At 41.7% G+C, this 54,699-nt stretch overlaps 1 protein-coding gene, 2 long non-coding RNA genes and 1 pseudogene across 3 annotated transcripts; all 4 read left to right on the top strand.

Moving 5' to 3' along the window:
* The first annotated feature begins 2,855 nt into the window (after positions 1-2,855).
* Positions 2,856-3,847, top strand: LOC117546541. Its single transcript, XR_004569030.1, has 3 exons — positions 2,856-3,073; positions 3,234-3,285; positions 3,482-3,847. It is a non-coding gene; the product is annotated as an uncharacterized LOC117546541 (long non-coding RNA).
* Positions 3,848-7,886: 4,039 nt separating this feature from the next.
* On the top strand, positions 7,887-11,629 carry LOC117546540 (annotated as a pseudogene).
* A 15,105-nt stretch (positions 11,630-26,734) lies between these two features.
* On the top strand, positions 26,735-30,667 carry LOC117546538 (probable E3 ubiquitin-protein ligase TRIML1). Its single transcript, XM_034216752.1, has 2 exons — positions 26,735-27,112; positions 28,478-30,667. The coding sequence occupies exon 2, from the start codon at positions 28,487-28,489 to the stop codon at positions 30,149-30,151; it is 1,665 nt and encodes a 554-aa protein (XP_034072643.1). The 5' UTR covers positions 26,735-27,112; positions 28,478-28,486; the 3' UTR covers positions 30,152-30,667.
* Positions 30,668-39,363: 8,696 nt separating this feature from the next.
* LOC117546537 lies at positions 39,364-47,565 on the top strand. The gene is made up of 3 exons (XR_004569029.1): positions 39,364-39,392; positions 41,046-41,153; positions 47,551-47,565. It is a non-coding gene; the product is annotated as an uncharacterized LOC117546537 (long non-coding RNA).
* The last annotated feature ends 7,134 nt before the right edge of the window (positions 47,566-54,699 follow it).

Genomic DNA, 54,699 nt, shown 5'->3' with positions numbered 1-54,699 from the left:
CTGGCAGACCGACACCTGAACACAACACAGAGGACTGGCCGACAGACACCTGAACACAACACAGAGGACTGGCAGACAGACACCTGAACACAACACAGAGGACTGTCAGACAGACACCTGAACACAACACAGAGGACTGGCAGATAGACACCTGAACACAACACAGAGGACTGGCAGACAGACACCTGAACACAACACAGAGGACTGGCAGATAGACACCTGAACACAACACAGAGGACTGGCAGACAGACACCTGAACACAACACAGAGGACTGGCAGATAGACACCTGAAGAGAGATTATTTTCAACAGTGGAACGTTGCTAAGCAGCCCCACAGTGACCAACAATAGCAATAAAGTACCGCTTAAATATTATTATATCAGGTATAATTATCCAAAAATACAATCCTGTAGCCTACTTCAAGTGGTTTTATTCAAGTGACATTTTAAATGCAGAACTTTCACTTGTGATTGAGTATTTTTCAGTGGTTGAAATATTTAAACTAAGAACTGTTTCTCAATTGCTATTCAAGTACATTTGAGTTACTTGTACCTTGCTTTTTCATTTTCTATACAACCTTATACTTCTACTCCACTAGCTTGAGTTACTCTTCAGCAAAGCACTGACTCAACATTTTACTGCAATGAATATATTAAATGCTTTGACAATAAATACTTACAAAAAATTCATCTGTGGAAGCCGTAGCACTGTAAAAAGCACGACCAATCATTTCAATCAATAGGATACGGCTGTAATAGGCCTAAGGCCTTTTAGTAGCTCATAAATAAGTAGATCACTGTTCTTTATATACTATGGATGCTGGCAACAGTCACATAGTCCAAATGTGGCCCGGCTAAAATAACTGGATGGCCTACCTGCCTGTCAGCCTTCCATCTGTGCACAAACTTATCTCGTGCCCTCATTGGTCATGTGTGCGTTTGTGTGTGTTGGAGGAGGGGCTCTGTAAGGAAGTGGCAGATTTTTTCCGGCTGTGTATTTTCAAATTCTAGCGCACTGGAGCTGGTTTCTCCAAAATTACCTACCCCACCTTTAAGGCGAGACACGGCAGGCAAAAACATCGTTTTTCATGCACTGGTCAATTTTGAGATTTTGTGCTATTTTGATTCCATAACATGTTTTCTTTCAGGCTTTTGGAAGGAAAACGTACAAAATACACATTTAGATGTTTATTTTTACCATAGTTTGTCTATTTGCGTCTGTAGATTTCTCCTAAATTCAGCAAAAGTTAGCATCTGACGTAACATAAAGTACCGTGACCGCTGTTTGCACCATGTCATCAGAGGTATCGCTGGAAAGCTCTGTCTCTCCTGCACAATCTCATCGGATCCAAATATGGTCATTTCCTTTGTATCAGCAACCAATCGTGAAAGCACAAAGGGGTCTTAAACCAAAAAACTAAATCTCATTGGCTGGTGTTAATTTCTGACAACGGGATTCGTTCAGATGCGTCACGTGGTGTGCTAAAACACTTCCTGGTTTAGTTTCCGCTGGAAATTTAAATCTCAAAATGGCAAAAGAACAGCGGAAAAAAAATTCACAGAGAAGACGACAACAATTGTTACTTGCACGAAGCAAGTTTATACAAAAACAAATGACCCCTGACTATGAAATACCTTCACGAAGTGCGTCGATGCGCAAGCTGTCATCCAAATAACAAGAGGGTTTAGCTAGCGCCTCACTGCAATCTTTAAAGGTCGTTTTCTCAAATCGAGTTTTTACTCATATTCTGAGTGAGAAATGTCCACTTCAGTTGCACTTACATACACCAAACCTTCCAGTTTTATTACTATTAATATTATGAAGGCTTTTACAGAAGGGTTGGTTTATATATCATTCATAGCCTGAATTATACAACATGTTATACCTAAAAACATGGCGAAAATTTATATTTTAGGGCTGTTTAATGAGATAATGGGTCATTTGCATATTTAAACATGTTATTTCACAAAACTTGTAATACAAAAAACGATTGCCTTAATGTAAGTAATTAACTGGAGACATTTCTAGCTGATATCTTTAAGTTAAAATGACTCTATTCACCTGTAGTGTCTCGCCTTAAATGTCCTCCGTGTTTAAAAGATTTCTCACAGACTGAGCAGCTGAATGGTTTCTCTCTACGTCTTGAATCACTGACAGGGTCTTGCTTATTTCTCTGAGAGTTTGAACCTGGTTCTCTGGTCTCCTTCCAATCAGCCCTGTCTTCAGTCCCAGGTTCAGAAGAGTCTTCAGGGTTGTCCTCAGTCTCAGGTTGTAATTGTCTCTCTGGATCTGAGTTCCTGGCTGGTTCTGGTCCTCCACAGTCCTCTCCATCAGCTTCTGTTTCCAGGTGTTCAGTTTGTCTTTGATGAAGCTGAGAGGACTGAGGTTTCTCTTCATCATCTTCACTCTTCACAGGGACAGGAGTGAAAGTGGACTTGGTGACATCAGCCTCCTCCAACCCTTGAAGCTGCTCTCCCTCCTGACTGCTCCTGAGTTCCTCCTGTTCCTGCTTAATGTGTGGGGGGGGGGGGGCTCTGCGTCCCCCTGGTCCATGTAAGAGAATATTTTAATCTGATCTGTTTATAGAGTTTCTTATAGTTTCTTAGAATCTGTGATACTGCAAACATCTGCTTGTAGTATCAGTCAAAAACTCCTCTGTAGGCTGAGGTCACAGGTCAAAAGCTTCTCCCATATCCTGTGGGGGAAGGGTTTGACCTGGCTGCATTTCCTTGAGACAAGTAGATTATTGTCTCACATCTGCTATTGATTAGGTAAACGCGGGCTTCTGTGAGCCCGCCTTTCCTCGTGTTGATGGGTGTTGGGGCTATTCTGGGGCAGAGATGATTTTGGTGGACCACAGGACGGTGGGAAACTAAGTGATCTCCCGGCCGTATGTGTATGTACTGTGTTCAATAAACTCTCAGTGCTTTGGCTAACGACGTTCCAGACTCCTTCATTCTACCTCAACATTGCAACAACAGAAGTTTATCTTCACAGTCCAGACTGGCGCTCCACTCCTGCTGCTCAGGGGGAACCTCTTCTTTAACCACCACCAGCTGCTGGATGTCTGCAGGTAACAGGAAACACATATTCAGAGAAACTGTAGAGTATTAGAATTTGAAATCTAACCACGATTAACACTTAATTAACTTTGCAGCCTTTTTTCATTCCTTAAATGCTTGCCTATCATTTTGCTAAGTCCCGCCCCCTTTGTTTTTCTGTTGGCTCAATAGACTGTCAATCACACCCTTTTTCCAGATGCCCTGGAGAGTTTCAGGACAACATGTGAGTTAGTACTGTAGCTGATCTAAAACATAGTTTCACTGCCGCTTAGCAAGGCGTCGTCGTTCACGGAGTGTGAGGCCTTAGCCTTATAGTTTGTGACCTGTCCGCAGAGTCGTTAGCTGAGAACTGGTGTTTCTCAGAGTAGTCGTTTAGCATTTCTCACCGCCTCGCTAAACCTGTACTTGAACTCATACAGGTGCATCTCAATACATTGAATATCATGGAAAAGTGCAACAGAAAGTCTGCAGACGATAAAGTGGATATGAAGGAGAGTGAGGACGGGATGGGAGAGGAGGCTCTGAGAGGTTCCTGTGTGACGGCGAGGGGACGAGCCAGAGGAAGAAAGACGATGGGGAGGAAAACGCAAGATGCAAGGGGGCAGGTCCAGACACGGGGGAAGGAATGGAGAATTTAATTTCTCTCTTCCTCTTCGTAATCAACATCTTTTGCTTCATTTAATGGACATGGGCTTAAGAAGAAGGACAGAAGGGAGCAAGCTATTCCTTTGTGTGCCACGGACATTATCTGTTTTCAGGAGACACATTGGGATGAAAGGTGTGTAGAGGATGTTAAGAAGGGGTGGATGGGTGATGTGTTTGTAAATAACGGGGGGGGTGAATGCTGGGGGGGGGGGGGGTAGAGAATGTGAGGAAAGTTGAGGATGATGGTGGAATGATTGGTGTTTGAGTATATGGGGGACGTGTCTAAGCTAATCAATGTATATGCGCCGAATGAGGAAAAGGGGAGGAGGATGTTTTTTGAGGGTTTGGGAAGTGTGGGGAAACTGTATGGTTGTTGGTGATTTCAATGTGTGGTGTGGGAGAATAGATGTGTTTTAAAAGTGATTCTTCACGGGGTATGTTACAAAAGGTAATGAGGGATAACGGTATGAAGGATGTATGGAGGGAGAGAAATGTGTATGGACTGGTTTTTTCTAGGAAGCAGGTGGTTGAGGGGTTTTAAAACAGAGTAGGATTGATCTATCTAGCATTAAGTATAGTAGTGTGAGAAATAAGAGAGAGGGAGAAAAGAGTTGGATAAAGAGGCAGAGAAGGTTGAGGTAGAGACCGGGAGAGATATAGGAGAATATAATAGGTTGAGGGATGAGTTGGGTGAGAGAGAGAGGACGAGGTGTGTGGGAGCAATAGTTAGGAGTAGGGCTAGATATTTAGTGGAGGAGGAGAAATGTACGGGTTCCTTTTTGGGGTTGGAAAAAAAGAAGCATGGTGCCTCTACTTCTGGAGCTATACAAACGTTTAGAAGAGAGGGCTGAATTGCAGGCTATCAATGGGGGTGATCAGTATTTTGTTTAAAAAGGGTAGAATTATAGGCCACTGAGTATGTTAAATAGTGATTACAAAATGTTAGCAAGGGCGTTAGCTAATAGGATCAAGAGGGTGATAGGTACAGTGGTGGGGAGCGTGCAGGCATATAGCATACCGGGCAGGGATATTAGTGACACAATTAGTAGTATAAGGCATGTGATAAGTTATATGAAGGGAGGTAAAGGTGGGGTGGTTGTAAGTTTAGATTTGAATAAAGCATTTGATAGGGTGAATCATGGGTATTTGTTTAAGGTGTTAGAGAAGGCGGGGCTTGGGAGGAGGCTAGTGGGATGGATTAGGAGAGTTTATGGTAGAGCAGTTAGTTGTGTAAAGGTGAATGGGATTTTAACTAATGTGTTTAGGCTAGAGAGGTCAGTCCGGCATGGAGGCCCTCTCTCTGCGACTGGCGGGCCTGCTGCAGCAGAATGAGGATGTGAAGGGAGTGGAGGTACCGGGGGAAAGGAAAGCTCGGTGTATCAGTACGCTGATGACACCACGATAACAGTTAAGGATATGGGGAGCATTAAAGGAGTGTTTGATAGTGTGGATATATATAGTAGGGCTTCAGGGGCGAGGGTATATGGGATGTGTTAAATAAGTGTGGGGGATTGTGGTATTTTGATGAGCTTTAAGAAAGGGTGGATGAGTGAGTTTCAGAGGGAAGTGGTGAGTGCATGGTGGGGGGTTTGTCGAATGTGAGATATGAATGTGTGAGCGCAAAACAATAGTGGAAGCAACCCATCTTCCTGAATCAAAGGATTGTGAAGGAGCAAAAGGTTATCTTCAACAAAAGCATGTTGTATACATGTTTTTTGTTTTAATCATTTTAAATTGAGGGAGACATGATGGGTGTCTCTGATACGTTTTAAAAGGGTAGATTCAGGATTCATGCTTTAATTACTGTATATTGGTACAAAATGTATTGACAGTTACTGTGAGAATCAACAATATCTGATCATTAAACATTGGGCTGCAGTGGTTTAAGAAACGAGGGAAATGAAGATGTTACATCTCAGCTGTCTGTGTGATGTTCATTTTATTTTGTCCACCTCTGCACACTGCTTGTATAGTTTGAATAAAGTCGACAAAGAGCCAATGGATTTTTTTTTAAAACCATTTTTTTTTCTTTTTACAAATGTTTTATCTGAAGTACAGTTTTCACTAGTTCTCAATTTAAGTAAAGTAGCTTAAAAAAATGTACTTGACAATGTACTTGACTATTTCCATTTGTATATTTCTACCTCACTACATTCAACCCAGTCTCACGGCATTTCGTGTTATAGTCACAACATTTAATCGATTGATTCGTGTTCACCAACCCCTTTTTTTGGTGACGATTTTTAAAGCAATGTATTTCTATTGGTAGTATGTTTTTGTCTTTTTGTCCGGTCAGGTCTTGGAAGACCGGAAGCTGTGTGGTTCATAAAAACATGTTCTTACTCAATATCAAGTCACGATTATTGTTTTTATTTTAAATCATATAATGTTGGACTTTTTTTGCCGTCTGTGAGGAAAATAAATGGGGCTCAGAGTCTCGAAATACTGAAATCTGTATTTTTTTAAATCTTTTTTTCCTTTTAATTTGTTATTCTTTTCTAAATAACACACTGTTATTTACTCACCAATAACACACAATTATCCTTGTTTTTATTTATTTGTTTAATTCCATAATCTCTGGCTTTTTTGGCGTCCGTCAGGAACTGAATTTCAAAATAAAAATAACCGGAAACAGACATAAGCCTATAAGGGACATTTTAAGCATCATTGTGATACACAGCCACTGAACTGATTACCCAAGATCCTCAGCTTGAAGCTCGGTGATTGGATGTTTTAGCCGCAATGCATGTAGGGATATGGTGTTAATGCGATATGAAATCCGAAAAACATTTCGGACTTTAGGATGGCCTAAGACAATACAATACCCATAATCCCCAGCTATCATTTGGGACTACAGTCCCCGTGCATGATCCAGACTATCCAAAACTGGAATCGAACAGGACCAGCCCGGATGTGTATTTTGTCTCCAATTTTAAAACTTTTTTTCTCCAATTTTTTTCTTCTTCTGAGATTCAGATTTTTTTCGGAGAATTTCATTTTTTCATTAGCATGCAGCGCTAACATTCAGAGCTAACGCTGTACTGTGTAAAGAAGCAGGAAATAAAAAAAGGAACTTTGAAAAGAGTTTGAGCTCCAAACTGTTTCGGAAATAATAATTGATGTGGTTTGGAACATGATATGGAGTTTAATCACGGCAGCATTTAGCTGAGTTTCTGCTTCTCTCTGCACACATGTAGCTCTGCTGGGGGCGTGGCATCGTAGCTACTGACCCAGAATCAGCACTTTAGTAACAGGCAGAAATAGAAGGGGTGATCTGTTTGGTGTTTGGAACAAAACACTTCATAGACATGATTTTTATATATAACTATCCCTATAATATATGCCTAAAAATAGTATAATTGGAGATCTTTAAAGAGGACCTATTTTGCTTTTTGGGAGGTTTTCCCTCTCCTGTAGTGTTATAGAGTATTAGTGCATGTAAATGGTCTGCAAAGGCTAAAATCCCCTGGAGTTTCTCTCTGTTTGGTATGTTAGTGTACCTGAGCGTCACTCTGCTGCTCCGACTCTCTGGCGGAGACTCGAGGTCTGCTCACGACCTCCTCGTTGCTCTCTGTGTCGGAGGTGTTGGGAGAATCAGATGCAGGAACTCGTCCCGTCTCTGGCCCCGGAAACGGATCCTTTCCAGATGTTTCCGCATGGTGGGCGCCGTTTAGCCGGTTGTTCTCTACCTGAACATGACTGCCGGCAGCACTGCAGACACTGAAGGAGGACAGGAACACATCATTAATATTGTTATTATTATATTAAAGTTCCTAGGATACATTTTGATATATTGCAACATAAATATACATTTGATTTAACTACATATCAGACGTTAGAGCTGTAGTTCGTTTACATCTAAATCCAAAACTAGAGGTGAATACAAATGAATCTGGTTCTAATATAAACTAAGACTGACCTGAATGTGAGTCAACAATCACGTGTCAGTTCTCTCCAATAAAAACCCTTATCAGTCTGTTCAGGGAGGAGGAAGTGTTTCACCAGCTGCTCTTAAACAGGGATCATAACACACAGCCTGTAAAACTGTTGTGAAATCAAGCGGAAGGAGGAAATGCAGTGAGAACATATTCCTACTTGTGCTCAATACACTGTTTGAAAAGCCTCTTGGATCAGTTGTAATGTGCATCGTCACAAAGTTAAATAACAAGCCTCAACAGTTCTTCCTCCACTCCCTCTTGGCAAACTGCCACTGAGAGGAGGGACCACACTGAAAGAGAAGAGTTTCAATTTCCCAGAAATGAAAGCTGGAGATTGTCTGAGCGACAGCAGAGCAGCAGTCTCTGTTTCTCTGAAGAAACACTCGACTCAGTAGCTCTTTTCAACACAGCAGGATCTCTGCAAACTCTGGTGAGTGCACTACAGACACATCACTCACTACATATTTAGTCAAAGCTGGATTGAAATCTGAATCTGACTGTATTACATCCATTTGACCATATGTAGCATTTCCCTCCGAATAATGCTCGTAGGCTTTACTTTACTGATGAATTAGAATGTATTTGTAACTCCAGACCCAACTTGAGAGCTTGAGCCTCTTTTGGGGGTGCTAACATTTAAACACATACAGTCCATTCTTCTCTTTCTCCGCCGTTACATAGAAGATATTACTTTCTCCGTCACGTTGTTTCCAAAGCTACAACCACTTCCTGTCAGCCGCGTTAACTCGCCTTCAAAATAAAAGCATACAAATGAAACAGGAAGTTCACCTAAATTACATTATAAGATATATAAACTGCAACAAAAACAATGCAACACCCCCTTCAGTCTCAAATAGAACACATTGGGTTATCTTCTACACCATATAAAGAACATTATACTATAGAAATGTGTCAGTTAAGAAATTAGCAACAGCCGAAAATACAATGTAAACTCTGGGTGAGGAAGGTTAGACAGAATGCAGCCAAAGCTAGCATTAGCTTAAACTTATTTTCATATTTCCTGGATTTGAAAACATCTTTATAAATGACTTTATTAAACAAAGTAGTATCTAAGTGTTAGATTTGTTCTGGACTGTCCAAAGCAAGGTATCTGGTGTTATGTTACACGATTTTGGAATTTCTTATAAAAATCATAACATTTACATATTTCTTCTAATATAATTGTGACACACTGTGGTGAGCAGCCTTGAGCTTTGAACCCTTCTTTCTCAGCCGCACTGTTTCTGTAATAACTGCTCTCGGCCTTTATACAGCTGATAACGTTTACTGTTAACTATTAACTTCAGTGATGCTCAGCAAGGAGGTTTCACTCCTCTGTTCAACAATGGCAAAATCCCCCAAAATGAATAGAGCTTACACATTGTGTTTTTTAGAGTTTAAACTAAATGCTGCTATGATTTTCCAGATTTTATTTATAATATTAACAAATCATTTTTTAGACTCCATTTCGAATTCTTGCAAACAAAAAAACTAAATGTTTTTGGTTGTTTGGTCTACGTTGTCATTTTCCTCATAGAAATACACCATCTGAACTGCACATTTGAGCCATCTTTAACCCCTTGGTAGAGAATGCTAATTCATGCTAATAACATAACTTGTGCTAATTTTGCAAATTTCCTGAAAAGTTAGCATCCTGCAGTCTCTATGTGCTGGGGACCTTTACTATACATTTCTAACATAAAACGTTGGGGTTGTTAACATTTTCGCGTTCGTAATAGGACTCAAATAGACAATATGTAATTAAGTTGTGTTTCCTCACTTGCTCTGTCCTCAGAGTGTAGACATGTCTGCTGCCAGCTGTCTGTTGACTGAAGATCAGTTTCTGTGCTCCATCTGTCTGGATGTGTTCACTGATCCAGTCACCATACCATGTGGACACAACTTCTGTAAAGCCTGCATCTCTCAACACTGGGATAGAAATGTCCCGAGTCAGTGTCCCAACTGTAAAGAGGTTTTCAACATAAAGCCTGAGCTGCGGGTCAACACTTTCATCTCTGAGATGGCTGCTCAGTTCAGACAGTCAGCTCAACAGAAAGCCAGCAGCAGCAGCTCAGAGCGACAAGTTGTCAAACCAGGAGAAGTTCCCTGTGACGCCTGCACTGGAACCAGACTGAAGGCCCTGAAGTCCTGCCTGGTGTGTCTGGAGTCCTACTGTGAGACTCACCTGGAGCCTCACCTGACAAGAGCAGGCCTGAAGAAACATCAGCTGATCTACCCCGAGGAGAACCTGGAAGGCAGGATGTGTGTGAAGCACGATAAACTGCTCGAGCTGTTCTGTAAGACCGACCAGGTGTGTGTCTGCATGCTCTGCACTGTTTTAGACCACAAGACACATGATGTTGTTCCTCTGAAAGAAGGATATGAAGGAAAGAAGGCTGAGCTGGGGAAGACAGAGGCTGAAACTCAGCAGATGATCCAGAAGAGACGACTGAAGATTCAGGAGATGAATCGCTCAGTGGAGCTCAGTAAGGAAGGAGCAGACAGAGAGATAGCAGATGGTGTTCAGGTCTTCACCGCTCTGAAGGAGTCTGTTGAGAGAAGCCAGGCCGAGCTCATGGACACCATCAAAGAGAAGCAGAGAGAGACAGAGGAACAGGCTGAAGGCTTCATCAAAGAGCTGGAACAGGAAGTCTCTGAGCTGAAGAAGAGAAGCTCTGAGGTGGAGCAGCTCTCACGCTCTGAAGACCAGCTCCACCTCCTCCAAAGTTTCACGTCCCTGAACGCTGCTCCACCCACCAAGAACTGGACAGAAGTCAGGGTCCGTCCACCTTCATATGAGGGGACTGTGAGGAGAGCTGTGACTCAGCTGGAGGAGACGCTCAGTAATCAGATGAAGAAGCTGCTTGAGGTGGAGCTGAAGAGGGTCCAGCAGTCTGAGGTGGAGGTGACTCTTGATCCTGATACAGCACAACCCAAACTCATCCTGTCTGCTGATGGAAAACAAGTGAAACATGGTGATGTGAAGAAGAATCTCCCAGACAATCCAGAGAGATTTAATACTTGTACTTGTGTCTTAGCAAAGCAGAGTTTCTCTTCAGGAAGATGTTATTACGAGGTTCAGGTTGAAGGGAAGACTGACTGGGATCTAGGAGTGGCCAGAGAGTCGATCAACAGGAAGGGACATCATCTCACTATCTCCTCAGGATGGTTACTGGACGATAGTGTTGAGGAATGGAAATGAGTACACAGCAGGTGCTGTTCCTTCAGTCCGTCTCTCTCTGAAGTCTCAGCCTCAGAAGGTGGGGGTATTTGTGGATTATGAGGAGGGTCTGGTCTCCTTTTATGATGTTGATGCTGCAGCTCTGATCTACTCCTTCACTGGCTGCTGCTTCAAAGAGAAACTCTACCCATACTTTAGTGCTTATAACAACAAATGGTGGTAAAAACTCTGCCCCTCTGATCATCTCTCCTGTCAATCACACCGAGTAGAACAACCCTTTGATTTGAAATCAGGTTCAATATCATGTAATGTTATAAATGGATGTGTTTTAGGGGATGGGCGTTGTTTACACTTTATTATCAGATTGTGATCAATGCATTTTTTTCTTTAAATGTTTTCGTTGCTACTAAAACAGCAAACCGATTTGACTACAAATATTGGAAACGATCTGATGAATTCTAAAAACTCTATTACCTGCCTTTGAAATCATCTAGAGCAACATATTCAAAATGAGAAGCTTTTGTACTTTCCAAACATGTTGTAGTAGCCACATATGAAGCCATTTCTGTGTTTGTTACGATACATGTTTTTTGAGTCACTATAGGTGGTGGGCGTGTCATTGGATTTATGTGGTGACGTTTGTGCTTATATCCGGTTGCTTTTACCTGCGCACTTTGTATAGATGGGGGAGTGAGCTAGAGAAGGACAATTTTTGTTGACCGCACGCACGCACGCATACAAGGATATACGTATATGGATATAGAATATTGCATTTTTGCTTTGGAAATAAAAGGTCAAACGCATACTGTGTTGGAAAGACTGAGTTTTTGCGCGTCCACAGTGTTTTTTCTCTTGTTTAGTCCCTCGCGGCACTTTGTTTAAGATTTTTGCCGCAATACATGTGTTGATGTTAAATCTAACAATTTCCACATTAAGCTACTTTATACTTTTACTTCACAAAATGTTTTGGGCAAATGTTGTACTTTTACTGTTTTCATTTATTTAAGACTTACGTTAATAGCTACTTTGCAGATTTACGGTTATAAATACAATTTTAATTCCACAAAATAATGATGGTGTATTGTTATAGGTTACCCAGCAGTAAATAAAATAATAAAAATAAACCCTATCTTTACCAGATGCAACATTAAAGTGAAGAACACATGATGCATCAATAAATACAGTAAAATACAATCCTTTAATACAAAGATGAGCCACACATAATGGGTACTTTTAGTACTTAAAGTATATTTTAGTACCCCTGTACTTGAGAGCAAATTGAATTGAAGGACTTAAACTATTTCTACTTTTACTTCAGTAACTATCTGAGTACTTCTTCCACCACCGCCAAGTAGCAAGTAAAGTTAAAGGCTCAGTCAGGAGGGGCTTGGACTGGGAGCTGTAGGGTCGCCGGTTCAAGTCCCTGAACAGACTTAGAGTATGGACTGCTACTTGGAGAGGTCCCAGTTCAGCTCCTGCCCTGTCGTGGTGCCCTTGAGCAAGGCACCAGACAACCCCCCACTCCCATTGCTCCCCGGGCGCTGTACAATAGCTGCCCAGTGCTCCTGGTACTAGGATGGGTTAAAAGCAGAGAACACATGTCACTGTGTGTGCTGTGTGCTCTGCATGTGTGACCATTAAAGAGGGTTTCATCCCTCCCAATATATATATATTAAAACAAATAATTAAATCTTTAATTTGCATAATGACAAACATCTAATTTAAACAATGACTTTGACCAATAAATTATAACATAGTTTCTTTTAACTAGACGTATTGAACATAATTGAATTCGGCATTAACACCAATAACAAGCATCGCTTTCTTCCCATGTAACATTTATATTTAGATTGATTGTTATGGTTACATTTTGTGCACGTTTTAAATTGAGGACATGTGAGCGGAATAGATGAGAGGAAGTATTTGACTAATAGAATGTGAATTATCATTTTCTACACCTTGTTTTTGTCTGCATTTTATTGAAATGTACATGAAAACAGCGAACGGGGTTTGGCACACGTAACGCCCCAGACGTTAGCGTGATAACACGGTTGGAATTGGGCCGTTAACGTAATAAACGGTAAGTAAACTCATGTATTTACCCTTTAAGCTTTGAATAAGGGACGAATTCCTCCATTTCTCGCTGGTTATAACATGTCCGTAAGGAGGGACCGCATTCAGCAGAGAAGGCGCTTTGCTCTCCATTAAATCACAACTGTTAATACAATATAATATATATATAGAGAGAGAGTATTGAAACTGTATCCATGGAGACGAGTTAGCTGACCGACATGTCTGTTTTGTTGCCTCCAAAACATCAAAATGTCTTCTTCGTCTGCAGTTCAGTCAGTAGTGCGGCAGACGGCTCATCATCGCCCCCTGCAGGACAACTCAGATATCTTTTTGATAATTCTGACTCTTCACAATTTATTTTTTAAAGAAAATTCAGACTTTTCTTATTTATTTATTTTATTCTGACTTGTCTGATTATTTTTTTTAATTTTTACTTTTCTGAATTTTGGGGAGATTCAGATTTTTTTCATAATCCTGACTTTTTTTTGGATAATTTTAACTATTTTATTTGAAATGATATATACATGAGAAATCTGACAATTTTTTATCTTAATTCATAATGTTGAGTTTGTGGGTATACGTGTTTAACATTTGAACATTTGAATTTCGAATAAATAAATACATATTTAATATTCACCTATTCTATACCGCTAGAAAAATGAATTCATGCTGGGTTATGCTTATTTTTAGGCACACTCTCAACTGGGTGAAATATTAACAAATAGCCCAGGCAAATAATAAGAATAAGGGTTTCTAATCTGCTTAAATACTTTTGTTTATTCAGAGGTTACAAAACCGTCAAATTGTAATATGAAATGTTTTAGGAAGAATAATATGTTTAAGTGAGAAATTAATTTAACTTCTGTTAGACAGCTATCATACTGAATACATATTTACTGTGAATGTATGCAACAATGTATGACATATAGCTGACTAACAGAAGTTAAATCAATTTCTGACTTATTCTGACAATGTACGTAACCCCAAATAAAAGAACCCAATAAAAAGAGTTGTTAAATAATAGTGAAGTCACGTTGTGATAACAATAAGTCATCTCTCTCGAGTTTTCATTTTGTGTTTTTCCAAAAGCCACTGTGTCAAGTGTCCTACTTGAGTTGCCGTATGTAGTTGTCAAATATGGCGGACATCTCGCACATGCGCACTGCAGATAGGGCAGGGAGGCATATCGGGCATTGACAACCACACCTGCAGAAGCTCGGAAACAGGTACGTTTTACTGGTTGAATAAGATGGAACTCAAACGAACGTGAAACATGTAAAACAAAACCTGTTTAAATCAACACTTGTCGAATTTGCCTTCAATTCGGAGCACTTTTTAAAAATTGTTTTAGTTATCGGTGAACTAATGCTAGCTCAAGTTAGCTCACGTTAGCTAAAGTAAGCACGTGTTAGCCGACATGTGCTTCTCGCTCTTGGGGGCAAAATGTCGACCTTAGCTATTCATTCTTATTTTGATGTTTAGTAAACACGTTGCCAGCTTAGTGAACCCGGAAATGTCGAGTACCCCAAAAGTTTAATGATAGAAATGTGTGGTAGGGTCCCCAGCACATAGAAACTGCCGGATGCTAACCGGCATGTTGGGCAATTAGCACAATTAGCATAAGTTGCATGAATTAGCATATATCCCAAAATAGTCAAACATAATAATAACTTGGCCGATTTGGACATTTTAGGAGTGGTTTTGGGGTTATTGAGGATGCTGAATCCATTTTCAGGACCCAGAAGGTCAGTTTTAAGTATAAAGTGTAGGGATGCACCGAATATTCGGCCACCGAAAATTATCGGCCGAAAATGGTTAAAAAGGCCCTTTCGGCCGAAAGGGTTTTAGCACCGAAAAAATATCACCGAATGTCAGAACAGACTTACGTTGGTAACCTAACGTGTTGTTGTGATGACGTAATAAAGACGCGGCGACCATGCTCGCGGCTGGCTCACAGGGGGGGGGACATTGACCTTTGTCATCGAGATTGCCCTGAGCCTTTAACAAATCGTATTAAATAATCTGATGACAGACTGTAAACAGAATAGCTGAAATGTTAACAAACTAAATAACTCAGTTTCCTCTAATCATTAACCCATGTTTGTATCATGTAGTTAACTCCGTGTGTTGCTGCTAGCATACATAACACCTGACGTGGAAACGTTACTCGTGATGGAGCTACAGAGCTGCTAGAAAGACGGTCGAACCCGGTGCATTCCTCCGTCTGCATGCGGTGCACTTTTGCTAAATGTTTAGACAAATTGCTCGTGCTTACATGCTAAACTCTTATTGCACTTATGGTAACAAGTATTCTCCACATCGAGACGGGTAAAGTTTAACCACACCTCGGAGCGCGTTCTCTCCGCCATCTCCGCAGTGTGCTCCGCTGCATGTAGCAGCTGCGTGTGTGTAAACTGCCCCGCCCCCTCGCACACAGACGGGAGAGAGATCTCGTCTGATCGAAAATACATCATAGACGCATTTGTTGTCTTTGCATATTAGAAACGAGTTGGCGACACTAAGACTGCGATATAATGTTTTTTAGCAATAATACATGACATATATAAATGTACTGTATGCATTCAAAAGTGCTGAATAAATGTTTTATGGACCCATAATAGTGATTATTATTTAAGTGAAGTTTTGCCATAATCATGTCTATTTCCATAATCAGGTAGCTGAACAACATTGGTAAAAAATGTATACATTATATATATATTTCTATTAATCATTTTCGGCCTTTCGGCATTCGGTTTTCGGCCAACTGTTTCCTATTTTCGGTATCGGTTTCGGCCAAGAATTTCCCATTCGGTGCACCCCTAATAAAGTGGCGATATTTGTATTCTCTGTGGGCTGATTTTGACTACCATGAATAGTGTTGCAACCATTGGAAATGGAGAGAACAAGATGAAAAGTATTACCGCTACTGTGGACACATTTTCAAATAAGGATAAGATAAGTTGTACTTTAATGATCCCAAATTGGGACGTTTTTTTGCGTTGAAGCAGCATAACAAATGACCAAATAGGCAATCTGACCAATCCAAATTATCCAGAGTCCCCTAAATCTGCCAAATAGACCCAAAATGTATCAAAATCAGCCCATGGAGAGTACAAATTGGTCGCTTTCTGACTGGAATCTAAAACAAATTGAGGGAGGGATCACTATAGAGGAGATTTTGCAAGCTAGTGGACATTCATTTGAATAGAGGCGAAGTCCCGCCCATCTACTTCCGCCCCATGGGACCTTATTTCTGAGAAATGATGCATTGAAGTCAATGGAGAGAGAAAGATTATCTTTCGATCCCGAATTGTGCCACGAATTACACATCTGATGTTTGTCAATCTTAAAAAATCATTTCCATGTCAAAAAGTCACAGTTTGTCGTAAAACTGTTGAAATATAAGACGATGAAAAATACGCAACTAGAAAGACTACAACTCCCAGAGTCACGTAAGTGTAATACTTTCCGCCTCGTTCTGAAAGAAAGAAGTGAAGTGTTCCAACGTGACGGCCGTCTTGGTGTGTTGTGCGAGACGGGAGATGTAGTTCATTGAGCGTTTCACACACAAAAAAGTGTTGATTCACAGTTTTACGACACATTTCTTTTTTTTTGACTTGTAAAATTATCTTTTAAATTGACAAACATCATATGTGTAATTCTTTTTTTTTTACATACTTTTTCTGAAATAAGGTCCCATGGAGCTCCCCCGAGGGACTTCGCCTCTCTATAATGCTGAATCATCATGTTAACCACATAGCTATCATCTGCCTCAAACAGTCCTGATGCTCTTCTAGGTGATCACACATCCTGTCATGTTCACAGCTACAGTTGGGATACCTTTGTTATCACGTTACTCTCATACTGGAAGAGGACATTCAGTGTTTTCCCAACAGAAAACAACCATATTTACGTCTCCTATATTTCTCCTTGTCCTCAGTTTGTTCCCAGTGATCCCAGGAGGAGTGGGATCCTGGTGCACTCCTTCCTCCCAGTGGAGCCCTGCAGCAGCCTGGACGACGCCCCCATCACAGACTCTCTCCGCTGGGTAAAATATAACGTGCTCTTACTTTAGTTTCAGGCTGTTTGTACTTACATATAACACAGATAGTCCAAATGCTAGAAAAAGCACGACAAATGTAATTTGATAATTGGGGAGAAGAGCTTAGGGTCCTGCGTTGGTCTCAAGTCAATGTAATCACTGATACACGGCGCCATTCAACACATATGGGCTTTAAAGGTGTTCTGTCATGCAAAATGCACTTTTGTACCACAAGGTGGTTCCCACATCTCTAAAAACGGGGGAACAACGGAGCTGATCCAGATTTGCTGCCGATATGACGTAATATCTGAGATGTGGACCCACGGCCCAATCAGAAACGTTGCTATCAGAATCAAATGAGCGACTGTTTTGGACGTAATATGGTCTTTGTTTTACATTAGCATCGCTAACACTCAGAGCTAACCTGTACTGGAGAGCATGTGTGTGAAGAAGCAGGAAATAAAAAGGAACTCACCTTGTGGTATAACCGGAAAGAGAAAAAGAGTTTGAGCTCCATACTGTTTCAGAGATAATCCTTGATGTGGTTTGGAACATGATATGGAGTTTAATCACGGCAGCATTTAGCTGAGACTCTGGGGAGAATTCTCTTGCATTCATTATGTTTTTAAAGCTATGGACCCAGAATCAGCTCTTTTGAAACAGGGCTGAAACAGAGGGGATTATGGGTAATGCTGCAATGATCTGTTTGGTGTTTCAGCCAATCAGAGACAGGCTCTGGATATATCTGAGACCTGTGATATGTTGATGAAGAACAGTGTAATCGGGGACCTTTAAGAAAAGATGGAACTTTATTTATCTCCTCGGGGAAATCCAGGCGTTTATAGCAGCAACAGGGTCAGAGTTAAAAACAGGATTCACACAAGGTAAACAAAGAGACAATAGAATATAAATTAAAATAATAATACAACAAAAATAAAGTGATAAGTAACTATTGAAAAGAGATATCACAGTGAAAAGTTGAGCATTTGAATGAACATGAATATATTTACATAAGTGTGCAGGTGTGAGTGCAAAGTCTTTACAATTCTTTACTCAAGGGTTATTTTTGATTGAACAGAACACCAATAATGAAACAGCATGATGACTGCAGTTTCAAAAAGCAGGAATAATCCTCAAATTCCATCTGAACTCTGAATGAGCTGATTGTAATCTGCTGTAAAACACTAACAATAATGCAGGAATGTGAGTCTGTTTCAAAGGCATTTTTCTTTTAGTTCGGTTGGGTGATATAAACAGAACTAGGGATGTCCCGATCACCTTTTTTTGCTTCCGATCATTTGATTTTGACAATTTCCGATCTTTATGCAATGCATTAAGAGAAAGAGAAAGAAAAGGTAACAGATAACGGCTGGTCATCCAACGCGATGAACTCAGCTCTCTTGGCTGTTATTTTTGTGGCCTTTTCACTGCTCTGGGGCAGTTTCTCTTTCCTTTTAAAAGTCTCTGAAAGGTTGCTTCAGTGCCGTTACCTGAGTGGCCGCTGTGTACTCGTCCTGTTGTTGTTGGTGTTTGTTTCTCAGGTGGAGTATTAGATTGGTCGTGTTGAACGTAGCTCTGTTCTTTCTACCACGCGGAACCTCCGTCTTGCAAACATTGCATCTGGCTGTTACACTGCCTTCGCTTTCAATTTTATAATACTTCCCAACTCCTGACATTTTCTCTGTCCCGACTCCCGAGTCACCAGCTGAACGTAGCCTCTCGTTAGCTGCTACTATTAGACACTGCGCCCACTCTGTTGCTTTGAGAGAAATAAGCAACCAGGTCTGAAGACAAGCCCAAAAGAACAGCAACACATGATGTTGTGTAATTTTAAACCAAAACTAAGGTCTCAGGATGACTTTAAGACGTGAACATGGTCATTTTTGTTTTGTAACATTACATTTAAAAAATCCCAAGCCCCGATTTTTTTTCCCTCCCGATTCCGATCTTTTGAAAATCACGTGATCGGATCGGGACATCTCTAAACAGAACAGAATAAAACTGAAAACATCGTAAATATTCTCTATATTAATAAGTCATTGGTTCTTCTTTCAGACCAGAACAGACTGATAACTCAACAGGAACTGTCAAAACATCCCAATGGAAATTTAAAGGGTTAAAGGCTCCATGTCATGGCCATTTCTACTGATCATAATTCCATTGTTGAGGTCTACTAGAATAGATTTACATTGTTCAATGTTCCAAACTCACATTGGTTTCTCATCCAGCATCTGTATAGTATGTGTATTCACTCTGTGCGCCCACTGTGCTCTGATTGGTCAGCTCGCCCACTCTGTTCTGATTGGTCCACCACCGTTATAGCTGAACATCAGTGAGTATGTTTTACAATGGCGTTTGTTAGCAACCAGGAAATTACACCAGTAAGGACAAACGGATGAGAATGCTGCGTGGGGTCTGGGTGCCGTGTTGGCGGGACGTTGCGGGGCTCGCTGCTCCGCTCTTTGAGACTCGAGGAGCGGACAGTGTGAGCTGGGTTACTGGTGTCGTTTCCTGGTTGCTGCGTGGGGTCTGCGAGACAGCGAGACACCGCGGAACTCAGCCTGAACTGTGAGTGGAGATCCACGGAGCCGCGGCTGAGAAAAGATAAGGCTGAGTGTGTGTGTGAGAGGAGCTCCACGAATTGGTCCATTTGGACCTGGGCATGGTTACGACACTATACTCAGGAAGAAAACAATGGAAAAAGAGAAATCTCCAACGAGGCGTTCTGGGGCAGCACAGACAGGTCTTCTCTGTGTTAGAGTTTTACTCGCTTCAGGGTGTACTTTGAGGGTTTGTGACTCTGCAGACCGTTTACATGCAGAAAAACCATCATAACAACAAGTGGACGGGTCAGAACCAGAAAAGCATGACATGGGACCTTTCAAAGTCACAACATTTTTTGTCAAACTGAGTTTATGCATGCAGACAGATTTTTCTCATGTGAATTGTCGTGGGACTAACTAATTGTCCTCTTTTTTTTGTTGCACATGCAGATTTGACTTGGAAAATGTCAGGTTCAGAAGAGTCTCCAGTCCCAGGTTCAGAAGAGTCTCCAGTCCCAGGTTCAGAAGAGTCTCCAGGGTCAGGTTCAGAAGAGTCTCCAGTCCCAGGTTCAGAAGAGTCTCCAGTCCCAGGTTCAGAAGAGTCTCCAGTCCCAGGTTCAGAAGAGTCTCCAGTCCCAGGTTCAGAAGAGTCTCCAGGGTCAGGTTCAGAAGAGTCTCCAGTCCCAGGTTCAGAAGAGTCTCCAGTCCCAGGTTCAGAAGAGTCTCCAGTCCCAGGTTCAGAAGAGTCTCCAGTCCCAGGTTCAGAAGAGTCTCCAGTCCCAGGTTCAGAAGAGTCTCCAGGGTTGTGCTCAGTCTCAGGTTATAAATGTCATCTGTGGAAACCGTAGCACTGTAAAAAGCACGACCAATCATTTCAATCAATAGGATACGGCTGTAATAGGCCTAAGGCCTTTTAGTCGCTCATAAATAAGTAGATCACTGTTCTTTATATACTATGGATGCTGGCAACAGTCACATAGTCCAAATGTGGCCCGGCTAAAGTAACTGGATGGCCTGTCAGCCTTCCATCTATGCACAAACTTATCTCGTGCCCTCATTGGTCATGTGTGCGTTTGTGTGTGTTGGAGGAGGGGCTCTGTAAGGAAGTGGCAGATTTTTTTCCGGCTGTGTATTTTCAAATTCTAGCGCACTGGAGCTGGTTTCTCCAAAATTACCTACCCCACCTTTAAGGCGAGACACGGCAGGCAAAAACATAGTTTTTCATGCACTGGTCAATTTTGAGATTTTGTGCTATTTTGATTCCATAACATGTTTTCTTTCAGGCTTTTGGAAGGAAAACGTGCAAAATACACATTTAGATGTTTATTTTTTACTATAGTTTGTCTATTTGCGTCTGTAGATTTCTCCTAAATTCAGCAAAAGTTAGAATTCTAACATAAAGTACCGCGACCGCTGTGTGCAGCATGTCAAAGGAGATATCGCTGGAAAGCTCCGTCTCTCCTGCACAATCTCATCGGATCCAAATATGGTCATCTCCTTTGTATCAGCAACCAATCGTGAAAGCACAAAGGGGTCTTAAACCAAAAAACTAAATCTCATTGGCTGGTGTCAATTTCTGACAACGTGATTCGTTCAGATGCGTCACGTGATGTGCTAAAACACTTCCTGGTTTAGTTTCCGCTGGAAATTTAAATCTCAAAATGGCGAAAGAACAGCAGAAAAAAAATTCACAGAGAAGACGACAACAATTGTCACTTGCACGAAGCAAGTTTATACAAAAAACAAATGACCCCGAACATGAAATACCTTCACAGAGTGCGTTGATGCGCAAGCTGTCATCCAAAGAACAGGAGGGTTTAGCTAGCGCCTCACTGCAATCTTTAAAGGTTGTTTTCTCAAAATGAGTTTTTACTCATATTCTGAGTGAGAAATGTCCACTTCAGTTGCACTTACATACACCAAACCTTCCAGTTTTATTACTATTAATATTATGAAGGCTTTTACTGAACGGTTTGTTTATATATAATTCATAGCCTGAATTATACAACATGTTATACCTAAAAACATGGCGAAAATTGATATTTTAGGGCTGTTGACAGTATTTTCTGATTTATGGAGTGATACAAAGAGATATCCAAAATCCCTTCTGTTAGAACTTTAGATTCTAATATGACTACAAAATGAAATAAGAATTTTGAACCTGGCTTTATCCAAAGTTCCGATTTGTGTTCCGGAAATGTATTAAAATATGCGCATATTTAATGAGATGATGGCTCATTTGCATATTTAAACATGCTATTTCAGAAAACTTGTAATACAAAAAACAATTGTCTTAATGCAAGTAATTCACTGGAGAAATCTCTAGCTGATATCTTTAAGTAAAACAAATTACTCTATTCACCTGTAGTGTCTCGCCTTAAATGTCCTCCGTGTTTAAAATATTTCTCACAGACTGAGCAGCTGAATGGTTTCTCTCTACGTCTTGAATCACTGACCGGGTCTTGCTTATTTCTCTGAGAGTTTGAACCTGGTTCTCTGGTCTCCTTCCAATCAGCCCTGTCTTCAGTTCCAGGTTCAGAAGAGTCTTCAGGGTTGTCCTCAGTCTCAGGTTGTAATTGTCTCTCTGGATCTGAGCTCCTGGCTGGTTCTGGTCCTCCACAGTCCTCTCCATCAGCTTCTGTTTCCAGGTGTTCAGTTTGTCTTTGATGAGGCTGAGAGGACTGAGGTTTCTCTTCATCATCTTCACTCTTCACAAGGACAGGAGTGAAAGTGGACTTGGTGACATCAGCCTCCTCCAACCCTTGAAGCTGCGCTCCCTCCTGACTGCTCCTGAGTTCCTCCTGTTCCTGCTTAATGTGTGTGGGGGGGGGGGGGGGCTCTGCGTCCCCCTGGTCCAGACTGGCGCTCCACTCCTGTGCTCAGGGGGAACCTCTTCTTTAACCACCACCAGCTGCTGGATGTCTGCAGGTAACAGGAAACACATATTCAGAGAAATTGTAGAGTATTAGAATTTGAAATCTAACCACGATTAACACTTAACTTTGCAGCCTTTTTCCATTCCTTAAATGCTTGTCTATCATTTTGCTAAGTCCCGCCCCCTTTGTTTTTCTGTTGGCTCAATAGACTGTCAATCACACCCTTTTTCCAGATGCCCTGGAGAGTTTCAGGACAACATGTGAGTTAGTACTGTAGCTGATCTAAAACATAGTTTCACTGCCGCTTAGCAAGGCGTCGTCGTTCACGGAGTGTGAGGCCTTAGCCTTATAGTTTGTGACCTGTCCGCAGAGTCGTTAGCTGAGAACTGGTGTTTCTCAGAGTAGTCGTTTAGCATCTCTCACCGCCTTGCTATACCTGTACTTGAACTCATACAGGTGCATCTCAATACATTGAATATCATGGAAAAGTGCAACAGAAAGTCTGCAGACGATAAAGTGGATATGAAGGAGAGTGAGGACGGGATGGGAGAGGAGGCTCTGAGAGGTTCCTGTGTGACGGCGAGGGGACGAGCCAGAGGAAGAAAGACGATGGGGAGGAAAACGCAAGATGCAAGGGGGCAGGTCCAGACACGGGGGAAGGAATGGAGAATTTAATTTCTCTCTTCCTCTTCGTAATCAACATCTTTTGCTTCATTTAATGGACATGGGCTTAAGAAGAAGGACAGAAGGGAGCAAGCTATTCTTTTGTGAGCCACGGACATTATCTGTTTTCAGGAGACACATTGGGATGAAAGGTGTGTAGAGGATGTTAAGAAGGGGTGGATGGGTGATGTGTTTGTAAATAACGGGGGGGTGAATGCTGGGGGGGGGGGTAGAGAATGTGAGGAAAGTTGAGGATGATGGTGGAATGATTGGTGTTTGAGTATATGGGGGACGTGTCTAAGCTAATCAATGTATATGTGCCGAATGAGGAAAAGGGGAGGAGGATGTTTTTTGAGGGTTTGGGAAGTGTGGGGAAACTGTATGGTTGTTGGTGATTTCAATGTGTGGTGTGGGAGAATAGATGTGTTTTTAAAAGTGATTCTTCACGGGGTATGTTACAAAAGGTAATGAGGGATAACGGTATGAAGGATGTATGGAGGGAGAGAAATGTGTATGGACTGGTTTTTTCTAGGAAGCAGGTGGTTGAGGGGTTTTAAAACAGAGTAGGATTGATCTATCTAGCATTAAGTATAGTAGTGTGAGAAATAAGAGAGAGGGAGAAAAGAGTTGGATAAAGAGGCAGAGAAGGTTGAGGTAGAGACCGGGAGAGATATAGGAGAATATAATAGGTTGAGGGATGAGTTGGGTGAGAGAGAGAGGACGAGGTGTGTGGGAGCAATAGTTAGGAGTAGGGCTAGATATTTAGTGGAGGAGGAGAAATGTACGGGTTCCTTTTTGGGGTTGGAAAAAAAGAAGCATGGTGCCTCTACTTCTGGAGCTATACAAACGTTTAGAAGAGAGGGCTGAATTGCCGGCTATCAACGGGGGTGATCAGTATTTTGTTTAAAAAGGGTAGAATTATAGGCCACTGAGTATGTTAAATAGTGATTACAAAATGTTAGCAAGGGCGTTAGCTAATAGGATCAAGAGGGTGATAGGTACAGTGGTGGGGAGCGTGCAGGCATATAGCATACCGGGCAGGGATATTAGTGACTCAATTAGTAGTATAAGTTATATGAAGGGAGGTAAAGGTGGGGTGGTTGTAAGTTTAGATTTGAATAAAGCATTTGATAGGGTGAATCATGGGTATTTGTTTAAGGTGTTAGAGAAGGCGGGGCTTGGGAGGAGGCTAGTGGAATGGATCAGGAGAGTTTATGGTAGAGCAGTTAGTTGTGTAAAGGTGAATGGGATTTTAACTAATGTGTTTAGGCTAGAGAGGTCAGTCCGGCATGGAGGCCCTCTCTCTGCGACTGGCGGGCCTGCTGCAGCAGAATGAGGATGTGAAGGGAGTGGAGGTACCGGGGGAAATGAAAGCTTGGTGTATCAGTATGCTGATGACACCACGATAACAGTTAAGGATATGGGGAGCATTAAAGGAGTGTTTGATAGTGTGGATATATATAGTAGGGCTTCAGGGGCGAGGGTATATGGGATGTGTTAAATAAGTGTGGGGGATTGTGGTATTTTGATGAGCTTTAAGAAAGGGTGGATGAGTGAGTTTCAGAGGGAAGTGGTGAGTGCATGGTGGGGGGTTTGTCGAATGTGAGATATGAATGTGTGAGCGCAAAACAATAGTGGAAGCAACCCATCTTCCTGAATCAAAGGATTGTGAAGGAGCAAAAGGTTATCTTCAACAAAAGCATGTTGTATACATGTTTTTTGTTTTAATCATTTTAAATTGAGGGAGACATGATGGGTGTCTCTGATACGTTTTAAAAGGGTAGATTCAGGATTCATGCTTTAATTACTGTATATTGGTACAAAATGTATTGACAGTTACTGCGAGAATCAACACTATCTGATCATTAAACATTAGGCTGCAGTGGTTTAAGAAACGAGGGAAATGAAGATGTTACATCTCAGCTGTTTGTTGTGTGATGTTCATTTTATTTTGTCCACCTCTGCACACTGCTTGTATAGTTTGAATAAAGTCGACAAAGAGCCAATGGATTTTTTTTTTTAAACAGTTTTTTTGTCTTTTTACAAATGTTTTATCTGAAGTACAGTTTTCACTAGTTCTCAATTTAAGTAAAGTAGCTTAAAAAAATGTACTTGACTATTTCCATTTGTATATTTCTACCTCACTACATTCAACCCAGTCTCACGGCATTTCGTGTTATAGTCACGACATTTAATCGATTGATTGATTGATTGATTCGTTCACCAACATGATTTTCCCCTTTTTTCGTGTCACACAGAACGATTTTTTTAAAGCAATGTATTTCTATTGGTAGTATGTTTTTGTCTTTTTGTCCGGTCGGGTCTTGGAAGACCGGAAGCTGTGTGGTTCATAAAAACATGTTCTTACTCAATATCAAGCCACGATTATTGTTTTTATTTTAAATCGTATAATGTCGGACTTTTTTTGTCGTCCGTTAGGAAAAGCAATGGGGCTCAGTCTCAAAATACTGAAATCTGTATTTTTTTAAATCTTTTTTTCCTTCAAATTTGTTATTCTTTTCTAAATAACACATTGTTATTTACTCACCAATAACACACAATTATCCTTGTTTTTATTTATTTGTTTAATTCCATAATCTCTGGCTTTTTTGGCGTCTGTCAGGAACTGAATTTCAAAATAAAAATAACCGGAAACAGACATAAGCCTATAAGGGACATTTTGAGCATCATTGCGATACACAGCCACTGAACTGATTACCCAAGATCCTCAGCTATGGTTTAAGCTCGCTGATTGGATGTTTTAGCCGCAATGCATGTAGGGATATGGTGTTAATGCGATATGAAATCCGAAAAACATTTCGGACTTTAGGATGGCCTAAGACACTACACTACCCATAATCCCCAGCTATCATTTGGGACTTTTCTTTTTTTCTGGGATTCATATTTTTTTCGGAGTATTTCATATTTTCGGATGAGGATAGAATGGGTGATCTGTTTGGTGTTTTGAACAAAACACTAAATAGACATGATTTGTATACATAACTATACCTATAATATATGCCTAAAAATATTATAATTGGAGATCTGTAAAGAGGACCTATTTTGCGTTTTGGGCGGTTTTCCCTCTCCTGTAGTGTTATAGAGTATTAGTGCATGTAAATGGTCTGCAAAGGCTAAAATCCCCTGGAGTTTCTCTCTGTTTGGTGCGTTAGTGTACCTGAGCGTCACTCTGCTGCTCCGACTCTCTGGCGGAGACTCGAGGTCTGCTCACGACCTCCTCGTTGCTCTCTGTGTCGAAGGTGTTGGGAGAATCAGATCCAGGAACTCGTCCCGTCTCTGGCCCCGGAAACGGATCCTTTCCAGATGTTTCCGCATGGTGGGCGCCGTTTAGCCGGTTGTTCTCTACCTGAACATGACTGCCGGCAGCACTGCAGACACTGAAGGAGGACAGGAACACATCATTAATATTGTTATATTATTATATTAAAGTTCCTAGGATACATTTTGATATATTGCAACATAAATATACATTTGATTTAACTACATATCAAAGAATACAACTGAACAGAATCAACATCAGTTAATCTGACACACATTAGAGCTGTAGTTCGTTTACATCTAAATCCAAAACTAGAGGTGAATACAAATGAATCTGGTTCTAATATAAACTAAGACTGACCTGAATGTGAGTCAACAATCACGTGTCAGTTCTCTCCAATAAAAACCCTTATCAGTCTGTTCAGGGAGGAGGAAGTGTTTCACCAGCTGCTCTTAAACAGGGATCATAACACACAGCCTGTAAAACTGTTGTGAAATCAAGCGGAAGGAGAAAATGCAGTGAGAACATATTCCTACTTGTGCTCAATACACTGTTTGAAAAGCCTCTTGGATCAGTTGTAAAATGCATCGTCACAAAGTTAAATAACAAGCCTCAACAGTTCTTCCTCTTCTCCCTCTTGGCAAACTGCCACTGAGAGGAGGGACCACACTGAAAGAGAAGAGTTTCAATTTCCCAGAAATGAAAGCTGGAGATTGTCTGAGCGACAGCAGAGCAGCAGTCTCTGTTTCTCTGAAGAAACACTCGACTCAGTAGCTCTTTTCAACACAGCAGGATCTCTGCAAACTCTGGTGAGTGCACTACAGACACATCACTCACTACATATTTAGTCAAAGCTGGATTGAAATCTGAATCTGACTGTATTACATCCATTTTACCATATGTAGCATTTCCCTCCGAATACTGGTCGTAGGCTTTACTTTACTGATGATTTAGAATGTATTTGTAACTCCAGACCCAACTTGAGAGCTTGAGCCTCTTTTGGGGGTGCTAACATTTAAACACATACAGTCCATTCTTCTCTTTCTCCGCCGTTACATTGAAGATATTACTTTCTCCGTAACGTTGTTTCCAAAGCTACAACCACTTCCTGTCAGCCGCGTTAACTCGCCTTCAAAATAAAAGCATACAAATGAAACAGGAAGTTCACCTAAATTACATTATAAGATATATAAACTGCAACAAAAACAATGCAACACCCCCTTCAGTCTCAAATAGAACACATTGGGTTATCTTCTACACCATATAAAGAACATTATACTATAGAAATGTGTCAGTTAAGAAATTAGCAACAGCCGAAAATACAATGTAAACTCTGGGTGAGGAAGGTTAGACAGAATGCAGCCAAAACTAGCATTAGCTTAAACTTATTTTCATATTTCCTGGATTTGAAAACATCTTTATAAATGACTTTATTAAACAAAGTAGTATCTAAGTGTTAGATTTGTTCTGGACTGTCCAAAGCAAGGTATCTGGTGTTATGTTACACGATTTTGGAATTTCTTATAAAAATCATAACATTTACACATTTCTTCTAATATAATTGTGACACACTGTGGTGAGCAGCCTTGAGCTTTGAACCCTTCTTTCTCAGCCGCACTGTTTCTGTAATAACTGCTCTCGGCCTTTATACAGCTGATAAAGTTTACTGTTAACTATTAACTTCAGTGATGCTCAGCAAGGAGGTTTCACTCCTCTGTTCAACAATGGCAAAATCCCCCAAAATGAATAGAGCTTACACATTGTGTTTTTATGAGTTTAAACTAAATGCTGCTATGATTTTCCAGATTTTATTTATAATATTAACAAATCATTTTTTAGACTCCATTTCGAATTCTTGCAAACAAAAAAACTAAATGTTTTTGGTTGTTTGGTCTACGTTGTCATTTTCCTCATAGAAATACACCATCTGAACTGCACATTTGAGCCATCTTTAACCCCTTGGTAGAGAATGCTAATTCATGCTAATAACATAACTTGTGCTAATTTTGCAAATTTCCTGAAAAGTTAGCATCCTGCAGTCTCTATGTGCTGGGGACCTTTACTATACATTTCTAACATAAAACGTTGGGGTTGTTAACATTTTCGCGTTCGTAATAGGACTCAAATAGACAATGTGTAATTAAGTTGTGTTTCTTCACTTGCTCTGTCCTCAGAGTGTAGACATGTCTGCTGCCAGCTGTCTGCTGACTGAAGATCAGTTTCTGTGCTCCATCTGTCTGGATGTGTTCACTGATCCAGTCAGCACACCATGTGGACACAACTTCTGTAAAGCCTGCATCTCTCAACACTGGGATAGAAATGTCCCAAGTCAGTGTCCCAACTGTAAAGAGGTTTTCAACATAAAGCCTGAGCTGCGGGTCAACACTTTCATCTCTGAGATGGCTGCTCAGTTCAGACAGTCAGCTCAACAGAAAGCCAGCAGCAGCAGCTCAGAGCGACAAGTTGTCAAACCAGGAGAAGTTCCCTGTGACGCCTGCACTGGAACCAGACTGAAGGCCCTGAAGTCCTGCCTGGTGTGTCTGGAGTCCTACTGTGAGACTCACCTGGAGCCTCACCTGACAAGAGCAGGCCTGAAGAAACATCAGCTGAACTACCCTGAGGAGAACCTGGAAGGCAGGATGTGTGTGAAGCACGATAAACTGCTGGAGCTGTTCTGTAAGACCGACCAGGTGTGTGTCTGCATGCTCTGCAGTGTTTCAGACCACAAGACACATGATGTTGTTCCTCTGAAAGAAGGATATGAAGGAAAGAAGGCTGAGCTGGGGAAGACAGAGGCTGAAACTCAGCAGATGATCCAGAAGAGACGACTGAAGATTCAGGAGATGAATCGCTCAGTGGAGCTCAGTAAGGAAGGAGCAGACAGAGAGATAGCAGATGGTGTTCAGGTCTTCACCGCTCTGAAGGAGTCTGTTGAGAGAAGCCAGGCCGAGCTCATCGACACCATCAAAGAGAAGCAGAGAGAGACAGAGGAACAGGCTGAAGGCTTCATCAAAGAGCTGGAACAGGAAATCTCTGAGCTGAAGAAGAGAAGCTCTGAGGTGGAGCAGCTCTCACGCTCTGAAGACCAGCTCCACCTCCTCCAAAGCTTCACGTCCCTGAACGCTGCTCCACCCACCAAGAACTGGACAGAAGTCAGGGTCCGTCCACCTTCATATGAGGGGACTGTGAGGAGAGCTGTGACTCAGCTGGAGGAGACGCTCAGTAAACAGATGAAGAAGCTGCTCCCTGAGGTGGAGCTGAAGAGGGTCCAGCAGTATGAGGTGGAGGTGACTCTTGATCCTGATACAGCACAACCCAAACTCATCCTGTCTGCTGATGGAAAACAAGTGAAACATGTTGATGTGAAGAAGAATCTCCCAGACAATCCAGAGAGATTTGATACTTGTACTTGTGTTTTAGCAAAGCAGAGTTTCTCTTCAGGAAGATGTTATTACGAGGTTCAGGTTAAAGGGAAGACTGACTGGGATCTAGGAGTGGCCAGAGAGTCGATCAACAGGAAGGGAAAGATCTCACTGTCTCCTCAGAAAGGTTACTGGACGATAGTGTTGAGGAATGAAAATGAGTACTCAGCTTGTGCTGGTCCTTCAGTCCGTCTCTCTCTGAAGTCTCAGCCTCAGAAGGTGGGGGTGTTTGTGGATTATGAGGAGGGTCTGGTCTCCTTTTATGATGTTGATGCTGCAGCTCTGATCTACTCCTTCACTGGCTGCTGCTTCAAAGAGAAACTCTACCCATACTTTAGTGCTTATAACAACAAAGGTGGTAAAAACTCTGTCCCTCTGATCATCTCTCCTGTCAATCACACCGAGTCGAACAACCCTTTGATTTGAAATCAGGTTCAATATCATGTAATGTTATAAATGGATGTGTTTTAGGGGATGGGCGTTGTTTACACTTTATTATCAGATTGTGATCAATGCATTTTTTTCTTTAAATGTTTTCGTTGCTACTAAAACAGCAAACCGATTTGACTACAAATATTGGAAACGATCTGATGAATTCTAAAAACTCTATTACCTGCCTTTGAAATCATCTAGAGCAACATATTCAAAATGAGAAGCTTTTGTACTTTCCAAACATGTTGTAGTAGCCACATATGAAGCCATTTCTGTGTTTGTTACGATACATGTTTTTTGAGTCACTATAGGTGGTGGGCGTGTCATTGGATTTGTGTGGTGACGTTTGTGCTTATATCCGGTTGCTTTTACCTGCGCACTTTGTATAGATGGGGGAGTGAGCTAGAGAAGGACAATTTTTGTTGACCGCACGCACGCACGCATACAAGGATATACGTATATGGATATGGAATATTGCATTTTTGCTTTGGAAATAAAAGGTCAAACGCATACTGTGTTGGAAAGACTGAGTTTTTGCGCGTCCACAGTGTTTTTTCTCTTGTTTAGTCCCTCGCGGCACTTTGTTTAAGATTTTTGCCGCAATACATGTGTTGATGTTAAATCTAACAATTTCCACATTAAGCTACTTTATACTTTTACTTCACAAAATGTTTTGGGCAAATGTTGTACTTTTACTGTTTTCATTTATTTAAGACTTACGTTAATAGCTACTTTGCAGATTTACGTTATAAATACAATTTTAATTCCACAAAATAATGATGGTGTATTGTTATAGGTTACCCAGCAGTAAATAAAATAATAAAAATAAACCCTATCTTTACCAGATGCAACATTAAAGTGAAGAACACATGATGCATCAATAAATACAGTAAAATACAATCCTTTAATACAAAGATGAGCCATACATAATGGGTACTTTTAGTACTTAAAGTATATTTTAGTACCCCTGTACTTGAGAGCAAATTGAATTGAAGGACTTAAACTATTTCTACTTTTACTTCAGTAACTATCTGAGTACTTCTTCCACCACCGCCAAGTAGCAAGTCAAGTTAAAGGCTCAGTCAGGAGGGGCTTGGACTGGGAGCTGTAGGGTCGCCGGTTCAAGTCCCTGAACAGACTTAGAGTATGGACTGCTACTTGGAGAGGTCCCAGTTCAGCTCCTGCCCTGTCGTGGTGCCCTTGAGCAAGGCACCAGACAACCCCCCACTCCCATTGCTCCCCGGGCGCTGTACAATAGCTGCCCAGTGCTCCTGGTACTAGGATGGGTTAAAAGCAGAGAACACATGTCACTGTGTGTGCTGTGTGCTCTGCATGTGTGACCATTAAAGAGGGTTTCATCCCTCCCAATATATATATTAAAACAAATAATTAAATCTTTAATTTGCATAATGACAAACATCTAATTTAAACAATGACTTTAAGGAGGCCAAACACATTAAAAATGACTCTAATCACCAATAAATTATAACATAGTTTCTTTTAACTAGACGTATTGAACATAATTGAATCCGGCATTAACACCAATAACAAGCATCGCTTTCTTCCCATGTAACATTTATATTTAGATTGATTGTTATGGTTACATTTTGTGGACGTTTTAAATTGAGGACATGTGAGCGGAATAGATGAGAGGAAGTATTTGACAGATAGAATGTGAATTATCATTTTCTACACCTTGTTTTTGTCTGCATTTGATTGAAATGTACATGAAAACAGCGAACGGGGTTTGGCACACGTAACGCCCCAGACGTTAGCGTGATAACACGGTTGGAATTGGGCCGTTAACGTAATAAACGGTAAGTAAACTCATGTATTTACCCTTTAAGCTTTGAATAAGGGACGAATTCCTCCATTTCTCGCTGGTTATAACATGTCCGTAAGGAGGGACCGCATTCAGCAGAGAAGGCGCTTTGCTCTCCATTAAATCACAACTGTTAATACAATATAATATATATATAGAGAGAGTATTGAAACTGTATCCATGGAGACGAGTTAGCTGACCGACATGTCTGTTTTGTTGCCTCCAAAACATCAAAATGTCTTCTTCGTCTGCAGTTCAGTCAGTAGTGCGGCAGACGGCTCATCATCGCCCCCTGCAGGACAACTCAGATATCTTTTTGATAATTCTGACTATTCACACTTTTTTTTGAAAATTCGGACTTTTCTTATTTATTTATTTTATTCTGACTTGTCTGATTATTTTTTTTAATTTTTACTTTTCTGAATTTTGGGGAGATTCAGATTTTTTTCATAATCCTGACTTTTTTTTGGATAATTTTAACTATTTTATTTGAAATGATATATACATGAGAAATCTGACAATTTTGTATCTTAATTCATAATGTTGAGTTTGTGGGTATACGTGTTTAACATTTGAACATTTGAATTTCGAATAAATAAATACATATTTAATATTCACCTATTCTATACCGCTATAAAAATGAATTCATGCTGGGTTATGCTTATTTTTAGGCACACTCTCAACTGGGTGAAATATTAACAAATAGCCCAGGCAAATAATAAGAATAAGGGTTTCTAATCTGCTTAAATACTTTTGTTTATTCAGAGGTTACAAAACCGTCAAATTGTAATATGAAATGTTTTAGGAAGAATAATATGTTTAAGTGAGAAATTAATTTAACTTCTGTTAGACAGCTATCATACTGAATACATATTTACTGTGAATGTATGCAACAATGTATGACATATAGCTGACTAACAGAAGTTAAATCAATTTCTGACTTATTCTGACAATGTACGTAACCCCAAATAAAAGAACCCAATAAAAAGAGTTGTTAAATAATAGTGAAGTCACGTTGTGATAACAATAAGTCATCTCTCTCGAGTTTTCATTTTGTGTTTTTCCAAAAGCCACTGTGTCAAGGGTCCTACTTGAGTTGCCGTATGTAGTTGTCAAATATGGCGGACATCTCGCACATGCGCACTGCAGATAGGGCAGGGAGACATATCGGGCAGTGACCAAGGGCGCCGGAAGCGGGGGGGGCCAGGGGGCCATTGGCCACCCCACTTTTCAGCCCTGCCCCACATTTTCGCAGCAGCAGATTTTTTTTTTCAGTCTTTATTTCGAACAGATTAAAAAATAACAAATAAAAAATGTGAAAAACAGAATATCGTATAGTTATAATACAGTATTTATCCACATTCATGGTAATATTTGTATATTCAACAAAGAAAACTAAAAAAAGTCTTCATATTAATAATAATAATAATAAATCATATGTGTCCGAAAGGGAGTAGGAGGAAGCAAATGCTTATTAATTCCCACCCCTTACTTGATCAATAATTGTCCTTTAAATCATTATGCAAGTTATTCCTACTTAGATTTACATTTATACAATAATTTCTCATCTTCAATCACCTTTCTTCCTTCTCATATGTTTCCAAAAAAGTGTTTCTGTACATCCTTTTAAACTGAATTATGCTTGTGCTTTGTTTTAACTCCTGCTCCAAACCATTCCATAAAATCACCCCACAGATTGTTATACTCATACTTCTCAGAGTTGAGAAAACTAGGGCCACCAGGGTGGGTGGAGGGGGTCCGGAGGACGGGTCTGGGCTGACAACCCAAGAGCACCGCGGAGGACCCGGAAGGGATCTCGGGCGGACGGCCCGGGGGCAAGGCAGAAGCCGAGAAGGGGGACTCGGGCGGACGGCCCGGGGGCAAGACAGAGTCCAAGGTGGGGGTTATGGAGGGGCGAAGGCCACCGCGGGCGAACTCAGGGGGCCGAGCATGAGTGCGAGGGCCGCGGCCGGGAAAGTCAGGGGGCCGGGCTCGAGGGCGAAGGCCGTGGCTCTCAGGGGGCCGGGATCGAGGGTGAAGACTGCGGCTCTCAGAGGGCCAGGCTCGAGGGCGAAGACCAGACAGCTCCGGAGGCCGGGCAGGAAGGCGCTGACGGGACAGCGCCGGAGGCCGGGCAGGACCCGGTGTCGGAGCTGGTGGGACAGGCCTCGGCAGGATCCCCCACGGAAGAGGACCAGGACACGGGATTGGCAGGACCCCCGGCAGGAGAGCAGTCGGCGGGACCTCCAACGGGACAGGACATAGGGTTGGCAGGACTCCCGGCAGGAGAGTAGACGGCGGGACCTCCAACGAGACAGGACAAAGGGTTGGCAGGACCCCCGGCAGGAGAGTAGTCGGCGGGACCTCCAACGAGACAGGACAAGGAGCTGGCAGGACCCCCGGCAGGAGAGTAGACGGCGGGACCTCCAACGGGACAGGACAAAGGGTTGGCAGGACCCCCAGCAGGAGAGTAGTCGGCGGGGCCTCCAACGGCACAGGACAAAGGGTTGGCAGGACCCCTGGCAGGTGAGTAGTCGGCGGGACCTCCAACGAGACAGGACAAGGAGCTGGCAGGACCCCCGGCAGGAGAGTAGACGGCGGGACCTCCAACGGGACAGACATACGATTGGTAGAACCCCCGGCAGAGGAGTAGTCGACGGGGCCTCCAACGGGAGAGGACATGGAGTTGGCAGGACCCCCAGCGGAACCTCCAACGGACCAGGACATTGGGTAGGGACTTGAGACGTGACTCGAGAGGGGACTCGAGAGGAGACTCGAGAGGAGACTTGAGAGGAGACTCGAGAGGGGAACCAAGGGGGAACTCGAGAGGGGAACTAGAGAGGGGACTAGAGGAGAGACTAGAGGAGGGACTAGAGGAGGAACTAGAGAAGGGAACTCGAGAGGGGACTCGAGAGGGGAACTAGAGAGGGGACTCGAGGATGGACTAAAGGAGGGAACTCGAGAGGGAACTGGAGAGGGGACTCGAGAGGGGACTGGAGAGGGGACTCGAGAGGGGACTGGAGAGGGGACTGGAGAGGGGACTCGAGAAGTGAAGAGGAGGGACTAGAGATGGGACTAGGGAATTGACTAGAGGAGGGACTTGAGTAGGGACTAGAGATGGGACTAGAGGAGGGACTAGAGGAGGGACCAGAGAGGGGACTTGAGAAGAAACTGGAGAGGGGACTTGAGAGGAAACTTGAGATGGGACTTTGGCAGCTGGGGCCAGAGCTGGGTCTGGAACCATGGCCGCTGGGGCCAGAACTGGGTCTGGAACCATGGCTGCTGGGGCCAGAACTGGGTCTGGAATCATGGCTGTGTGGGCCGGTTCTGTAGCCGGAACCATGGCTGCTCGGGCTGCTAGCCTGGCCTTGCGACGACTCCTCTTAGCAGCCGCCTGAATACTCCGTGGACCTCCATAAGCCAGACGAGTTCCGGAATACAACTCCTGGACAGGAGCAGGAACTGGGGCAGAAGCACGGGTTGACTTCAGGCGGAACCCACCAAGGCGTATGGTGCCAGGTTGGGAATTGGGAGACATGGAGCTAGCATGCCTGGGGCTAGCAGGCCGGGAATCTGGTTTGACCTCAAAGCTGCCAAAAAAGTCCTCCACCCACTCGGGTAGCAACTCCCTCAACCAGGGCCTTGAGGTTACCTCCTGGCGTGCCGCAGAAAAAACGGACTGCCTCTCTTCACTACTGGAGGCATATTTAAAGTCATTCCTCAAACATGTCAAATTGTACTCCACCTCGTACAAACTGTCCGCTGGGTCCATTCTTGGTTGGTTCGTAATGTTACGATGTGTGAAGCAGGTAGGACCCAAATGCAGATTAACGTGAAAATTCCTTTATTTCAAGGCTATACTAACAAAGACAGAACACAACACTCACCGAGGACAAGCCAAATCACAAGACGAACCAACACTGAACACAGGAAGAGAACAGACTAAATACAGAGAGGGGTAATCACAAGACGAGAAACAGCCGGGCAGGGGAGGAGAAACACAAGGGCCACAGGTGAACACAATCAGACAACTAGACACACCAGGGAAACTAACGACAGGAGGAAAAACACAGGGAAAAGGACCAGACAATATACAAGGAGGAAAACACGACAGGGAGAACAGCAAAAGACCCAAAACAAGACATACAAAACGTGACATGACACAATAATCGTAACACTCTGTCTATGAACAATGTTTTTAATTTCCTAGGAAGTAGATTATGTCTGGCTCTGTACATGATTTGTGCCATTTTAAATGTAACCAGATCAATTAACTTCAATATGTGTGACTTCAAAAATAATACATTAGTGTGTTCAAGATATCCAACATTTTTGATAACTCTTATAGCCCTTTTTGTGTAATGTGCATAACGGCTGTAGGTTGGTTTTGTACGTGTTTCCCCAAATCTCCACACAGTAAATCAGATATGGCAATATTAGTGTGTTATATAGAGTATACAATGAGTTATAGTCCAGAATGTATCTGGCTTTTCCCAATATTGCGATAGTTTTAGCCAGTTTTGCTTTTACTTGAGTGATATGAGGTTTCCAGCTGATTTTGTGGTCTAAAACCACACCAAGGAACTTCATTTCATATACAAAAAATATTTGTGTCATCTGCAAATAAAATACATTTCAATATATTTGATACTCTGCAAATGTTGTTGATGTATATTATGAACAGCTTTGGACCCAACACGGACCCCTGAGGTACTCCACAAGTTATGTTCATGTATTCTGATTTTTGTTCACCAATTTCAACAAATTGTTGTCTGTTGCTTCAATAATCTCTCACCCAGTTTAATCCCACCCCTCTGATGCCATACCGTTCCAGTTTTATCAGTAAAATATTGTGATCTATGGTGTCAAATGCTTTTTGTAAGTCTATAAATATTCCCACTGCTTGTTTTTTATTGTCCATGCAGTTTGCTCTTTCCTCACTAATTCCATTAGTGCCAAAGATGTTGATCTATCTTTCCTGAATCCATATTGACTGTCGTCCAAAAGCTGATGTGTTTCCATGAAACTGTGCCGCGGAAAACTGTACAAATCCCGTTTCAATAATTCCCCTCTACTCTAAAGTCGCATCTAAAACGTGATCTGATCTAGCTGTGTATATTTTGTTATTTTGTATTGCTATATTCAATCTCACTAGCTACAGGCATGTTTGAAGCTTGTAAAGGGAAGATGACAGCTCTCACTGGCCACTCTGCTGTTCCTCAGCGCCGCCCCCCCCCCTCCCTCCCGCTGAAATTATGAATGTAAGGTGTATAGTAATCATAGATAACACGGCAGGGTCCGTTACAGTTTGTTTTGATCTGATTTCAAATAAGCAAAGTCTTGGCTTTCAGAATATTAAACTTGTTTCGGCAAATTCAGATGATAAATACAGCTTTGAAGCTTCGGCATAATTACAAGCGGAGAACCGAGTAATTTAACGTCACAGCAGGCATAACAACAGCTGGTGTTTCTCGTGAGTGTTTTCCCCAGGAAACAAACACAATATACACAAACGCAAAAATACACAAACACACACATATACACGCGGCGCGGAACACTGTACAAATCCCGTTTCAATAATTCCCTTCTACTCTAAAGTCGCATCTAAAACGCGATCTGATCTGGCTGTGTATATTTTTTTATTTTTGATTGTTTAAGCTTGTAAAGGGAAGACCACAGCTCACCTCTCACTCGCCACTCTGCTCTTCCGCAGCGCCGCTCCCCCTCCCTCCGGCTGAAATTATGAATGTAAGGCGTGAAGTAAAGATAACACGGCAGGGTCCGTTACAGTTTGTTTTCATCTAATTTCAAATAAACAAAGTCTTGGCTTTCAGAATATTAAACTTGTTTCGGCAAATTCAGATGATAAATACAACTTTGAAGCTTCGGCATAATTACAAGCGGAGAACGGAGTAGCTTAACGTCACAGCAGGCATAACAACAGCCGGTGTTTCTCGTGAGTGCAGTAATCCAAACGAAAATATCTTCCCTCCGTAGTATTTTGATCATTTGCTCCGCTAATAATCAATCATGATGATTGATGATGAGAAATGATGGATTCCAGAGAAGAGAAAACTTTAAAGGCCTTTTTCTCAAAATGATGACTCTGTAACAGTCATTATATAATGTGACATATTTTGCATAATATTTGGAGTACAAAAACAATCCTGATATCATTAGAAAGCTAGGAATCAAAATATGTCTTCGGGTCAATGCGATTTCGATGGAGCAGCAGGTCACTTTGCATTAGGTAAAATAAAGCAGGCAGACATAACAGGAAGAATATGTCCATTTTAACCCAATCAAATAGGACATTGTCACACCATTCAAATGTATCCATGTAAATTACAACCAATAAAAAAGCTTAGATTTGTTTATTTGTTACGTTGTTTACTTTATTTGTTACGTTGTTCTGTGTGTGTCAGCCGTTAATCTAGAAATAATATATAGCTACACTTGCAAACATGTCAGAAGAACCAGCGCAGAAGAAAACTAAATACAGTCAATCTAAACTTAAATGTAACAACTGGAAGGTCACATCCCTGACATCCACATCTCCGGAGCCTGGACCTTCATCAATCATAGAAACAGCGAAGCCAGATGAACCCAAAAGCAGCACCTCTGCGGCCGCAGAAACTGTCAAAACCGCCGCCGCCCCCACCGCAGCCGCCGTTGAACCGAAACAGGCTGGTTCCGACTGCATGGAGGTTTGTTGTTGGGACATTGAGGCGGGTAAAGCTGTACAGCTAACTATCGGAAAAAAGGAGACCGCTAGTAGATTATTTGAGCAAAGAGAAGGTACTTCAACGCAGAATGGTACAAAAACAGAGAGTGGTTCATTCTTTGCAAAACCACTAAACGATAGTGATAAATTGCGATGTTAACAACCTCATGATAACCTCATCTTTTTTTAACTTAGGATCATACCTGTGTTTAGTCTAGAAAAAGGTAAATGTGTGCATTTTATTATAAAGTTGTGTATATTTACAGACTATTGCAAAAACTAAGAAGCTTATAAACATCAGTTTTAAAACTAAAAGAGCTTTACAAAAAAGTAACACAATTAAAGATGTTTGGAGTTTTATTTGAGTTATATAAGTTATATACATTTATTGTCAAAGAGATGCTGATTTGAAACCGTTGTTAGGCCTACATACAGTTACGGCATTTCCTGTTTCTGCCGGAGAGAGGGGAGTTTGTCCCAAAGCTTGCTGCTGTATTTACTCCCTCCATCTGACAGGAGGGAGCCTCATGTGTCACTCCACGGAGTTCACTCCGTCACGGAGGGGGAGTGTGTAGGTCTAGGGCGTGGTTTGGGATTGGGCCAAACACACGCACTTTTTTTGGCCCCCCCACTTCTAAAATGAATCCGGCGCGCCTGTGACAACCACACCTGCAGAAGCTCGGAAACAGGTACGTTTTACTGGTTGAATAAGATGGAACTCAAACGAACGTGAAACATGTAAAACAAAACCTGTTTAAATCAACACTTGTCGAATTTGCCTTCAATTCGGAGCACTTTTTTAAAATTGTTTTAATTATCGGTGAACTAATGCTAGCTCAAGTTAGCTCACGTTAGCTAAAGTAAGCACGTGTTAGCCGACATGTGCTTCTCGCTCTTGGGGGCAAAATGTCGACCTTAGCTATTCATTCTTATTTTGACGTTTAGTAAACACGTTGCCAGCTTAGTGAACCCGGAAATGTCGAGTACCCCAAAAGTTTAATGATAGAAATGTGTAGTAGGGTCCCCAGCACATAGAAAACTGCCGGATGCTAACCGGCATGTTGGGCAATTAGCACAATTAGCATAAGTTGCATGAATTAGCATATATCCCAAAATAGTCAAACATAATAATAACTTGGCCGATTTGGACATTGTAGGAGTGGTTTTGGGGGTTATTGAGGATGCTGAATCCATTTTCAGGACCCAGAAGGTCAGTTTTAAGTATAAAGTGGCGATATTTGTATTCTCTGTGGGCTGATTTTGACTACCATGAATAGTGTTGCAACCATTGGAAATGGAGAGAACAAGATGAAAAGTATTACCGCTACTGTGGACACATTTTCAAATAAGGATAAGATAAGTTGTACTTTAATGATCCCAAATTGGGACGTTTTTTGAGTTGAAGCAGCATAACAAATGAGCAAATAGGCAATCTGACCAATCCAAATTATCCAGAGTCCCCTAAATCTGCCAAATAGACCCAAAATGTATCAAAATCAGCCCATGGAGAGTACAAATTGGTCGCTTTCTGACTGGAATCTAAAACAAATTGAGGGAGGGATCACTATAGAGGAGATTTTGCAAGCTAGTGGACATTCATTTGAATAGAGAGGCGAAGTCCAGCCCATCTACTTCCGCCCCATGGGACCTTATTTCTGAGAAATTATGCATTGAAGTCAATGGAGAGAGAAAGATTATCTTTCGATCCCGAATTGTGCCACGAATTACACATCTGATGTTTGTCAATCTTAAAAAATCATTTCCATGTCAAAAAGTCACAGTTTGTCGTAAAACTGTTGAAATATAAGACGATGAAAAATACGCAACTAGAAAGACTACAACTCCCAGAGTCACGTAAGTGTAATACTTTCCGCCTCGTTCTGAAAGAAAGAAGTGAAGTGTTCCAACGTGACGGCCGTCTTGGTGTGTTGTGCGAGACGGGAGATGTAGTTCATTGAGCGTTTCACACACAAAAAAGTGTTGATTCACAGTTTTACGACACATTTCTTTTTTTTTGACTTGTAAAATTATCTTTTAAATTGACAAACATCATATGTGTAATTCTTTTTTTTTTACATACTTTTTCTGAAATAAGGTCCCATGGAGCTCCCCCGAGGGACTTCGCCTCTCTATAATGCTGAATCATCATGTTAACCACATAGCTATCATCTGCCTCAAACAGTCCTGATGCTCTTCTAGGTGATCACACATCCTGTCATGTTCACAGCTACAGTTGGGATACCTTTGTTATCATGTTACTCTCATACTGGAAGAGGACATTCAGTGTTTTCCCAACAGAAAACAACCATATTTACGTCTCCTATATTTCTCCTTGTCCTCAGTTTGTTCCCAGTGATCCCAGGAAGAGTTGGATCCTGGTGCACTCCTTCCTCCCAGTGGAGCCCTGCAGCAGCCTGGACGACGCCCCCATCACAGACTCTCTCCGCTGGGTAAAATATAACGTGCTCTTACTTTAGTTTCAGGCTGTTTGTACTTACATATAACACAGATAGTCCAAATGCTAGAAAAAGCACGAAAAATGTAATTTGATAATTGGGGAGAGGGGCTTAGGGTCCTGCGTTGGTCTCAAGTCAATGTAATCACTGATACACGGCGCCATTCAACACATATGGGCTTTAAAAGTGTCCTGTCATGCAAAATGCACTTTTGTACCACAAGGTGGTTCCCACATCTCTAAAAACGGGGGAACAACGGAGCTGATCCAGATTTGCTGCCGATATGACGTAATATCTGAGATGTGGACCCACGGCCCAATCAGAGACGTTGCTATCAGAATCAAATGAGCGACTGTTTTGGACGTAATATGGTCTTTGTTTTACATTAGCATCGCTAACACTCAGAGCTAACCTGTACTGGAGAGCATGTGTGTGAAGAAGCAGGAAGTAGAAAGGAACTCACCTTGTGGTATAACCGGCAAGAGAAAAAGAGTTTGAGCTCCATACTGTTTCAGAGATAATCCTTGATGTGGTTTGGAACATGATATGGAGTTTAATCACGGCAGCATTTAGCTGAGACTCTGGGGAGAATTCTCTTGCATTCATTATGTTTTTAAAGCTATGGACCCAGAATCAGCTCTTTTGAAACAGGGCTGAAACAGAGGGGATTATGGGTAATGCTGCAATGATCTGTTTGGTGTTTCAGCCAATCAGAGACAGGCTCTGGATATATCTGAGACCTGTGATATGTTGATGAAGAACAGTGTAATCGGGGACCTTTAAGAAAAGATGGAACTTTATTTATCTCCTCGGGGAAATCCAGGCGTTTATAGCAGCAACAGGGTCAGAGTTAAAAACAGGATTCACACAAGGTAAACAAAGAGACAATAGAATATAAATTAAAATAATAATACAACAAAAATAAAGTGATAAGTAACTATTGAAAAGAGATATCACAGTGAAAAGTTGAGCATTTGAATGAACATGAATATATTTACATAAGTGTGCAGGTGTGAGTGCAAAGTCTTTACAATTCTTTACTCAAGGGTTATTTTTGATTGAACAGAACACCAATAATGAAACGCATGATGACTGCAGTTTCAAAAAGCAGGAATAATCCTCAAATTCCATCTGAACTCTGAATGAGCTGATTGTAATCTGCTGTAAAACACTAACAATAATGCAGGAATGTGAGTCTGTTTCAAAGGCATTTTTCTTTTAGTTCGGTTGGGTGATATAAACAGAACTAGGGATGTCCCGATCACCTTTTTTTGCTTCCGATCATTTGATTTTGACAATTTCCGATCTTTATGCAATGCATTAAGAGAAAGAGAAAGAAAAGGTAACAGATAACGGCTGGTCATCCAACGCGATGAACTCAGCTCTCTTGGCTGTTATTTTTGTGGCCTTTTCACTGCTCTGGGGCAGTTTCTCTTTCCTTTTAAAAGTCTCTGAAAGGTTGTTTCAGTGCCGTTACCTGAGTGGCCGCTGTGTACTCGTCGTGTTGTTGTTGGTGTTTGTTTCTCAGGTGGAGTATTAGATTGGTCGTGTTGAACGTAGCTCTGTTCTTTCTACCACGCGGAACCTCCGCCTTGCAAACATTGCATCTGGCTGTTACACTGCCTTCGCTTTCAATTTTATAATACTTCCCAACTCCTGACATTTTCTCTGTCCCGAGTCACCAGCTGAACGTAGCCTCTCGTTAGCTGCTACTATTAGACACTGCGCCCACTCTGTTGCTTTGAGAGAAATAAGCAACCAGGTCTGAAGACAAGCCCAAAAGAACAGCAACACATGATGTTGTGTAATTTTAAACCAAAACTAAGGTCTCAGGATGACTTTAAGACGTGAACATGGTCATTTTTGTTTTGTAACATTAAATAAAAAATATTTAATAAAAAAAAAAAATCCCAAGCCCCGATTTTTTTTCCCTCCCGATTCCGATCTTTTGAAAATCACGTGATCGGATTGGGACATCTCTAAACAGAACAGAATAAAACTGAAAACATCGTAAATATTCTCTATATTAATAAGTCATTGGTTCTTCTTTCAGACCAGAACAGACTGATAACTCAACAGGAACTGTCAAAACATCCCAATGGAAATTTAAAGGGTTAAAGGCTCCATGTCATGGCCATTTCTACTGATCATAATTCCATTGTTGAGGTCTACTAGAATAGATTTACATTGTTCAATGTTCCAAACTCACATTGGTTTCTCATCCAGCATCTCTGTATAGTATGTGTATTCACTCTGTGCGCCCACTGTGCTCTGATTGGTCAGCTCGCCCACTCTGTTCTGATTGGTCCACCACCGTTATAGCTGAACATCAGTGAGTATGTTTTACAATGGCGTTTGTTAGCAACCAGGAAATTACACCAGTAAGGACAAACGGATGAGAATGCTGCATGGGGTCTGGGTGCCGTGTTGGCGGGACGTTGCGGGGCTCGCTGCTCCGCCCTTTGAGACTCGAGGAGCGGACAGTGTGAGCTGGGTTACTGGTGTCGTTTCCTGGTTGCTGCGTGGGGTCTGCGAGACAGCGAGACACCGCGGAACTCAGCCTGAACTGTGAGTGGAGATCCACGGAGCCGCGGCTGAGAAAAGATAAGGCTGAGTGTGTGTGTGAGAGGAGCTCCACGAATTGGTCCATTTGGACCTGGGCATGGTTACGACACTGTACTCAGGAAGAAAACAATGGAAAAAGAGAAATCTCCAACGAGGCGTTCTGGGGCAGCACAGACAGGTCTTCTCTGTGTTAGAGTTTTACTCGCTTCAGGGTGTACTTTGAGGGTTTGTGACTCTGCAGACCGTTTACATGCAGAAAAACCATCATAACAACAAGTGGACGAGTCAGAACCAAAAAAGCATGACATGGGACCTTTCAAAGTCACAACATTTTTTGTCAAACTGAGTTTATGCATGCAGACAGATTTTTCTCATGTGAATTGTCGTGGGACTAACTAATTGTCCTCTTTTTTTTGTTGCACATGCAGATTTGACTTGGAAAATGTCAGGTTCAGAAGAGTCTCCAGTCCCAGGTTCAGAAGAGTCTCCAGTCCCAGGTTCAGAAGAGTCTCCAGTCCCAGGTTCAGAAGAGTCTCCAGTCCCAGGTTCAGAAGAGTCTCCACTCCCAGGTTCAGAAGAGTCTCCAGTCCCAGGTTCAGAAGAGTCTCCACTCCCAGGTTCAGAAGAGTCTCCAGTCCCAGGTTCAGAAGAGTCTCCAGTCCCAGGTTCAGAAGAGTCTCCAGTCCCAGGTTCAGAAGAGTCTCCAGTCCCAGGTTCAGAAGAGTCTCAAGTCCCAGGTTCAGAAGAGTCTCCAGTCCCAGGTTCAGAAGAGTCTCCAGTCCCAGGTTCAGAAGAGTCTCCACTCCCAGGTTCAGAAGAGTCTCCAGTCCCAGGTTCAGAAGAGTCTCAAGTCCCAGGTTCAGAAGAGTCTCCAGTCCCAGGTTCAGAAGAGTCTCCAGTCCCAGGTTCAGAAGAGTCTCCAGTCCCAGGTTCAGAAGAGTCTCCAGTCCCAGGTTCAGAAGAGTCTCCAGGGTCAGGTTCAGAAGAGTCTCCAGTCCCAGGTTCAGAAGAGTCTCCAGTCCCAGGTTCAGAAGAGTCTCAAGTCCCAGGTTCAGAAGAGTCTCCAGGGTCAGGTTCAGAAGAGTATCCAGGGTCAGGTTCAGAAGAGTCTCCAGTCCCAGGTTCAGAAAAGTCTCCAGTCCCAGGTTCAGAAGAGTCTCCAGTCCCAGGTTCAGAAGAGTCTCCAGTCCCAGGTTCAGAAGAGTCTCCAGTCCCAGGTTCAGAAGAGTCTCCAGTCCCAGGTTCAGAAGAGTCTCCAGTCCCAGGTTCAGAAGAGTCTCCAGTCCCAGGTTCAGAAGAGTCTCCAGTCCCAGGTTCAGAAGAGTCTCCAGTCCCAGGTTCAGAAGAGTCTCCAGTCCCAGGTTCAGAAGGGTCTCCAGTCCCAGGTTCAGAAGAGTCTCCAGTCCCAGGTTCAGAAGAGTCTCAAGTCCCAGGTTCAGAAGAGTCTCCAGTCCCAGGTTCAGAAGAGTCTCCAGTCCCAGGTTCAGAAGAGTCTCCAGTCCCAGGTTCAGAAGAGTCTCCAGTCCCAGGTTCAGAAGAGTCTCCAGGGTCAGGTTCAGAAGAGTCTCCAGTCCCAGGTTCAGAAGAGTCTCCAGTCCCAGGTTCAGAAGAGTCTCAAGTCCCAGGTTCAGAAGAGTCTCCAGGGTCAGGTTCAGAAGAGTCTCCAGTCCCAGGTTCAGAAGACTCTCCAGTCCCAGGTTCAGAAAAGTCTCCAGTCCCAGGTTCAGAAGAGTCTCCAGTCCCAGGTTCAGAAGAGTCTCCAGTCCCAGGTTCAGAAGAGTCTCCAGTCCCAGGTTCAGAAGAGTCTCCAGTCCCAGGTTCAGAAGAGTCTCCAGTCCCAGGTTCAGAAGAGTCTCCAGTCCCAGGTTCAGAAGAGTCTCCAGTCCCAGGTTCAGAAGAGTCTCCAGGGTTGTGCTCAGTCTCAGGTTATAAATGTCATCTGTGGAAGCCGTAGCACTGTAAAAAGCACGACCAATCATTTCAATCAATAGGATATGGCTGTAATAGGCCTAAGGCCTTTTAGTCGCTCATAAATAAGTAGATCACTGTTCTTTATATACTATGGATGCTGGCAACAGTCACATAGTCCAAATGTGGCCCGGCTAAAGTAACTGGATGGCCTGTCAGCCTTCCATCTATGCACAAACTTATCTCGTGCCCTCATTGGTCATGTGTGCGTTTGTGTGTGTTGGAGGAGGGGCTCTGTAAGGAAGTGGCAGATTTTTTTCCGGCTGTGTATTTTCAAATTCTAGCGCACTGGAGCTGGTTTCTCCAAAATTACCTACCCCACCTTTAAGGCGAGACACGGCAGGCAAAAACATCGTTTTTCATGCACTGGTCAATTTTGAGATTTTGTGCTATTTTGATTCCATAACATGTTTTCTTTCAGGCTTTTGGAAGGAAAACGTACAAAATACACATTTAGATGTTTATTTTTTACTATAGTTTGTCTATTTGCGTCTGTAGATTTCTCCTAAATTCAGCAAAAGTTAGAATTCTAACGTAACATAAAGTACCGCGACCGCTGTGTGCAGCATGTCAAAGGAGATATCGCTGGAAAGCTCCGTCTCTCCTGCACAATCTCATCGGATCCAAATATGGTCATTTCCTTTGTATCAGCAACCAATCGTGAAAGCACAAAGGGGTCTTAAACCAAAAAACTAAATCTCATTGGCTGGTGTCAATTTCTGACAACGTGATTCGTTCAGATGCGTCACGTGATGTGCTAAAACACTTCCTGGTTTAGTTTCCGCTGGAAATTTAAATCTCAAAATGGCAAAAGAACAGCAGAAAAAAAATTCACAGAGAAGACGACAACAATTGTTACTTGCACGAAGCAAGTTTATACAAAAACAAATGACCCCGAACATGAAATACCTTCACGGAGTGCGTTGATGCGCAAGCTGTCATCCAAAGAACAAGAGGGTTTAGCTAGCGCCTCACTGCAATCTTTAAAGGTCGTTTTCTCAAAATGAGTTTTTACTCATATTCTGAGTGAGAAATGTCCACTTCAGTTGCACTTACATACACCAAACCTTCCAGATTTAATTCTATCAATATTATGAAGGCTTTTACAGAACGGTTTGTTTATATATCATTCATAGCCTGAATTATATAACATGTTATACCTAAAAACATGGCGAAAATTGATATTTTAGGGCTGTTGACAGTATTTTCTGATTTATGGAGTGATACAAAGAGATATCCAAAATCCCTTCTGTTAGAACTTTAGATTCTAATATGACTACAAAATGAAATAAGAATTTTGAACCTGGCTTTATCCAAAGTTCCGATTTGTGTTCCGGAAATGTATTAAAATATGCGCATATTTAATGAGATGATGGCTCATTTGCATATTTAAACATGCTATTTCAGAAAACTTGTAATACAAAAAACAATTGTCTTAATGCAAGTAATTCACTGGAGAAATCTCTAGCTGATATCTTTAAGTAAAACAAATTACCCTATTCACCTGTAGTGTCTCGCCTTAAATGTCCTCCGTGTTTAAAATATTTCTCACAGACTGAGCAGCTGAATGGTTTCTCTCTACGTCTTGAATCACTGACCGGGTCTTGCTTATTTCTCTGAGAGTTTGAACCTGGTTCTCTGGTCTCTTTCCAATCAGCCCTGTCTTCAGTTCCAGGTTCAGAAGAGTCTTCAGGGTTGTCCTCAGTCTCAGGTTGTAATTGTCTCTCTGGATCTGAGCTCCTGGCTGGTTCTGGTCCTCCACAGTCCTCTCCATCAGCTTCTGTTTCCAGGTGTTCAGTTTGTCTTTGATGAAGCTGAGAGGACTGAGGTTTCTCTTCATCATCTTCACTCTTCACAGGGACAGGAGTGAAAGTGGACTTGGTGACATCAGCCTCCTCCAACCCTTGAAGCTGCTCTCCCTCCTGATTGATCCTGAGTTCCTCCTGTTCCTGCTTAATGTGTGGGGGGGGGGGGGGGGGGGGGGGGCTCTGCGTCCCCCTGGTCCAGACTGGCGCTCCACTCCTGTGCTCAGGGGGAACCTCTTCTTTAACCACCACCAGCTGCTGGACGTCTGCAGGAAACACATATTCAGAGAAACTGTAGAGTATTAGAATTTTAAATCTAACCACGATTAACACTTAATTAACTTTGCAGCCTTTTTCCATTCCATAAATGCTTGCCTATCATTTTGCTAAGTCCCGCCCCCTTTGTTTTTCTGTTGGCTCAATAGACTGTCAATCTCACCCTTTTTCCAGATGCCCTGGAGAGTTTCAGGACAACATGTGAGTTAGTACTGTAGCTGATCTAAAACATAGTTTCACTGCCGCTTAGCAAGGCGTCGCCATTCACGGAGTGTGAGGCCTTAGCCTTATAGTTTGTGACCTGTCCGCAGAGTCGTTAGCTGAGAACTGGTGTTTCTCAGAGTAGTCGTTTAGCATCTCTCACCGCCTTGCTAAACCTGTACTTGAACTCATACAGGTGCATCTCAATACATTGAATATCATGGAAAAGTGCAACAGAAAGTCTGCAGACGATAAAGTGGATATGAAGGAGAGTGAGGACGGGATGGGAGAGGAGGCTCTGAGAGGTTCCTGTGTGACGGCGAGGGGACGAGCCAGAGGAAGAAAGACGATGGGGAGGAAAACGCAAGATGCAAGGGGGCAGGTCCAGACACGGGGGAAGGAATGGAGAATTTAATTTCTCTCTTCCTCTTCGTAATCAACATCTTTTGCTTCATTTAATGGACATGGGCTTAAGAAGAAGGACAGAAGGGAGCAAGCTATTCCTTTGTGTGCCACGGACATTATCTGTTTTCAGGAGACACATTGGGATGAAAGGTGTGTAGAGGATGTTAAGAAGGGGTGGATGGGTGATGTGTTTGTAAATAACGGGGGTGTGAATGCTGGGGGGGGTGGAATGATCGGTGTGGTGTTTGAGTATATGGAGGATGTGTCTAAGCTAATCATGTGGGGGGAAAGGTGGGGGTGAGAAATAAGAGGGAGAAAAGAGTTGGATAAAGAGGCAGAGAAGGTTGAGGTAGAGACGGGGAGAGATATAGGAGAATATAATAGGTTGAGGGATGAGTTGGGTGAGAGAGAGAGGACGAGGTGTGTGGGAGCAATAGTTAGGAGTAGGGCTAGATATTTAGTGGAGGAGGAGAAATGTACGGGTTCCTTTTTGGGGTTGGAAAAAAAGAAACATGGTGCCTCTACTTCTGGAGCTATACAAACGTTTAGAAGAGAGGGCTGAATTGCCGGCTATCAACGGGGGTGATCAGTATTTTGTTTAAAAAGGGTAGAATTATAGGCCACTGAGTATGTTAAATAGTGATTACAAAATGTTAGCAAGGGCATTAGCAAATAGGATCAAGAGGGTGATAGGTACAATGGTGGGGAGTGCGCAGGCATATAGCATACCGGGCAGGGATATTAGTGACTCAATTAGTAGTATAAGTTATATGAAGGGAGGTAAAGGTGGGGTGGTTGTAAGTTTAGATTTGAATAAAGCATTTGATAGGGTGAATCATGGGTATTTGTTTAAGGTGTTAGAGAAGGCGGGGCTTGGAAGGAGGCTAGTGGAATGGATTAGGAGAGTTTATGGTAGAGCAGTTAGTTGTGTTAAGGTGAATGGGATTTTAACTAATGTGTTTAGGCTAGAGAGGTCAGTCCGGCATGGAGGCCCTCTCTCGGCGATGCTGTATGCGTTGTCAGCGGAGCCACTGGCGGGCCTGCTGCAGCAGAATGAGGATGTGAAGGGAGTGGAGGTACCGGGGGAAAGGAAAGCTTGGTGTATCAGTATGCTGATGACACCACGATAACAGTTAAGGATATGGGGAGCATTAAAGGAGTGTTTGATAGTGTGGATATATATAGTAGGGCTTCAGGGGCGAGGGTATATGGAAGGTGTTTTTGGGATGTGTTAAATAAGTGTGGGGGATAGTGGTATTTTGATGAGCTTTAAGAAAGGGTGGATGAGTGAGTTTCAGAGGGAAGTGGTGAGTGCATGGTGGGGGGTTTGTCGAATGTGAGATATGAATGTGTGAGCGCAAAACAAGTGTGGAAGCAACCCATCTTCCTGAATCAAAGGATTGTGAAGGAGCAAAAGGTTATCTTCAACAAAAGCATGTTGTATACATGTTTTTTGTTTTAATCATTTTAAATTGAGGGAGACATGATGGGTGTCTCTGATACGTTTTAAAAGGGTAGATTCAGGATTCATGCTTTAATTACTGTATATTGGTACAAAATGTATTGACAGTTACTGCGAGAATCAACAATATCTGATCATTAAACATTAGGCTGCAGTGGTTTAACAAACGAGGGAAATGAAGATGTTACATCTCAGCTGTCTGTGTGATGTTCATTTTATTTTGTCCACCTCTCTGCACACGGCTTGTATAGTTTGAATAAAGTTGACAAAGAGCCAATGGATTTTTTTTTAAAACAATTTTTTTGTCTTTTTACAAATGTTTTATCTGAAGTACAGTTTTCACTAGTTCTCAATTTAAGTAAAGTAGCTTAAAAAAATGTACTTGACTATTTCCATTTGTATATTTCTACCTCACTACATTCAACCCAGTCTCACGGCATTTCGTGTTATAGTCACGACATTTAATCGATTGATTGATTGATTCGTTCACCAACAGGATTTTCACCTTTTTTCGTGTCACACAACGATTTTTAAAGCAATGTATTTCTATTGGTAGTATGTTTCGTGCCTGCAGCACGTCTTTTTGTCCGGTCAGGTCTTGGAAGACCGGAAGCTGTGTGGTTCATAAAAACACGTTCTTACTCAATATCAAGCCACGATTATTGTTTTTATTTTAAATCTTATAATGTTGGACTTTTTTTGCCGTCTGTGAGGAAAATAAATGGGGCTCAGAGTCTCGAAATACTGAAATCTGTATTTTTTTAAATCTTTTTTTCCTTCTAATTTGTTATTCTTTTCTAAATAACACATTGTTATTTACTCACCAATAACACACAATTATCCTTGTTTTTATTTATTTGTTTAATTCCATAATCTCTGGCTTTTTTGGCCTCTGTCAGGAACTGAATTTCAAAATAAAAATAACCGGAAACAGACGTAGGCCTATATGGGACATTTTGAGCATCATTGCGATACACAGCCACTGAACTGATTACCCAAGATCCTCAGCTATGGTTTAAGCTCGCTGATTGGATGTTTTAGCCGCAAAGCATGTAGGGATATGGTGTTAATGCGATATGAAATCCGGAAAACATTTCGGACTTTAGGATGGCCTAAAACACTACACTACCCATAATCCCCAGCTATCATTTGGGACTACAGTCCCCGTGCATGATCTTCAAGCTCTGGGATTGGATGTTGTGGCATGTGTAGTGGCAGTGCGCCAAGGTTACGCCGAACATCAAACAGCTCTTTGAAATGGAACGAAACCACGGCAGACTATCCAAAACTGGAATCGAACAGGACATGTATTTTGTCTCCAATTTTAAAACTACCGTAAAAAAACAGCTGATTTTATTAAAACGGCACCAAATAATATAATTAAGAACACCATGAGCTGTTCTCAGATGAGCTGAATATACCTCTTCACAGTTGAGATAGTTTAGTACGAAGTGTGTGATAATGTTGTTTATAAGGTTTTGGGGTGTGTGTGAACAGCTGATTTGAACACTGTGATACATCATGAGGGACATCTGAGGATGCCCTTTAGAGGAGTTCAGGACTCTTTAAAGTAGAGACACTACATACTGATATACACCTGAACATCAGCAGGAGAGGACTCTTTAAAGTAGAGACACTACATACTGATATACACCTGAACATCAGCAGGAGAGGACTCTTTAAAGTAGAGACACTACATACTGATATACACCTGAACATCAGCAGGAGAGGACTCTTTAAAGTAGAGACACTACATACTGATATACACCTGAACATCAGCAGGAGAGGACTCTTTAAAGTAGAGACACTACATACTGATACACACCTGAACATCAGCAGGAGAGGACTCTTTAAAGTAGAGACACTACATACTGATATACACCTGAACATCAGCAGGAGAGGACTCTTTAAAGTAGAGACACTACATACTGATATACACCTGAACATCAGCAGGAGAGGACTCTTTAAAGTAGAGACACTACATACTGATATACACCTGAACATCAGCAGGAGAGGACTCTTTAAAGTAGAGACACTACATACTGATACACACCTGAACATCAGCAGGAGAGGACTCTTTAAAGTAGAGACACTACATACTGATACACACCTGAACATCAGCAGGAGAGGACTCTTTAAAGTAGAGACACTACATACTGAGATACACCTGAACATCAGCAGGAGAGGACTCTTTAAAGTAGAGACACTACATACTGATATACACCTGAACATCAGCAGGAGAGGACTCTTTAAAGTAGAGACACTACATACTGATATACACCTGAACATCAGCAGGAGAGGACTCTTTAAAGTAGAGACACTACATACTGATATACACCTGAACATCAGCAGGAGAGGACTCTTTAAAGTAGAGACACTACATACTGATATACACCTGAACATCAGCAGGAGAGGACTCTTTAAAGTAGAGACACTACATACTGATATACACCTGAACATCAGCAGGAGAGGACTCTTTAAAGTAGAGACACTACATACTGATACACACCTGAACATCAGCAGGAGAGGACTCTTTAAAGTAGAGACACTACATACTGAGATACACCTGAACATCAGCAGGAGAGGACTCTTTAAAGTAGAGACACTACATACTGATATACACCTGAACATCAGCAGGAGAGGACTCTTTAAAGTAGAGACACTACATACTGATATACACCTGAACATCAGCAGGAGAGGACTCTTTAAAGTAGAGACACTACATACTGATATACACCTGAACATCAGCAGGAGAGGACTCTTTAAAGTAGAGACACTACATACTGATATACACCTGAACATCAGCAGGAGAGGACTCTTTAAAGTAGAGACACTACATACTGATATACACCTGAACATCAGCAGGAGAGGACTCTTTAAAGTAGAGACACTACATACTGATATACACCTGAACATCAGCAGGAGAGGACTCTTTAAAGTAGAGACACTACATACTGATATACACCTGAACATCAGCAGGAGAGGATTATTTACTGTAAAAAAGTTTTTTCACAGAAATGTACTGTATTATTTTACAGACCTTTCTTGTTTTTCTATATTACGTGTAAATACCATAAAAATAGAGTACATTACTTTTATTTAAATATAAATAAAGGTTTTATTCAGTAAATTGGTTTGATGAGAAATTATTGTTTTTTTACAGGATAATTCCATTGTTAAATTGTCTTAAATGTTAAATTACATTGAATTCTATGTAAAAACACATAATAATTTTACTGCATGTCAAATGAAGGCAACTTTCTTTTTTTTGTTGCAGTAAAACCTTACATTTAATGTAACAAAATGTAAAAAAACAAAAAATAACTGTATTCTGTACTGTTGTAGAATACAAATAAATCTTATTATAAAACATCTCTAAAATGTTAAATAAATGTAAACATCTTCACAAAAAATTTAATATATTGCAGAAATACCCAAAAATGATTTTGTGTAAATAAAGTAGTTTTCATAGTATACTAAAATAGTTAACTGTAAAAAAAAAAAGTGGCAAATAAAAAAAACGCTAAATGCTACGGCACTTGAAATGGAATCCAGCCATACAACGGCAGACAAGACAAGCAGGATTGGAATGAGTCCACAACACTCCTGATTGGTTGATATAAACGTCAGTGAAAAAACCTGCCAATGAGCACTGTCCGCGCCTTTCAATCCCCAATTTGAAACTTCCACGTCAGTTTGAGCGGCTCTCCTGCGGAGCTACATCTGTCTGTATGTCTGCTCACGAGTTTATGGACTAATATCGGGATAGTTTTACATCTACACGTTAAATGTGAGCATCGGGACGTCAACAGAGAACAGAAGACTTGAGATCTGGTGAGTCCTGCAACTGTAATGGAGTTGAACATGTATTTAGATAATCCTTAGTTTGTGAATGTTTAATTGTGTATTTAAGTTTACGTTTCTTCTTCTAGTTCAGTGAGTTTTGAGTGATGAGACATATATTTTAAGGGAATCTGTGGAATCTCAGCTTTCATATGATACGTTTGTGCAGATAGCATGAAGTAAAAAAGATCGCTTTTGCCAGTTATGTGCTAAAGTAGCGTTAGCCCCGTTAGCTGTTAGACTTGTGTTTCGTTTAGTTAGCTGAGTTTCTTCCCGTTAAGTGGGTAAGCAGCATTAATAGGTTGTTAGTACATTTTAAGAAGTCCTGAGATGCTGTTTCTTGCAAGATGTCCCACCGGCGGGACAATCGGGCTATACAGGTTAACAAGGTGGCTGCTAACGTTAGTTTACAGCTTATTGCAGTGCTGCCGCCATCCTCTCGTCTCCAACGCGGGACGATTACACATAAACGTGCAGCAGGGTGTCACAGTCTTGTCGCCAATCTTATTGTAAAGTTTCACAGCTTTTTTACTGCGGAATCCAGTTTGTTAATGTTCAGTAGCCAACAGCTATCATAGCATAAACTGCTAACCACTAACGTTTGGCTAACTTGCTAGTTAGCTCTGCTCTATATATTACAAGCTAACATGACTAGCTAATGTCACATTGTGTGAACTAAAATAGTTGTTGTATTACTACATCATACATGCTTGGTCCAAATCTCTGCTAAAATTATTATTTTTAACAAAATTATCATTAAAGTATCTTTATTTATTTTTAAATTTGTATCACACTTGGCATAAACTATTTTAGTTCATCAATTAGAACTGGAGAATTAAAATAATGATTTGTGGTAATCAAAAACAATGTATTTAAAGAAACACTAGGAATAACATCGGAAATAATGATAATTTGTTACCCATGTTGTGCCTTAGAAGTGTAGTGATACAAACATGATTTTTATTTAAAAAAGTAAGAAAGTTCAAATGAAAATTAGAATTGGTGTTGATCAAAA

The sequence above is a fragment of the Gymnodraco acuticeps genome, unplaced genomic scaffold, assembly GCF_902827175.1.
Source record: "Gymnodraco acuticeps unplaced genomic scaffold, fGymAcu1.1, whole genome shotgun sequence".
Lineage (NCBI taxonomy): Eukaryota > Metazoa > Chordata > Actinopteri > Perciformes > Bathydraconidae > Gymnodraco > Gymnodraco acuticeps.
The sequence above is the reverse complement of the archived record's forward strand: the minus strand, read 5'-3'. Positions and strand labels throughout refer to the sequence as shown.

What these genes read in the sequence shown, in the direction of transcription:
- LOC117546538 (XM_034216752.1), top strand. Translation starts at nt 28,487, where the DNA reads ATGTCTGCTGCCAGCTGTCTGCTGACTGAAGATCAGTTTCTGTGCTCC.